At 40.6% G+C, this 72,089-nt stretch overlaps 1 protein-coding gene across 2 annotated transcripts; it reads right to left on the reverse strand.

Annotated features, from left to right (window-relative positions):
• Positions 1–23,308: 23,308 nt before the first annotated feature.
• Positions 23,309–57,101, reverse strand: SLAMF1 (signaling lymphocytic activation molecule family member 1). 2 transcript variants are annotated; one of them, XM_036863494.1, is made up of 7 exons: positions 56,913–57,101; positions 48,621–48,962; positions 46,370–46,654; positions 35,490–35,588; positions 30,058–30,131; positions 25,414–25,506; positions 23,309–23,981 (listed from the first exon to the last, which is right to left on the reverse strand). In XM_036863494.1, the coding sequence occupies exons 1-7, from the start codon at positions 56,986–56,988 to the stop codon at positions 23,931–23,933; spliced, it is 1,020 nt and encodes a 339-aa protein (XP_036719389.1). In that variant the 5' UTR covers positions 56,989–57,101; the 3' UTR covers positions 23,309–23,930. The 2 variants fall into 2 exon arrangements, 1 of the variants encoding a protein (XP_036719389.1); XR_005021224.1 differs by lacking the exon at positions 30,058–30,131 and having other exon boundaries at positions 23,344–23,981.
• Between the last annotated feature and the right edge of the window lie 14,988 nt (positions 57,102–72,089).

Raw genomic sequence — 72,089 nt, forward strand, 5'->3', positions numbered from 1 at the left:
GATGATGGCCGTTCTGACTGGTGTGAGGTGATACCTCATTGTAGTTTTGATTTGCATTTCTCTAATGATTAGTGATGTTGAACCTTCTTTCATGTGTTGTTGTGGGCCATCTGTATATATTCTGTGGATCAATGTCTATTTAGATCTTCTGCCTATTTTTTTTTTTTTTTTTTTTTGTTGTTTTGTTTTTTTAAGTTTATTTATTTATTTTTAGCTGTGCTGGGTCTTCGTTTCCGTGCGAGGGCTTTCTCCAGCTGCGGCGAGCGGGGGCCACTCTTCATTGCTGTGCGCGGGCCTCTCACTATCGCGGCCTCTCTTGTTGCGGAGCACAGGCTCCAGACGTGCAGGCTCAGTAGTTGTGGCTCACAGGCCCAGTTGCTCCGCGGCATGTGGGATCTTCCCAGACCAGGGCTCGAACCCGTGTCCCCTGCATTGGCAGGCAGATTCTCAACCACTGCGCCACCAGGGAAGCCCTTCTGCCTATTTTTGGATTGGGTTGTTTGTTTTTTTTGATATTGAGTTGCATGAGCTGATTGGAAATATTGGAGGTTAATCTTTTGTCATTTGCTTCATTTGCACATATTTTCTCCCATTCTGAGGGTTGTCTTTTCGTCTTCTTTATGGTTTCCTTTGCTGTGCAAAAACTTTTAAGATTGATCAGGTCCCAATTATTTATTTTTGTTTTTATTTCCATTTTTCTAGGAGGGGGGTCAAAAGGATCTTACTGCGATTTATGTCATAGAGTGTTCTGCCTATATTTTCCTCTAAGGGCTTTATACTGTCTGGCCTTACATTTAGGTCTTTAATCCATTTTGAGTTTATTTTTCTGTATGGTGTTGGGGACTGTTCTAACTTCATTCTTTTACATGTAGCTGTCCAGTTTTCCCAGCACCACTTATTGAAGAGGCTGCCTTGCTTCATTCTATATTCTTGCCTCCTTTATCAAAAATAAGGTAACCATATGTGTGTGTGTTTACCTCTGGGCCTTCTATCCTGTTCCATTGATCTATATTTCTATTTTTGTGCCAGTACCATGCTGTCTTGATCACTGTAGCTTTGTAGTAAAGTCTGAAATCCAGGGGCCTGATTCCTCCAGCTCCCTTTTTCTTTCTCAGGATTGCTTTGGCTATTCGGGGTCTTTTGTGTTTCCATACAAATTGTGAAATTTTTTGTTCCAGTTCTGTGAAAATGCCATTCGTAGTTTGATAGGGATTGCATTGAATCTGTATATTGCATTGGGTAGTATAGTCATTTTCACAAAGTTGCTTCTTGCAATCCAAGAACATGGTATATCTCTCCATCTGTTTGTATCATCTTTAATTTCTTTCATCAGCGTCTTATAGTTTTCTGCATAAGTCTTTTGTCTCCTTAGGTGGGTTTATTCCTAGGTATTTTATTCTTTTTGTTGCAATGGTAAATGAGAGTTTTTCCTTAATTTCTCTTTCAGATTTTCATCGTTAGTGTATAGGGATGCAAGAGATTTCTATGCATTAATTTTGTATCCTGCTCCTTTACCAAATTCGTTCATTAGCTCTAGTAGTTTTCTAGTAGCATCATTAGGATTCTCTATGTATAGTATCATGTCATCTGCAAAGAGTGACAGCTTTACTTCTTCTTTTCCAATTTAGGTTCCTTTTATTTCTTTTTCTTCTCTGATTGCTGTGGGTAAAACTCCCAAAATTATTCTGAATAATAGTGGTGAGACTGAACCACGTTACCTTGTTCCTGATCTTAGAGGAAATGGTTTCATTTTTTCACCACTGAGAACGATGTTGGCTGTGGGTTTGTCATATATAGCCTTTATTATGTTGAGGTAAGTTCCCTCTATGCCTAATTTCTGGAGGGTTTTTATCACAAATGGGTGTTGAATTTTGTCAAAAGCTTTTCTGCATCTATTGAAATGATCATATGGTTTTTCTCCTTCAATTTGTTAATATGGTTTATCACATTGATTGATTTGCATATACTGAAGAATTCTTGCATTCCTGGGATAAATCCCACTTGATCATGGTGTATGATCCTTTTAATGTGCTGTTGGTTTCTTAGTTGCCTAGTATTTTGTTGAGGATTTTTGCATCTATATTCATCAGTGATATTAGCCCATAGTTTTATTTCTTTGTGACATCTTTGTCTGGTTTTGGTATCAGGGTGGTGGTGACCTCGTAGACTGAGTTTGGGAGTGTTCCTCCTCTGCTATATTTTAGAAGAGCTTGAGAAGGATAGATGTTAGCTCTTCTTTAAATGTTTGATAGAATTCGCCTGTGAAGCCATCTGGTCCTGGGCTTTTGTTTATTGCAAGATTTTTAATCACAGTCTCAATTTCAGTGCTTATGATTGGTCTGTTTATATTTTCTATTTCTTCCTGGTTCTGTCTGAGAAGGTTGTGTTTTTCTAAGAATTTTTCCATTTCTTCCAGGTTGTCCATTTTATTGACATATAGTTGCTTGTAGTAATCTCTCATGATCCTTTGTATTTCTACAGTGTCAGTTGTTACTTCCTTTTCATTTCTAATCTGTTGATTTGCGTCTTCTCCCTTTTTTTCTTGATGAGTCTGGCTAATGGTTTATCAATTTTGTTTATCTTCTCAAAAACAGAGCTTTTAGTTTTACTGATCTTTATTATTCTTTCCTTCATTTCTTTTTCATTTATTTCTGATCTGATCCATGTGATTTCTTTCCTTCTGCTAACTTTGGAGGGTTTTTTTTGTTCCTCTTTCTCTAGTTGCTTTAGGTGTAAGGTTAATTTCTTTCTTTGAGATGTTTCTTGTTTCTTGAGGTAGGATTGTATTGCTATAAACTTCCCTCTTAGAACTGCTTTTGCTGCATCCCATAGGTTTTGGGTCATTGTGTTTTCATTGTCATTTGTTTCTAGGTATTTTTTAATTTCCTCTTTGATTTCTTCAGTGATCTCTTGGTTATTTAGTAACGTATGGTTTAGCCTACATGTGTTTGAATTTTTTACAGATATTTTCCTGTAATTGATATCTAGTCTCATAGTATTGTGGTCAGAAAAGATACTTGATATGATTTCAATTTTCTTATATTTACCAAGGCTTGATTTGTGACCCAAGATATGATCTATCCTGTAGAATGTTCCTTGAGCACTTGAGAAGAAAGTGTAATCTGCCATTTTGGGATGGCATGTCCTATAAATATCAATTAGGTCCATCTTCTTTAATGTGTCATTTAAAGCTTGTGGTTCATTATTTATTTTCATTTTGGATGATCTGTCCATTGGTGAAAGAGGTGTGTTAAAATTCCCTACTATGATTGAGTTACTGTCGATTTCCCCTTTTAATGCTGTTAGCAGTTGCCTTATATATTGAGGTGCGCCTATGTTGGGTGCATAAATACTTACAATTGTTATATCTTCTTCTTGGATTGATCCTTTGATCATTATGTAGTCCTTCTTTGTCTCTTGTAATAGTCTTTATTTTAATGTCTATTTTGTCTGACATGAGAATTGCTACTCCGGCTTTCTTTTGATTTCCATTTGCATGGAATATCTTTTTCCATCCCCTCACTTTCAGTCTGTATGTGTCCCTAGGTCTGAAGTGGGTCTCTTGTAGACAGCATATATACGGGCCTTGTTTTTGTGTCCATTCAGCTAGTTTATGTCTTTTGGTTGGAGCATTTAATCCATTTACATTTAAGGTAATTATCCATATGTATGTTCCTGTTACCAGTTTCTTAATTGTTTTGGGTTTGTTTTTGTAAGTCTTTTCTTCCTCTTGTGTTTCCTGCCTAGAGAAGTTCCTTTAGCATTTGTTTTAAAGATGGTTTGGTGGTGCTGAATTCTCTTAGCTTTTGCTTGTCTTTAAAGGTTTTAATTTCTCTGTCAAAACTGAATGAGATGGTTGCTGGGTAGAGTAATCTTGCTTGTAGGTTTTTCCCTTTCTTCACTTTGTTTTTGTATATGTCCTGCCAGTCCCTTCTGACTTGGAGAGTTTCTGCTGAGAAATCAGCTGTTAACCTTATGGGGATTCCCTTGTATGTTATTTGTTGTTTTTCCCTTGCTGGTTTTAAAATTTTTTCTTTGTATTTAATTTTTGATAGTTTGATTAATATGTGTCTTGGCATGTTTGTCCTTGGGTTTATCCTGTATGGGACTCTCTGTGCTCCCTGGGCTTGATTAACTATTTCCTTTCCCATATTAGGGAAGTTTTCATCTATAATCTTTTCAAATATTTTCTCAGTCCCTTTCTTTTTCTCTTCTTCTTCTGGGACCCCTATAATTCGAATGTTGGTGTGTTTAATGTTGTCCAGTGGTCTCTGAGACTGTCCTCAATTCTTTTCATTCTTTTCTCTTTATTCTGCTCTGTGGTAGTTATTTCCACTGTTTTATTTTCCAGGTCACTTATCCGTTCTTCTGCCTCAGTTATTCTGCTATTGATTTCTTCTAGAGAATTTTTGATTTCATTTATTGTGTTGTTCACATTGTTTGTTTGCTCTTTAGTTCTTCTAGGTCCTTGTTAAATGTTTCTCTTATTTTCTCCATTCTAGTTCCAAGATTTTGGATCATCTTTACTATCCTTATTCTGAATTCTTTTTCAGGTAGACTGCCTATTTCCTCTTCATTTGTTTGGTCTGATGAGTTTTTACCTTGCTCCTTCATCTGCTGTGTGTTTCTCTGTCTTCTCATTTTGCTTCACTTACTGTGTTTGGGGTCTCCTTTTTGCAGGGTGCAGGTTCATAGTTCCCGTAGTTTTTGGTTTCTGCCCCTAGTGGCTAAGGTTGGTTCAGTGGGTTGTGTAGGCTTCCTGGTGGAAGGGACTAGTGCCTGTGTTCTGGTGGATGAGGTTGGATCTTGCCTTTCTGGTGAGGAGGACCACGTCTGGTGGTGTGTTTTGGGGTGCCTGTGACCTTATTATGATTTTAGGCAGCCTCTCTGCTAATGGGTGGGGTTGTGTTACTTTCTTGGTAGTTGTTTGGCATAGGGTGTCCATCATGGTAGCTTGCTGGTCGTTGAGTGGAGTTGGGTCTCAGTGTTGAGATGGAGATCTCAGGGAGATCTTTCACCATTTGATATTACATGGAGCCGGGAGGTCTCTGGTGGACCAATGTCCTGAACTCAGCTCTCTCACTTCAGAGGCACAGACCTGACATACGACTGGAGCACTGAGACCTTGTCTGCCACATGGCTCAGAAGAAAGGGAGAAAAAAAGAAAGAAAGAAAGGGAAAATGAAATAAAGTTATTAAAATAGAAAAAATTGTTAAAAATTTAAAAAATTTAAAAATAATTTTAAAAAACCAAAAACAGACAGACAGAACCCCAGGACAAATGGTTTAAGCAAAGCTATACAGACAAAATCACACAAAGAAGCTTACACATACCCATTCACAAAAATAGAGAAAGGAAAAAATATATATATATCTATATATATTTTAAAAAAGGACAAGAGCAACCAAATCAATAAACAAATTGACCAATGAAAATAAACTCTAAATACTAAACTAAGATAAAAATAAAACCAGAAACAAATTAGATGCAGAAAGCAAACCCCACGTCTACAGTTGCTCCATAAGTCCACTGCCTCAATTTTGGGATGATTCATTGTCTATTCAAGTATTCCAGAAATTCCGGGTACATCAAGTTGATTGTGGAGATTTAATCTGCTGCTCCTGAGGCTGCTGGGAAAAATTTCCCTTTCTCTTCTTTGTTCGCCCAGCTCCTGGGGCTCAGCTTTAGATTTGGCCCCGCCTCTGCGTGTTGGTTTCCTGAGGGCATCTGTTCTTCACTCAGACAGGATGGGGTTAAAGTAGCAGCTGATTCGGGGGGTCTAGCTCACTCAGGTTGGTGGGAGGGAGGGGTATGGAATGCGGGGCGAGCCTGCGGCAGCAGAGGCCAGCATGACGTTGCAACAGCCTGAGGCGCGCCGTGTGTTTTCCTGGGGAAGTTGTCCCTGGATCACGGGACCCTGGCCGTGGCAGGCTGCACAGACTCCCAGGAGGGGAGGTGTGGATAGTGACCTGTGCTTGCACACAGGCTTCTTAGTGGCTGCAGCAGCAGCCTTAGCATCTCATGCCCATCTCTGGTGTCTGCGCTGATAGCTGCGGCTCGTGCCCATCTCTCAAGCTTGTTTACGGGGTGCTCTGAATCCCCTCTCCTCACAGACCCTGAAATAATGGTCTCTTGCCTCTTAGGCAGTTCCAGATTTTTTCCCAGACTCCCTCCTGGCTAGTTGTGGTGCACTAGCCCCCTTCAGGCTGTGTTCATGCAGCCAACCCCAGTCCTTTCCCTGGGATCTGATCTCCAAAGCCTGAGCCTCAGCTCCCAGCCTCCACCCGCCCCAGTGGGTGAGCAGACAAGCCTCTCAGGCTGGTGAGTGCTGGTCAGCGCTGATCCTCTGTGCGGGAATCTCTCTGCTTTGCCCTCTGCACCCCTATTGCTGTGTTCTACTCCGTGGCTCTGAAGTTTTCCCCCCGCCACCCCCCGACTCTGCCAGTGAAGGGGTTTCCTAGTGTGTGGAAACTTTTCCTCCTTCACAGCTCCCTCCCAGAAGTGCAGGTCCCATCCCTATTCTTTTGTCTCTGTTTTTTCTTTTTTCTTTTGCCCTACCCAGGTAAGTGGGGAGATTCTTGCCTTTTGGAAAATCTGAGGTTTTCTGCCAGCGTTCGGTAGGTGTTCTCTAGGAGTTGTTCCACTTGTAGGTGTATTTCTGATGTATTTGTGGGGAGGAAGGTGATCTCCAAGTCTTACTCCTCCGCCATCTTGAAGGTCTCTTCTGTTGTATTTTAAAATGATTGATTTGTAAACATTTACTTTTCTTTAAGCCAATTAAATAGAGCTCATTTACAAATTAACCACAGCAATATTATCCAAAGACAAAGACACATAATCATATTGAGACATGCATATATCCAGACAGACAGAGATCTCATAGCCTCATCTTAAAATTTAATCATGAATAAGATATTTTAATATAAAACTTACTAGTTTATAAATTTTACCTACTTCCCTCTCTATTGTAAAACAGCTGTAATTGCATAAGTTGCATAGTTCAGGGATCTACTTGTGGGTCACTTTTTCCTCTGAATCTTAAGAGTATTACCGCCAGGCCATATTACAAGGGAAAATCATCTTTTTATATTTCACTGGCTTATAAACGAAATTCTCCAATTCTGGAGAATGTACCTCAAGGGGCTGCATCTGGGAAACAAATTTGAGCTTCCTACAGCTGGCACACTTACACACAAGATAAAATGCAAACATACACACAAAGAACAAAATCTAATTCCTGCAGGACAAAAACAAAAGGGTGAAGTCCAACAATTTTCTCAAAGTTTTTCAAACAAGGATCCCTCTTTTTAACAACAAACAACATGTAAATGGAAAGATAGGGAATCATGACCACACGTGTCATGGCAATTTACTTGGCAAATGCAAAATCAAAAAAAATAACATTAGGAATAAGTTAAGTTTACTTACTTGAGCTTAAAAGGTCTCTTTATACTTTTTCCCTTGGTTTGAAGTTCTATTAATTAACCCAAAGCCAAAGTCTCAGGCAAAGTGGGCTGTATTTGTATTTCAAGGACATGATAAGAGTTAAAACTTCAAGCTTTTTCCTAGGAATATTTTTGTTTTCTCAGGGTCAGAATTCTGTAGTATTTTATCAAGCCAGCTTTTTCTAACTACTTGCACAAAAAGAACCAGTTTTGGAATTTCAAAAGAGTTTCATCTTAACCAGTTCTCTCCAGAGTCTAAGCAATATTGTGGCCACACAGTTTTAAATCATTTTTTCCTTAGTCATATGTTCATAGCTATAATAAGATCATTTTTCCAAAAGATGCCCCAGAGGGCATGTTCCCCAGACAGGAGAAACAAAACACAAATGGTGTCCCCAAAACCAAACGTTAGCATCCAAATAAACAAAGAACCAGTTCACAAATAGGGTAGAAGTCCAACAACTATTCCTCTTTCCAACAAGGTACCCCACACCAACATGAAACAAACAGGCTTATTCTGGGGAGGAAAAGCTGAGGGCAGAGAGGAAAGGAATTTTTGGTTTTACACACAAAAGCATCTTACCCTCCTACACTGAGTCTTTCAACTCCCAAATGTCTGTTCATTAGTAGAGACAAATCAAAACCAGAACTTTTTTCCTTCATCACAGAATTGAAAGCACTGTAAGCCAACAATGTCTGGTCAATGGCAAGCACTTGGGGCTGTCCCCAAGACAAAGGTGCTCAGGCAGCTGCTGAACAGGATTCAAGAGCCACCATCATCCAGGTGCCGATGTGCCATGGGCAAGACACCCACTTGGGACTTCCACCCCATCTGGGGTGCCAACATTGTTACCAAACAAAACTTGGGTCCACTTGCCTGTGCACAGTAAAGCCAATCTACTGACGTCAGGTTGTGGTGAAGGAAAGTGTAACGTTTATTATAGGGCACCAAGCAAGGAGTCCAGGTAGCTAGTGATTAAAAGGCCTGAACTCCCGGAAGGTTTTCAGGGAAAGGTTTTTAAAGATAGGGTGAATGAGAGGGTTGTGGGGTATGTGATCAGCTCATGGACATTCTTTTTATTGGTTGGTGGTGAGGTAATCAGGAGGCAACACCATCAACCTTCTGGTTCTAACTGGTCTGGGGTCTACATGCTTGTGGGCAGCATACAGTTATCTTCTCCCACCTGGTGGGGGTTTCAGCATCTGCAAAACAGTTCAAAGGACAGGGCTCAGAATATTATCTATAGTTCTTGAGGAGGAACTAAAAGCCCTTGACTTTGATTAATGGCTGAAGTATTATTTTGTCTTGCTTGACTGGTTTCCTTTCTTTCTGTGTTCTCTCACTTCCTTGATTCATTTTGTTCTTTGATTAAAATTTTTCTACAGAGAAAAGGCAAGCAGAGGATATTGGGGGGGGGTGTGTTCTGGGAAGGGCCCATAGGGTCCTGCTTTGTTACACTTGGATTTCTAGATTTCACCAGGATGTGTTCAAGTGTGGTTTTTTTTTTTCTTCAATATATTCCTGTATGGCACTGATTTTTTTTTTTTTCTTCAGTAAAGGGCAATTTTCTTCTGTTTCCTTGATTATTACTTCTTTTCTGGCCTCTCTACTTTTTCTTACTGAAATTCCTATTAAAATATCTGAAGCTATCCTCCATATGGATGAATTAACATCTCCCAGTTTTCTCTTTGTCTTTCTGTTTTACATTCTGATATAATTCCTTATAGACATCTTATGGAACATCTTCCAAACACAGGTTTCAACCATGTTCATACTGCTCTTCAGCTTTTTGCTTGAGCTTTAAATTTTGGTAATATAAATTGATTTCTAAGAGTCTTTTCTTAGCCTCCATTTGCACCTGACTCTTGATTTATGATTATCTTTAATTCCATGTTTGGGAATTCTCTACACTAGAAAAAGTGTATACTAAAAAACCAAAACATAACAACAAAACCCTGTAAGAAACAACTATGACTGGAAGAGAAGGAAACTGTGAAAGAATTGTTAAAGTGCTCAGAGGAAATCAGGAGAGGTAATGTCATGAAATTCAAACAAAGAAGGGTTTACATAAGAAAGGAATGTTGAAGCATTTTTAATTCTGCAGATAATTGAATGAGAAATGAAAGAGTATATGCAATTTTTAAAATAATGTAAGCAAAATTTAGGTTCTGAAAAGAAATAAACCAAATAACCAAGTGGCATAAAAAGGTTCCAAATCCATTTACCTGTATGGCCATAGCTTTGAGCTTAACAAAAAAAAACCAAAAAAAACTGTCAAGAGGGAAGAGAAAGGAGGATACCACAATTTAAGTGAGAAACAAGGGGAAAGTTATAAGATGACAATGTTGTACAAATTGTTGAAAACATGAGAGAAAATGCAGAAGACCACAGTCCCCACCCCTTTGCCATATTACCCCATCAGGTTTTTTTAACCATTCTAGGCCTTGGTTTCCTGATTTGTAAAATAAGGACAAACCATAATAGTATCCTAAGTTTGTTTTGCAGACTCAATGAGAATGTCTGTAAACACTTAGCAAAGTGTTTGGCACATTGTGAGCTTTCAATAAGTGTTAGTTCTTAATATTATCATTACTAAGAAATGAATAATAAATAGCATATCATTTGAACAAAATTAATGATCAGGGAACTGTCCACCAGAGGGCAACTGATGGTGAAACATGAGGCACTGACAACAATAAGAAAGACATAATTATCATTTATTGATTGCTGAGTTTGTTTCTAGGACTATGTTAAACAATTCCAGATGAGAAATATTTGAAGGAATTGGGGTTGATTAGCTTGGAAAAGAGAAAATCTGGTGAGGGGGCTGGGATTAAGGTGGGGAGTGGAACAGTGTAATAACCGTGGCCAGATACTTGAAACACTGTTGTTTGGTTGATGGCATCAAGGTGTCTCCATAAGGCAGAACTAGTCACCATGGATCTTGTTCCAGGAAGCGGACTTCAGTTCAACATAATGTTTCCTGCCGGTCCTCCTGCCTCCACCAAGTGTAGTCATTCCCCAAGGACTACACCTGGACCTCTAGTAAGCAGATGCTGCTGTGGGAATGTCTCATTTTGTAGTTGAATCTTGAATGTACCCAAACAAAATTTTTTAAATTCTGTGTTTCATTCTTATGAAATCCTCCCTAGCTACTTAGTGTGTGGGGCCATGAACTTAGAGGTTGTTTATCCAATAGATTTTGTTTTTCTAGCTGGCTTAAAAAACCATCAGCAGCTTGTGGGTAACCTAAAATGATAAATATCAATGGAGGAGGGGATAAATTCTGCAACAATTTTGATATTTTCAGCATGCAAACTAAAACCAATCACTTTTTATATCAACATATGGAAATCTATTTTGGGGTCATGAAAAACAAAGATGTATATGTTTAATTGTTAATCATAGACAGTGTGAAACACCTGAAGCTTACTAGTGCTCTCTCCAGTTGTTTGGAGAAAAAAACATGTGGAGAACAGTAAGCCCCCTACACACACAAACACACACACACACACACACACACACACACACACATGCTCAAGTGCACATCTTCCTTAAGTTATTTGCTCAGAGTCCATTATTAGCATCTAATCCATATCTTCTGTGCATAGGGAGAGGTTCAGTTTTTAAATACAACTCATTTTTTTCTTCCTCTCTCCTCATGTCTCTTATTTCTCTCCTACTTTTTAAAAAAAAATTATTTGAAGAGAAGGTAAGGGAACTAACTTAAAAACAGAAAGATCAATGTTAGTTTAAAAAGTATATTCTTCTAAAAAATTCCAGTAACCTGGAATTAGAGACAGATACAAATGAAAAACTAAAAAAATTCTGTGACTATGTACCGGGGATAATTATTCTATTTATGTTATTCTATTTATGTGACTTTAAAAAAAAGGCAAATAATCATGGAAATTAAGTGGAATAAAGAAGAGAAAACAAATATGCTTTTCAGAAGGGACAGTATGGTGGCTCTGAGTGAAAGGTCAATCTTCCTCCTTGTTATTTGGACTCTACCCTTTTACCTCTCTCCATCCTGCATCACCAATTTCTACCTCATCACTGGACAGCAATGTAAATACACACAGAAACATGCTTTATAAACTAATCCCCACAGTATCATATGCTAACCTCACATCTTCTACCACAGTGGTCCCCAACTCCCAGGCCATGGACCAATATCGGTCCATGGCCTGTTAGGAACCAGGCTGCACAGCAGGAAGTGAGTGGCGGGTGAGTGAGTGAAGCTTCATCTGTATCTACAGCTGCTCCCCATCACTCGCATTACCGCCTGAGCTCCACCTCCTGTCAGATCAGCAGAACATTCGATTCTCATAGGAGCCTGAACCCTGCTGTGACTGCACATGGGAGGGATCTAGGTTGCATGCTCCTATGAGAATCTAATGCTGATGATCTGAGGTGGAGCTGAGGCAGTGTTGCTAGCAATGGGGAGTGTCTGCAAATACAGATTATCATTAGCAGAGAGGTTTGACTGCACAGAGACCATAATGAATCAATTGCTTGCAGACTCATATCAAAACCCTTATCAGTAAGTGGCCAAGTGAAAACAAGCTCAGGGCTCCACTGATTCTGCATTATGGTGAGTTGTATAATTATTTCATTATTATTACAGTGTAATAATAATAGAAATAAAGTGCACAATAAATGTAATGTGCTTGAATCGTCCCCAAACAATACCTCCCACCCTAGTCTGTGGAAAAATTGTCCTCCTCGAAACTGGTCCCTGGTGCCAAAAAGGTTGGGGACCACTGCTCTACCATATACCATCTCATTTTCTTTCCTCCTATTAAAAGCAAGACTTATTGAACTATGAAAATATTGTCATTGTCTTCATGTCCTTACTTTACTTTCTTATTTCAGCCCTCTCCAATAAATCTCGACTCTGCTAAAACTCTTCCTGTCAAGTTAATCTGTAACCTCCACATTGTGAACTGTATTGGTCAATTCTTTGTTCTCTTCTTTTTAAAATAATTGTATAATTTATCATCGAACCAGATGTTTGAGATTTAAAGGGCACTTTAGTACTATTTGATTTTTTGAAATATTAGTATTTTGGATGACAAATTGATTTTTATTATAATGGTGAACTGGTAAAATAGTTTGTGTAAGAATATTTTCAAATGAAATTTTTTTTCTAAAAAGACATGTTTATGTTTATTGAAGTAAAATAAAAACTTTCTTTATTACTATTTGTACATTAAATTATATTTATATTATTGTCATCTGAACATCAAAAATAGCATAAAATAAATTTTAAAATAACATAAATAGAATAATTATCCTTGGAACATAGTCACAGAGTTTCTTTCATTAGTTTTTCAGTTATATCTGTCTCTAATATCAGGTCACTGGAATTTTTTATCATTAAAAAAAATTTTTTATTGGAGTATAGTTGATTTACAATGTTGTGTTAGTTTCAGGTGTACAGCAAAGTGAATCAGTTATACAGATACATATATCCACTCTTATTTTAGATTCTTTTCCCATATAGGCCATTACAGAGTCTTAAGTAGAGTTCCCTGTGCTATACAGTATGTTCTATTAGTTACCTATTTTATATAGAGTATGGTGTATGTCAATCACAATCTCTCAATTTATCCTTCCCCCCACCCCTTATCCCCTGGTAACCATAAGTTTGTCTTCTTACATCTGTGACTCTTTTTCTGTTGGAAATAAGTTCATTTGTACCATTTTTTTAGATTCCATGTGTAAGCCATATCATATGATATTTGTCTTTCTGTGTCGGATTACTTCACTCAGTATGACAATCTCTAGGTCCATCCATGTTGCTGCAATGGCAACTATTTTGTTCTTTTTTGTGGCTGAATAATATTCCACTGTATATATGTACCACATCTTCTTTATCTATTCCTCTGTTGATGGACATTTAGGTTGCTTCCATGTATTGGCTATTGTAAAATAGTGCTGTTAATGAACATTGGGGTTGCATGTAATCTTTTCAAAGTATGGTTTCTCTGGGTATATGCCTAGGAGTGGGATTGTTGTGTCATACGGTAGTTCTATCTTTAGATTTTTAAGGACAGCTCACTGAATTTTTAAGAAAATGTGTTTTAAGCTAACATTTATCTTTTCATTTTAGGTTAATTCTCTTATAAAATGACCTGTAAGCTTCCTCAATTTACATTTTATTATTATTTTGAATTGTTGGCACCTTCAATGACTTTTCTAGAAATACAATATTTTTTAGTTAAGAAGCTGATCTCTCCATAGGTGCTGAGGTTCATGGTAAACTAGAGAAAATTCTGCTAAGTGGAATACTCTGAATTCTTAAATTTTTATATGAAAGCCTGTGAACATTTTAGCCCAAATATTTTCAATTCCATATTAGTACCTCCATTCAAAATATTTTCTTTTAACAAATATTATTTATGATACAATGTTGTCAAATATAAATTATATCTATTATAATTCTTTGGTTATTTTTGCTAATTTAAGTGCTACCAAAATTATAACCCTTATTAATTTCATTCAAATCTGATGCAGAATAAAAATGTAACCAATAAAAAATAAGAATTTGACTCAGAAATTCTTTGCAGAAGTCAAGATATTGCAAAGCATAAGTCTTCCACTTCCAAGTGGGATGTAACAGTTTGCACCAGGTCAATGCTGCAAACATTTTAAACAAATTTTAAAAGGCCAGATGAATTACAAAAGTCTTATTTTTAAAGGTATCAGAAGACTGTGGAAAGAATGGGACCCCATGACCTAAAATTCCAGAGAGGCAGAACTTTTCTGAAGTTAGCTGACAATCACCAGCCATTTTTACACTTGGAGGTAGGGGAGATTGGTTTACTCTATTCATTAGCTGAATATTGAACTTGGTCCAGATTGAGGAAGGGAGGGACAGTAAGGATTTTTGACTGTGCAAATCTAGAGGGAAAATTGGAAACCTGAGGCAGTCTCTAACACATGGCTGATCTTCTGAACAGATATTTGCTTGGTTCCAGGAGTACATAGGAGGGTGACGAGCTAGACTGACATCTTCTAAGAGAAGAGTGAAATCTTTCACAGTCCTGCAGCCCTGTGAAAGAGACCTGCCATGATGGTCCTTCCCTTAATTCATTGCTAGATTTTGAAGCTGTGTGGGATGGAGGCTGAAGAGCTAGATCTTCCACTGTCCTTCAGATCTGAGGAGGTGGATGCCTTAATCAAAGGCGCATGAGAGCCACACCCAAAAGACAGGGTAAAGCAGAGATAAATTAAGTCTTGTTTAAATTGAAACCCAGCCCAATCAAGCAAACTCTCTGATTGCACTGAGGTGATCAGCCTCTTACCCTATCTGCCTAACAGGAAAAAAAAGGGAACCTTTTCTGCTGAAAGATAACATAATTTGGGGCTTCCCTGGTGGCGCAGTGGTTGAGAGTCCGCCTGCCAATGTGGGGGACACGGGTTCAAGCCCTGGTCTGGGAAGATCCCACATGCCACGGAGCGGCTGGGCCTGTAAGCCACAACTGCTGAGCCTGCGCGTCTGGAGCTTGTGCTCCGCAACAAGAGGGGCCGCGATAGTGAGAGGCCCGCGCACCGCGATGAAGAGTGACCCCCCCCCCACTTGCCGCAACTGGAGAAAGCCCTCACGCAGAAACGAAGACCCAGCACAGCCAGAAATAAATAAATTAATAAATAAAAATTAAAAAAAAAAAAAAGAAAGATAACATAATTTGAAGCTTCTTTGGTTCTTGTATACATAATATACAGCATTATATTGAAAAAATTCTATGCAGACAAAACTATGGTTGATAATAAAGAAAGAAAATAGACATTAGAGGCAGACCTACAGATATAGATAAAATAAAGATTTTAAAATAACTATGATTAATATTTTGAAGAAAATAGAGGAAAAGATGTACACAATAGATGGAAAGATGGAGAATTTCAACAGAGAATTTGAATCTATTAAAAAAATTAATTTGACATACTAAACCTATTAGATGATGAAATAGAAGAATATCTTTATAACCTTGAGAGGGAGGAAAGTTTAACCAAAATAATAAAAAATGCAATATAAAGTGAAAATTTTGTTCTTTTTTTATGGCTGAGTAATATTCCATTGTATATATGTACCACATCTTCTTTATCCATTCATCTGTTGATGGACATTTAGATTGCTTCCATGTCCTGCTATTGTAAATAGTGCTGCAATGAACATTGGGGTGCATGTATCTTTTTGAATGGTTTTCTCCAGATATATGCCCAGGAGTGGGATTCCTGGGTCATATGGTAGCTTTATTTTTATTTTTTTAAGGAACTTCCATACTGTCCTCCATAGTGGTTGTACCAGTTTACATTCCCACCAATAGCGTAGGAAGGTTGCCTTTTCTCCACACCCTCTCCAGCATTTATTGTCTGAAGATATTTTTGATGATGGTCATTCTGACTGGTGTGAGGTAATACCTCATTGCAGTTTTGATTTACATTTCTCTAATAATGACATTGAGCATCTTTTCATGTGCTTTTTAGCCATCTGTCAGTCTTTTTTGGAGAAATGTCTATTTAGATCGTCCACCTATTTTTTGATTGGTTTGTTTGTGTTTTGATATTGAGCTGCATGAGCTGTTTGTATATTTTGGAGATTAATACCTTGTCAGTTGCTTCATTTGCAAATATTTTCTCCCATTCTGAGGGTTGTGTTTTCGTTTTATTGATGGTTTCCTTTGCTGTGCAAAAGCTTTTAAGTTTCATTAGGTCCCATTTGTTTATTTTTTTTTTAAATTTTCATTACTCTAGGAGATGGATCAAAAAAGATCTTGCTGCGATTTACGGCAAAGAGTGTTCTGCCTATGTTTTCCTCTAAGAGTTCTATAGCATCTTGCCTTACATTTAGGTCTTTAAACCATTTTGAGTTTATTTGTGTATGGTGTTAGGAAATGTTCTAATTTCATTCTTTTACATATAGCTGTCCAGTTTTCCCAATGCCACTATTGAAGAGACTGTCTTTTCTCCATTGTACATTCTTGCCTCTTTTGTCATAGATTAGGTGACTATAGGTGCTTGATTTTATCTCTGGACTTTCTATCCTGTTCCACTGATCTCTATCAATAGAGGAATAGGTAAAGAAGATGTGGTACATATATACAGTGGGATATTACTCAGCCATAAGAAGAACAAAATAATGTCATTTGCAGCAATGTGGATTGACATAGAGATTGTCATACTGAGTGAACTAAGTCAGACAGAGAAAGACAAATATCATATGATATCACTTATATGTGGAACCTAAAAAAAAGTTACAAATGAACTTATCTACAAAACAGAAATAGAATTATAGTTGTAGAAAGAATACGTATGGTTACCAGGAGGTAAGGAGTGGGTAGGGATAAACTGGAAGATTGGGATTGACATATACCCGTTACTTTATATAAAATAGATAAATAATAAGGACCTACTGTATAGCACCGGGAACTCTACTCAGTACTCTATAATGGCCTATATGGGAAAAGAATCTTAAAAAGAGTGGATATATGTATCTGTATAACTGATTCACTTTGCTGTACACCCGAAACTGACACAACATTGTAAATCAAGTATATGCCAACAAAAAAGTGAAAATTTATAACTACATCAATTTAAGTTTTATACGTAGAGAAAGACACTATGCACAGTGTTAAAAGAGAGGTGTGGGGCTTCCCTGGTGATGCAGTGATTGAGAATCTACCTGCCAATGCAGGGGACATGGGTTCGAGCCCTGGTCTGGGAAGATCCCACATGCCGCGGAACAACTGGACCCGTGAGCCACAACTACTGAGCCTACGCATCTGGAGCTTGTGCTCTGCAACAAGAGAGGCCGCGACAGTGAGAGGCCTGCGCACCGCGATGAAGAGTGGCCTTCGCTCACCGCAACTAGAGAAAGCCCTCGCACAGGAACTAAGACCCAACACAGCCAAATAAACAAATAAATAAATAAAATATATTTAAAGAGCCAACATGTTTCTTTAAAAAAAAAAAAAAGAGAGGTGTATGTAACCAACTGAGACTTAATATCCCAAACATATAGGAATAACCTGCATATTACCAAGAACAGAACAGAATATCTCATGATACTGAGTCAATAATATGCATAGGCAATTCATAAAAATGGAAACTAGATCAGCAAACAAGCATATGGAGAGATGCAATATCCCTCAATAGGGATCAGAGGAGTGAAAGTTAAAACAACTATGCTATATCACATACTTGAGTGGCCAAAACAAGCAAACAAAACAGATAATATCAAGTGCTGTTGAAGATGGGGGAAAGGAGAAACTCTAATGTACTCTCAGCAAGAGTATAAATTTTGCAGAACAATTACACATATCTAGAGAGCTGAGTATTTACATAATTTATTACCCAGCAATTCCACCCCTGTTACTACCCAGAAAATCACTTATATGGGTGGCAAAAGAGATATAAAATGATGGATATATGGTCGTTCATCATAGCATTGTTTGAAATAATAGAGAGTTAGAAAAACTTCAATGTCTATCAATAGGGAAATGGATAGATGAAAATGTAGCATGTCTGGAGGATGTAATACTATACAGTATTGAAAAAGGTTGACCTAAAGCTACATGTTTCAGCCTAGAAAGATCTAAAAATCACAACATTGAGCAACAAAACCAAAATGAAGCTGAGAAGCAGAATGAGATGCCTATATACGTATCTTGAAAACAATTCTAGATATTCATGTATACTTATAAACACACACATAAATAAATATATAGATAATGAACTAAAAGGGCACACATTAGATAGATTCTATTCAGGGACATGGAGGTGGGACAGAGAACAGGGATGTGGTATGAAGGGGGAAAAAATAAGAATAAAATTAAAATGAGATAAAAAAGGTGTGGTACATGGACCAGTGATGATCATATACCATGAATTGAGGAATATGCTTAAATGTATTCATCCATTTCTGTAGACCTGAGGCCAACTTAAAAACCAAAATGACTGTATATTGCTCATATCATGGAAGATAACAGTTCCACTCTTGTCTGCATTGGTACATCTGAAGCAGAGTTCAATCTTGAGCAGTAAATTTTAAGAGGCATTGACGAACTGGACTGTGTTCAGAGGAGAGCAGTCAGGACAGTGGGAGGGACATGTAAGGGGCGTGTGTCATGTAACAGATAATTGAAAAAGAAGGAGACTTAGACACAATAGAATCTTAGGAGAAGGAGGTCTTCATTTCCATTGTTACTTAAAACTTTTTAACTAAAATAAGCTTACTCTCCTCACTCCTGAAGTCTGAGTTTTGTGCACCTCCTCTGTGCTTACTGAATATCCCTTACCCTCTCTGTCCTTAGGGGGGCTACACATTCTGATATGCCCAGCCATTGCCACAGTATAATTATTAACAGCACCTCCTTTTACTTTCAAGCAGTCCCAGTAGAGCATATGGTTGTCTACCTACTGTAATATTTATTTATTTATTTATTTATTTATTTATTTTAATTTTACTGGAGTATAGTTGATTTACAATGTTGTGTTAGTTTCAGGTGTACAGCAAAGTGATTCAGTTATACATATATTCATTCTTTTTTTAGATTCTTTTCTTACATAGGTTATCACAGAATATTGAGTAGAGCTCACTGTGCTATACAGTAAGTCCTTGTTGGTTATCTATCTTATATATAGTAGTGTGTGTGTGTTCATCCCAAGCTTCCGATTTATCCCTCCCCCCACATTTCCCCTTTGGTAACCATAAGTTTGTTTTTGATATCTTTAAGTCTGTTTCTATTTTGTAAGTAAGTTCGTTTGTATCTTTTTTAAAAATTAGATTCTACATATGAGTGATATCATATGACATTTGTCTTTCTCTGTCTGACTTACTTCACTTAGTATGATAATCTCTAGGTCCATCCATGTTTCTGTAAATGACATTATTTTGTTCTTTTTTATGGTTCAGTAGGATTCCATTGTATATATGTACCGCATCTTCTTTACCCATTCCTCTGTTGATGGACATTTAGTTGCTTCCATGTCCTGGCTATTGTAAATAGTGCTGCAATGAACATTGGGGTGCATGTATCTTTTTGGATTATGGTTTTCTCCAGATATCGGATATTGTAGTATTTTAATTGCCTGTATTCTTTGTATCTCCTACTGGATGACAACCCCTAAGGCTTAGTGGGAACTTAATAACTATTTGTTAAATGAGTGAAGCACTGAGTAGAATTAGGAGTCTTCTGTGAAAGAAACTTATTGCAGTTAACTTTGATTACAGTCTGTTATCAACTCACATTGGGCCTCCTTATCTCTAGGGGGAGGGGTAAACTCTCCTTCCAGCCTGTAAGTGCTGTGAAATGATGAGAATCCAGCCACCATTTCAGCAAGTCTATGACTAAGTCCACATCCTTTAGAAGCAAGCGAAGTGGTGTTGGAGATGCTGGTGTGGGGTGGACTATATTGCTACATCTCCCTCTTGTGGTTGTTGTGTGGAACTCTTCACAAAATCCTCTGGTTATAACCATAGCCTCTAAGTTGGTGGTTCTATAGATCGGGGTCCCCAACCCCCGGTCCAAGGACCGGTTCTGGTCCGCAGTCTGTTAGGAACTGGATCGCACAGCAGGCGGTGAGCAGCAGGCGAGTGAGCGAAGCTTCATCTGCCATTCCCCATCACTTGCATTACCGCCTGAACCATCCCCCCCCCTTACCTCCCACCCCTCCCAGCCCGGGACCACAAAACTGGTCACTGGTGCCAAAAATGTTGGGGACCGCTGCTATAGATCTTCACCCAGATTTCATTTGTGTTTGAGGTAGGGTTTGGGCAGGGAGCTCTAATATTTAGATAACCTTGGTAATATTGGCAGATGTGGGTCATGCTTAAGTGACTAGGTGGCCACTTTCAAAATATGATTTTTGATAGATCTACTACTTGGTATATTGATGTGTACTTAGTCTATGCAAAGATGACTAGGGGGGGCTTCCCTGGTGGCACAGTGGTTGAGGGTCTGCCTGCCAATGCAGGGGACACGGGTTCGAGCCCTGGTCTGGGAAGATCCCACATGCAGCGGAGCAACTGGGCCCGTGAGCCACAATCACTGAGCCTGCCCGTCTGGAGCCTGTGCTCCGCAAGAAGAGAGGCCGTGATAGTGAGAGGCCTGCGCACTGCGATGAAGAGTGACCCCCACTTGCCGCAACTAGAGAAAGCCCTCACACAGAAACGAAGACCCAACACAGCCATAAATAAATTAATTAAAAAAAAAAAAAGATGACTAGGGAGCCAGTATGTTTCTAGATTAGCAGCTCTCAATTTAGGGGTTCTCAATCAGTGGGAAGATTTTGCCCAGTAAGCAATATCCGTCAATGTCAGGAAGCGTTTTTGATTGTACTGACCAGGGACAGGGGATGTGCTACTGGCATCTAGTGGGCAGAGGCCAGGGATGCTGATAAACATCATATGATGTACAGAACAGCCCCCATGTCAAGCAATTATCTGGACCAAAATGTCAATAGTGCTGCAGTTGAGAAACCCAGTCTAGATTTGCTCCACAAGGGGAATTTGGAGAAATTCAGGGAAGGCAATTACCCTGGCAGTGACAAAAATTAAACAATCCTTTAAAAACAAGTTATCTTCTCCATGTGGAGTGTGACTTCTGACCCCCCCCCCCTAGGATAAGGACAACCTCATACTTCATCATATCAAATCAGCCACCTTCAGTGCTTCACACCATAGCTATAGAGACACAAGGTCATGAAACATGTTTTGCCACACTGTTATGTTATGCATTCTCTGGACAACACAAAGACAAAAGTGCAATTTCTTGGATGGACTGTCCATATTTTACTCATTTCCAGGAGGTAGAAACAAAATCTTGGGGAAGAGAAGTAACTTACTGTAATCAGTGGTTCCTTGGTCAGCATATGGACTCTTTACCAATCACATCCTGGTTGTGTGACTAGAGTTAGTGTCTAAGGAAGCTCAAGGTTATGCCCAGCTGTATTTCAGAACCCCAGCCCCTTAAAACTGAGAATGGGCCTGTTCCTCCTGAGTTCTCCAGAGTTCAGATATGATCAGTCAAAAGAAAACATTAGAGAAGAAACACGGGGAAAACAGAAACTGACGTATCAGTTTTATTTTAAGCCTGAGGAAGAAGAAAACTTCAGCTCATGCACAGTGCCTTAGGGGAAAATTGGAGAATGGTAAGAGAATAATCTGAGGGGTTCTCTGCTTTCCCACTTGAACCTGGGACCTGGTGGTGCAGGACATACATCAAATGTTGTTTGAAGAATGGCTCCAAAGACCCCTAATCACAGCCATCCTCCCAGTGAACTATTGAGTCTTGTCAGAGAATTTTGAGGGGATAGCCTCTTCTTTCCCCCTTTGTTTCTGCCCTTCCATCAAGTAGAATTCAGCCACAGGAAAAACCCAAATGTTGGGAACTGAGCTGTTAAAACAATCTGAGTTATAGTAAAAGAATGATTGCTCATAACCCCAGGGTTTACAAATCCTGGTTAGTAGCTCCTCGGTTTTTTAGTATAGACAGCTAATGAGCCTAAGATTATACAAGGGTGGTATAGTGGACATTGTGTATGTGTGTGTGTGTATGTGTGTGTGTGTGTGTGTGTGTGTGTGTGTGTGTGTGCCTGTCCAGCATGGAATCTCACTGCTTGTGTTTGGGGAATTTCCTAATTCATAAGAGACAGACCCCACCACCACCACCACTATGAACATGGAAAATGCCAGGTATTCAATTCCCAACCTCCCTTGGAGGTAGAACATGGATGTGTGACCTAGGATTGGCTGCTTGGTCCCGGACTCTGATTTAGAAACTATAAAGATGAAAAGATGAAGAATGGACCCTGGAGAAGTCACTTTGGTACAGACAGTACAACAGCAATTTGGAGTTTTCAAGTCCAGCTGAGGCAGGGAGGGAATGATGGAGTCTGGGTCTAGTGCTGGGAGGACAATAGCAAAACAACTGGTGCCCAGCATTGTCATCCCTGGGCTGGTTTTGTGATTTGGGCTGTGGCCCTAGCCACAGTCCAAGTCTTCCCTTGCTTGCTCATTTTCAAACCATCATTTTACAGAACCTCCTAGCAGTTATCTGAACCAAGCAGTATCTTTCCCGTAGATTCCTTTTCTACATAGAAAAATGCAGAGTCAGTTTCTGTTCTTCACATAAAAGAATACTACTGCATCGGTTCCAGGAAGTGGGATGCTCCAAACAACAGAACTAAAATGTGAATTGATTGAATAGAGGGGATAAAGTACAAGACTATAAGGAGCTCAGAGTTTTGAGTTGGAAAGTTGGTGACTCTTATTATATGGGTGTAAGAGATTTGGCGATTTCTTAAAGTGCTCACTAGGGTCACACAAGACCCTATCAGAAAGAAGTGCTTAAATTGAAGAAGGCCTATCTGAGAGTGAGAATAGAAGGGAAATAGGACTTTAATGGAAGAGGCTCTTTCTGTCTGCAGCCAATAATTTAAGTTATTAAGCATTCAATTACTTGAAACTGTTGGGCCAATATATGTTATTGTCTACTTCAGGATAAATTTAGTGATGGAAGAGGTACGCAAGGATTAAGAAGTGTCTGGTAGAGACCCTGAGGATGTGAGGCCATGGATGTAAAATGGACTCAGAATCAGTTTGAAGAGTCTTAGTTGAGGCTCCAGGTTTGTTGTTCAATGGAGTAAGCAGAGAACTAGGATTTAAAAATCATTTTGGGAAGTGAAAAATCACTCTGGGATAAGTTCCGATTATCCCAAGTTCCTTTGTAACAGCATCACCATACTCTTACCACTTTTCTTTAAATCTGAACATCATTTGCACAGAACTGTACTTTTAAGAATCTTAGATTTTTTTTCATTCCATGATTCAAAGCTCAGAGACCTCAAAGGCATATTTTCAGTTTATTGACTGTTAGCTTCCATGTTTTACAAATAAAATACTTTATTAGCTTCTTTTATGGAATAATCTCAGAGTGTTTATTAATCTCATTGAGACAATAATCTCGTTGTCTATCCAGAGAGAGAAACTGAGGCCCAGAGCCTTGATCAAGTCTGCATGGTGATCGAGAGCAGCTCCCAGACCGAGTACAGGCAACCCAAGTGTAAGCTGTTCCAGACTTTGTGGCTGGTGGTCAGCTGTCTGAGATAGGTACTAGATGTCCTGTCCTGGCTTTCTGCCTTTGGCTTTTATTACCCAATTGCAGCAAAGAGTGAGACACCTCACTGGACCGGCATTATCCATTTCGTCCGCTACACCACAGAGATGGAAAGCTATTCCAGGTAGCTCTTTGCTCTGAGCCTGTGCCTCCCACAGAGCAGGCTAAGTGCTTGGGAAGCCTCACTTCCTTATCTATCTCGCGGGTAGATGTGGGAGAAACATCACCAGGGAGTCGATCCGAGAAGAGTACAGATGTGTAGATGTCACAAGAAACTTGGGACTTGGGACCAAGTTCAGTGTTTATTTTGGATCCTCCGTATTCCTTCAGAAAGTCCTTTCACTGGATCTGTGGTGTCAGCTCTCTGGAAGTGTCACGCTGGCATAGACTGTGATGGAGCTTGATTCCTGGGGGCAAAACAGAACAAGTCTATGGGTGGAGGGACCAGGACTGGGTTCAGAGGCTGCAAACGGAAACAGTGATGCTTAGAAAAAGGAAAGGGTCTCAAGAATCATGTAGCATTGCAACTTGCTCAGGGTCTGCCACAACGGGGTATTGCTAGAGGTAGCACTCAGATTCCCAGACTGCCTGCTCACCCACAAGATGGGTTACAGCTCCTTCAAGCACTACGCATGTCCTCAGGGAGACTAGGAGACCTGTCCCAGTCATCTGAGGACCTGCACTCAGTTTAGCGAAGCCAAAAGAGTTCTAACTTACTGAGCTTAAAAGGGGGGGATTAGTGAGACCCAAAGGGAGAGAAGGAAAGAAGTGGTTTCCGGCAGAGAGGGATGCGGGAAAGAGATGAAGATTGTGGGCAAAGACCTCTCCCAGGGAGAGGAGATTCAAGAGTCTGAGACAGAAAGAGACAGGAATGAGGGAATTTAGGTGGTTTTGCTGTAAAATGTGAAATATACCGAGCGCTGTGTTTCTTCCCCAAGAAAATATCATTAAAAATCTACATTATTTATTAAAGCTTTTAAAGTCAGATTTATGTTTTTACTTCCCTTTGGATAAGAGAGTGGTCTGTGAATACACCTCAAGATGAAGACAAGGCATCCTCCCAAGCATTGCTGGGTATGTGTACAGTAGGAGCTTTGAGGAAAATGGGTAAATGTAGGCATTTCTGTGGCCTTTTGATCCTCCATTGTCTCCTAAAATGCTTTATTTGATAGGGCCCAACTAGAGCCAAGATTTTAGCCCAGAATTTACTTCTGTTCATTTAGTAAAAGGAAAGATTCCTGTCAAGTAAACTTAATCCATGCTGATCTTGCAATGGGGTAGAACAGGTGGGCCATGTGTCATACTCTCTTCTAGGCTTTTCACCTATGCAGAGTTCTACTCCTAAATGTTCTGATTAAACAGGGCTGAATGGAGACTAGGCATGAGCATTTTTACAAAGCTCCCCTGGCAATTCTGTTATGCAGCTGGACTTGAGAACTCCTGGACTCAAGGTGTGATGCCTGAACTTAAATGTGCATCAGGATCACCAGGAGGATGTTGTTTTTTAACATGTAGGTACCTGGTTACCCACCATAGACATTCTGATTGAACAGAATCCTAGGTAGAAGGTCCTGGGGATCTTTATTTTTAACAAATATGTCAGTTGATTCTGATGTGACAGCTCTCAGAGAAACCCTGGTGAGCAGAGAGTGAGCAGAGACCCCCATGTAAGCAGCCATGAGGGGTTTCCCGGAAGCCCTGCAATTGAGGCTGCAGATACTCCTTGCTACCTGCTTGCAAGGGCCTATGTCTTCCATTTCAGCTCTACACAGGTTCCACCCTTTCCCCTCCTCCACCTATTCCCTCTCTACAGAGCGGAAGCACAGAGCGATGCCTCACCTGGACGGGCTCTGGAACAGGCTCTGTGGCAGCAACGTAAATGGTGGTGCAGGGGTCCTGAGCTGGCAGAGAGTCAGGTTTCTTCTGAACAGACTACAAGGGAAGCAAAGAAAGCAGGCTATTAGCTGAGCAGCAAGTTATTTCCCATTCAACTTTCCCCATGGAGAAGCGTAGCATCAAGAAGTTATGAGTTAGAAAGCTCCTCGGAGTCATTTGGTCCAGCCTCCTTCCCAGGTGAAAATTCTCCCCCAAATTCCCTGGAACTCAATTCTCTGGGCTTTGCTCAGACTCCCCGAGTGACATCTTGGAGCTCACAGCCTTGTGAGGCAGCCTGATTCATCATTACCACTTCCCAGATGTTTTAAACATCTTCCTCACAGTGAACTGAAATTGGTGTGGTTCTTACATGGACAGCTGAAGGGAATGGGATTTTTATAGTATTTTAGTCTCACTCATATCACCCACAACATGCAGAGGTCCTGCTATTCCTCACTGTAATATGGTTTCTCATCAATTCTCTTTCCTGTCCAAATATTGAACTTAATAATAACCACACATGTGCAAGTGTGTTAAAGTTTACCAAGTTCTTCACATATATCTTCCCATTTGTCTCACAACCACTCTATGTGTTAAATACTGTTACTCACATTTTACAGATGAAGAGGCTAAAGCCCAGAAAGATTTAGTACTTTCTTAATGTGCACATGCAAGAAGTATCAAAGCCAGGATTTTAACTTAAAATATCTTTTAACTTAAAGCGCATGTATTTTCCATTATACTGTTCTTCTTTGGTTACCCCAACTTATAATGACCTCTCCTTTACCTAAATTCCTCAGGTACCTAAAGTCTAATTCACACATTATGGCACTTAACTGTACACTGTATTTAAGACACTCTGATATATTTACACATCGCTTCTCCAAACAGACCATCAATTCCTTGAGAAATAGCCTATTTTTTTTTTTGCATTCCCCACGAAACAGTGCTAGGCACATAAGAACCTTCAGCTGATGTTTGTTAATGTTACTTAGAATGAATTAAAATCCACAATACCAGGATGAAGTCAGTGTAGGCATAAATTGAGACCCCGTCCCTCTAAGATGGAGACGACATATCTTATGCCTGGAAAGTCATCTTTTCAACATACTTGGGGGTACTGGTGTAGGATAATGCTATTCTCTGCCTTTCCTGGACATAGAACAAGCCTTAAAACTGAAGCACATGGGTGATAATGGGAGAGAACTTGGAATCTTGTCATCTGATGGAAGAGATAAGGAATTGGAAAACTTTACTGGAGGAAAGAAGATTCAGGGTGGGACATGATCTTTCTCTTCATATAGCTAATGGGTTGCCATGTAGAAGAGGAATTACATTTGTTCTGTACGGTCTGTCAGCTTTAGACCAAGTTTGGAATTTTTAGGGTAATATTTTAGTTCAATATAATGAAGATCTTTCTAATAGTAAGAAGTGCTCAAATGTGGGATGAATTACCTTGAGAGGCAGTGAATTTCCCATTACTGGAAGTGCTTGGGGTAGAGCAGGGCTTCTCACACTTTAATGTGCGTATGAATTACCTGAAATCTTGTTAGAAGTCTGGTTCTATTTCAGAAGATCTGGGGTGGGGCCTGACTTTTTGCATTTCTAATTAGGTCCCAGGTAATGCTTTTAGTAAAAAGGTCCTTTTAGTAAAAAGGAGCTAGCCAGCACTTTGGAAGTAATGTTGCAGAGGTAATTCAAGGAGTGATTGGGTAAAATTAAAGAAGATCTAAATAAAGGAAAGGATATATCATTTTGTGAATTGAAAGACTCAATAGGAAAACATATATGGTCTTCTGAAATTGATCAATGAAGTTCTAATTAAAATTCCAGCAGGATTTTAAGGAGGATTTTTACAAACTGAATCTAAATATATAGATGAAATGCAAAGGACCAAAAACGGCCAAGAACTTGAGGAACAAGGACAAGTAAGAAGATTTGTTTTACCAGATATCAAACTTGTAATAAATCTGCAATCACAGATTTGTTAAGACAGTATGGTTCTGGTGCAATTGTAAAGAAATAAACCAATGGAGCAGAATAGAGAACTTCAAAATAGATCCACACACAGATGGATTTATAATGAGGTGGCACTGCAGTGGGACAAGGACAGTTTTTAAATATAAATAGTCAATAGGATATCCATATGGAAAAAAATAAAACTTGACCCCTCTCACACCACACTCAAAAAATCATTTTCAGGTGCATAGCAGATATAAGTTGAAAAGATAAATCATACAGTTTTTGGAAGATGATAGAAGGATATCTTCATACCTGGGAGTAGAGAAAGATTTCTTAACAGGAATACAAAAAGTGTTATCTTTTTATAACACAAAGGAAGAGATGATGAAATTGTTCTACACTAAAATTGAGAACTTTCCTTTATCAAAATGTATCTTTGAGAAATTGCAGATGCAAGCCACAAGATGGGTGAAGGTATTTGCTAAAATATAACTGCTAAAAATATTTAAAGGCCTTATAATAATCCCACCCAAAACAGACTGAAACACAAGGGAAAATTGGCAAGAGATTTAACAGTCACTTTAAGAAAGAGGATATTTATACAGCCAATAAACATATGAAAAATTGTTCAACTTTCTTAATAATTAGAGGAATGCAAAATGGAACTATAAAAAGACACATCCAAAAGAATGACTAAAATTTAAAAGACCAATAACACCAAGTTTTGATTAGAATGTGTAGCAACTGAAACTCCTGTATGCAGTTGCAAGAAAGTAAATTGGTACACTCACTTTGAAAAACAGTTTGGCCTTATCTAATCAATTTGAGGATATGCATACTCTATGACTTAGCAATTCTACCTTTAGATATATCCCCAACAAAAATATGTGCACATATCTACCAAGAAGCACACATATGAATATGAATGTAAATAGCTGCAATTTTCATAATAGCTTCAGACTGGAAATAACACAAATGTCCATCAGTAGTCAACTGGAAAAATAAACTCTTGTATATGTATACATTGATATTCCATAAAGCAATGAATATGAACGCATTATATCTAAGCTCAAAGACATGCATGAATCTCATAAAAGGTAATATTGAGCAAAAGAAACCGTACACAGGAGGAAAAATGCTATAAGATTCCATTTTTATAAAGTCCAAAGAAAAAAAAAAGAGTAAACTATATTTTCAGGAAATCAGGATAGGGAATCTTTGGGGAGGAGAGAGAAGATAGTGATTAGGAGGCACACAAGGAGGTCTTCTGGGGGTGGGGCCAATGTTCTGTTCCTTGATCTGGGTGGTAGTTTTATGGTCCTAGAAGACTCAATACTGAAAGATATAATTTCTCCTCAAATAGATCTGCAGATTCAATGTAATCCTAATAGGATTTTTCCCCTTTCTGTGATACTTGAGAAGCTGATTCGAAAATACATATGAAAGTACAAAGGGACAAAAATAGCCAAAACTCTTGAAGAAAAACAAGGTGGGGAGGACTTGCTTTACTAGGTATCAAGATGGGGTAATTCATTGAGCTGACATTTATACATTGTGCACTTTTTGGTATGGATGTCATACTGTACAGTAAAAAGAGGGATGCTAGCAACATGGGATAGAATAGATAGGGAAGGCACCATGGTTAAGTTGAACCTGATTACCTAAATGTGTATATGCAAAGAGGTTGCTCTTGGGACTCATATATTTAATGGAGTTTGGTTCTCAACGGTGGTCATGGCCTGTGTAATAAACCCTCCAGGCCACTAGGGGACAGCAGAAAGAAAGGCTTTGTCAAGAGTTATCTCTGGTTATCAGAAAAGCATTTACTGTCATCTGATGCAATTTTCCAAAGTGCTAATCAAAGCTGTCTTTACCTTCACATCTTTTACTCAAGAATTTGCCTTCCCCTACACCCTGAATGGCCATATTCTGGCCTATACATCACCTAGAATTGCCTTCATGTCTGAAAAACTATAATATCTTCGTATCTAGCCATCATTCTTTAGCCTCCCTCTTACTTCTAACTTATCTGCTCCTCAACTTCATCATGACTCTAGTTTTTTTAAATCTATCTCTTCTGTTTCAGCCCAACCATCACTCCATCACAGTTTTGCTTTCATCTGCTGCCTACATACCATCTTCCATCTCACCAACCACTCTCTAGGCAGAATCCTCAAGATCTTCCTTCCTTGTCTCTTTGATGTTTGCAAACTCTTAAGCGTGGATCAGACCAACATATCACACAATAGCCTTTCTCAATCTTCCCCTCTCTCCTCAAGCCAGCACCCTTTTCCATAGAGAAGGAAAGAGTTTGATAACAGAGAACTGTAGACTCCTAGAATGCCAGAGCTGGAAGGAGTCATACATCACGTGTTTCTAGCTTCCTCAATCGTTCCTAAGAAGAAACAGATGACCAGAAAATTACCCAGTGTTTCCCATTGTTTCAAATAATAAATACTCCCATCTAACACCGAAGTTAATGTGCTTTTAGAGAGCTCTTGTTCTTGACTTCTGCTTTCCTAATTTCCTCCGCTTCAGAACCCATGTAGAACCATGAATGTCAGACATGCAAAGTGAACTGAATGGTCAGGGATTCCATGGGAAACATGACAGGTCCACCCCAGACAAAGACAGTATAGGACTTACACCTGATTTCTGGACTTGGGCATAGATAGTAAGGCTTTTTGCTTCCATTGTTGGCTGGTAATTGTCTGTTTTACCTGGGGAAAAGAAACCATAGTGGTTATCTCCCTCTGGTCCCCAGCACGAACTCTCTGCTCAGACCTGTCTGGTCTTTAACCCCCATTGCACACCCACCTTCCCCAGAAGTACCACAGGAACAAAGCACTGAGTCCCAAACCCCATGCACATTTGTCATATAACATTAGGTTAGTTACTTGATCTCTCTTGGCCTGTTTCCCTATCTGTAAAATGGGATTGAAATACCTGCCTCATAGGGCTGTTGTGATGATTACATGAGATATTACTTGTAAAGTGTTTAGAGCAGTGCCTGGCACATAGTGTTAGGTGTAATTGTTAGGTGTAATTGATATGCCATTCAATTATTTTGATCTCTATTGTTTGATGTGCATATCCGATCTCCTAATAGAATTCTAAGTTCTTTAGGGGCAGGGCAAGTTATTTATACCTCTTTTGAATTCTTCAGCTCATAGCATGTTGTTTCATTCACAGCTTTCTCACCTCCCTGTTTCTGGGGGACTTGGTGTATGTGTAGGTGGAACGGGTGTAAGAGATATGATCTGCCTGGGACTATTTGGAATAAAGCTGCAATGTCATTCTAATGCCTACCATCTATTTTTGCTCAGAGCCTAGGCTCTCTGGAAATTAATATGTTGCAGAATATTTAAATTTTTAACCAGTTTTAAAATTTTTTCTTTTTAAATTATAGGAATAATTCATTCTTGTTACAAAAATTTAAATAATAGAGAGTAAAAAGTATGTCCTCCTTCCCCCATTAACCAGTACAATTTCATTCTCAGAAGTAATTGCTTTTAACAGTTTGATGTATATCCTTCCAGATCAGCTCTGTACAATAGAACATCATCTTTGATGATGGAAAGGTTCAATATTTGCAGTCTAATATGGTAGCTGCAAGCCACAAGTGACTACTGAGCACTTGAACTGTGGCTAATGCAACCAAGAAACTGAATTTTAAATTGTTTTTAATTCTATGAAGAAGAATGTATATATATGTATAACTGAATCACTCTGCTGTACAGCAGAAATTAACACAACATGGTAAATCAACTCTACTTCAATAAAATTTTTTTTAAATTGTGTTTAATTCTAATTAATTTAAATTTAAACAGCCACATGTGGCTGATGACTACCATATTAGACGTGCAGTTCTGGACACTTGCTATACTTATACAGATATTTCTTCTGGAAATACAGTCATTCCATACACTTCTCTGTAACTTGACCTTTTCACTTAAAATGTGTAGAGGACATTTTCCATGTTAGTGCAGTAGACCTATCTCATTCTTTCTAATGTTTTGTGGTATTCCTTGGATATATCATGTAGCAGTGAGAAGGATGGAGGGTAAAAAAACAGATGGGAGGCTTCCCTGGTGGCGCAGTGGTTGGGAGTCTGCCTGCCAATGCAGGGGACGCGGGTTCGGGCCCTGGTCTGGGAGGATCCCACATGCCGCAGAGCATCTGGGCCCATGAGCCACAACTACTGAGCCTGCGCGTCTGGAGCCTGTGCTCCGCAACAAGAGAGGCCGCGATAGTGAGAGGCCCTCGCACCGTGATGAGGAGTGGCTCCCGCTTGCCGCAACTGGAGAAAGCCCTCGCACGGAAACGAAGACCCAGCACAGCCATAAATAAATAAATAAATAAATAAATAAAACAAAAAAAAACCAGATGGGAGCAGGGAGGCCTGTTTTGGGACTATTGCAAAGTCCAGGCAAAAGCAATGGAAACTTGACTCAGAGGAAATCACATGAAGTCTTTAGGGTAGACATTTTAACACCAATTAATTTATTCTGTTAAAAAACTAGGAGCATGTCTCTGAGGGAATAGCACTTAGGAGAGGTATATTTTTATTTGGAAGGGAAAGGCCTTGTATGTATGTATGTGATGAAGGTGGTGGAAGGTGCTGCATGAGGGTGTGACACTTAGGAAGGAAATGATGGGCAGCCGCTGGGAAGCTCAAAGAATTCAAAAAAGCCAACGTATGGTTTTCCTGTGCATGTGTGGGCGTGGAGTATCTGCCTGGTGGTTCCAACTTCACTTTTTTGGTCAGGGTTGATAACTGGCTGAGGATGCGTGTGTGTGTGTGGTGGGAGGGATAGGGAGGGAGGATGGGGTTTGGGGTGATCAGAGGAGATAACAGAGGGGGCACAAGTTAGTTCTGTGAAATACATCCTTCGGTTCAAAACCATGAATGTTTGCACAGTCAGAAGCCCCCACTCAGCACTGTCCTAGGTGTTGTAGGGGAACAAATAGTGTAGAGAACAGACCTCGGTCCTTAAGGACTTTTCGTCTTTCAGGTCAGCTCAAGCTGAAAATTACAATTGAGGGGACAGTCCTAAATGGTCAGAGAGATGGACAAAGCAAGGCTGGATGTTGCTGCTCAAAAAGACCACTGGATCAAGATAATTCAGTCTCGGGGCTTCCCTGGTGGCGCAGTGGTTGAGAGTCCGCCTGCCAATGCAGGGGACATGGGTTCGGGCCCTGGTCTGGGAAGATCCCACATGCCGCGGAGCAGCTGGGCCCGTGAGCCACAACTACTGAGCCTGCGCGTCTGGAGCCTGTGCTCCGCAACAAGAGAGGCCGCGATAGTGAGGGGTCCGCGCACCGCGATGAGGAGTGGCCCCCACTTGCCGCAGCTAGAGAAAGCCCTCACACAGAAACGAAGGCCCAACACAGCCATAAATAAATAAAAATTAAAATGGAGATTTCTTTAAAAAAAAAAAAAAAAAAAAGATAATTCAGTCTCATGATTTTTTCCCCCAATGCAGGAACAGGTTTTCAAGAGCCAGCTCAACTCTAGTCACTGAGGCCTTAGTATATAATGAAAAAGATCTTGACCTTAGAATTGAGGCATCCACCTTCTAGCCCTCATTAGCTGTGTGGCATTGGACAACATGTCATCTCAGTGGGTCTCTTCTCTTACCATGACTGTAAAATGAAAGCATAGTCGGTCTAGTATCCTTTTCAGCTCTCATCAGAGGCACAAAGTTGTCTTATGTTACGCTAACCTCAAGTACTTTAAATCTGCTCTAAGTGCCCTTCCCAGATCCTTCCAGTGCTGCCCTCTGCTGGCAATAGGGATTAAATATTGATGCCTACATTAAGAGATTAATCTTTCTGTGTGTGTGTGTGTGTGTATGTATCTATCCATCTATTTGTCCATCTCTCATCCATCATCTATCCATGGAAGCCACCGTGTTCAGTGCTTTCAGTGTATTGACTTATGGATCCCCAAAACAATACCATGAAGTACATAATATTATTCCCATTTTGCAGATTTGTTTGCATTTCGTTTGATCACAGAGCTTGTCAGTGTCAAAGTCTGCATTTGAATGCTAAAAATCTATGTTCTGATCTAGTGTATCTCCTGGACACGAAATTTCCAGAGAGTCCATTTGAAAACCTTCAGAGTCAGGCTGCATTCTGGAGGTGACACCATTAGAAGTTGGCAACAGAATCTCTTGAGCAAAGTCTTATGGGGGTACAGCAATTAAGTATAAGTTTTTCCCACAGACTTATCCCGCAGGGTTTTGTATGTTCCTGGCTTACAAGGAATACACGGTGATTAGAAACAAGGATGGGTACATGTGTTGGGAAAAGTAGTAGAGAATTGTAGTGGGGTGGGGAGCACTATTCCCTTCAGAGACAACCATGTGATGAGCAGAATGTAGTTGAGGAAAGAGTGGGGGTTAGGGTCCCAGGACCTTCACTAGCTGGGTTAATGCGGGTACGTTAATCTCAGTTTTCTCATCACTGGTACTTCACTGCTTCCTTATTGTTTAAGACAAATGTGGTTGCCCTGGCCCATCCCCATAGACTCTCATCATGATTTCTGTCTGCATTGACACACTCCTCCCACTCCTCTCCAGCTACCTCTTAGATGGAGGAAATGAGACAAAGTAGGTGGCTTGCTATGACCTAGATTTTTTTTACATAAGCAAAACCAACATCAGAGTGCTGAGACAGGGCTTTTCCAAGAAGGTTATATGTGGAGAACACTGATCTACTTGAGAATGAGATCGGCCATCAGATCTGTGGTGTGAGGATCAAGTTCTATTCTCCCCATGGGAAGACCAGCCCAGGGATCTGTCCTGATCGTGGGGCAGGACCTTCTGATGCTAATGTGGGTGGGTGGTGGGTAGTGTGGCTGAGGGGAGCACACTGCCCTGGATATTGAATCATAGGACAACTTGGAGGAGAGGCCAGGAGATACTAACTCTAAGCATTGAAACTGCAAGGGAGTAATTGGGCCCTAATGGTGTCAGTCTACCCTGGGTAACTTTCCATAACTAGTTTGGCTTTAAAGTGACCACATGAATTGCACACTTGTCCAAGGTGAGTCAGAATTTGTGCTAAAATGGTAGTAAAGTGTGTTCTCTCTGTCTTCTGATAACCTGTGGGCCTTCCTAGAGGAACACACCCTGGTAGTTGGGACACATAGTTGCAGTTCTGATTCCCTCACCAACCAGCTGGGTGACTTTGCAGGAGTCAGCCTCTCTGTGCCTTGGTTACCCCATTGCTAAGTCACATAGAAACAACTATACCCTCCTCTTCTCAGAGGGATATTGTAAGCATAAAAAGAAAATATAGGGACTTCCCTGGTGGCACAGTGGTTAAGAATCCGCCCGCCAAGGCAGGGGACATGGGTTCGAGCCCTGGTCTGGGAAGATCCCACATGCCGTGGAGCAACTAAGCCTGCGCGCCACAACTACTGAGCCTGCACTCTAGAGCCTGCGAGCCACAACTACTGAAGCCTGCACACCTAGAGCCTGTGCTCCGCAACAAGAAAAGCCACTGCAATGAGAAGCCCGCGCATTGCAACGAAGAGTAACCCGCGCTCGCCGCAACTAGAGAAAGCCCGTGCACGGCAACGAAGACCAAACGGAACCAAAAATAAATAAAATAATTAATTAAAAAAAAAGAAATTATAGAAAGGTTTCAACCCTTGGGTAAAAGCATCCTTTTTATTAGTCAGTAGTTATAACTTTTCTTGAACAAGATTCAAGGGTCCTCTGTATTCTGCTCCTAGTGAATATTTTAAGCTTCTTATCTGGATCCCTTCAGCATCATGTACACACCTCTGCTGCAGTGTTAGTCATACTGAATTTAAATTATCTGTGTCATGTCTCCCATGTTAAATACCTGTGGTTCATCGATCTTTTTATCCCCACAGACTAGTGTGGTGGGATCAAGCAAGACATGTTGAATGAAACTGAATTGAACAAGATCCCAGGATAGGTTTATGTAGTGTTTTTGCAAAGGCGTTCCCTGCAGAAAGCCACAGTGGTGAGAGCAAGTGTTTGTGGGGAAAGGTCCCCTGCTTACCACAGGGAGTCTGATAAGAATCTATTGTCACCTACCTCTTCTTCTCAACAGTAGTATTACCACTTGCAGAATCATGATGACACCAACGATGACCCCTAAGAAGAGCCCAGCATACAGTCCCCATTGTCTTGATTCTGAAAAAAAAGTCAAAGGGCAGTCACAAAAGTGCTGTGAGTTTAAAAACATCCCATGCAGAAGTGGGGAGACCTAGCCTCATGTTTTCTGTCTACGTTCTTTCTCAAGGGAGACATTCGTTCTTATGGTTTTAGAGGTCAGCTTTAGACCACTGAAGAGCTCCAGATCTGTTTTCTTATCCCGATTTCTCTCACTACTTTTGACTTTCATACTCCTAATTTCTTTAAAGATTCTTCTATTCAAATGTTTTATTTTTTCACTTCACTTTAGACAGTTTACCACATGACTAAAATTAAACTTATCTTTGTTTTTTCTAAGTCAACTTCTCTGCTCAGTTCTTCTCTGTTTTTAAATTTCTAATGTGTCCTGTATCCATTTTGGTAGAAAGAGCACGATGGCTCCATGGCTGTCCCCATACTCCCACACCATTCTCATGAGACACTGGGAGGAAGGAGGATCTACTTATGTTTTTTTAAAAATAAACATAATAGTGCTATTATTGTCCTTCCATGCAAATAACTGTATTGAACCCACTAGACCTGACTGAAAGAAAGTCATGTAGTTTTCCTCTGAATCTGTCCTGTGTTTAATATTAGCACTAGAGTACATCACCCAGGCTAAAAATCAGAGAGTCAGTTTTCATTGTTTTTTCTTCTTTGCTCCCTTTACCAAATCCTTCTGAACCAGGAGCAGCACTTTGGAAAACAGTGGACGAGACCTCTTACCCCAGTAAATAAGACGTTTAGCTCAATAAGATAATAAGAGACAACTATTGAGCATTTACAATGGGCCAGGCTTTTTTTTCTTTTAGTGTATCTTGTTTAGTAATATATTTAATCCTCACAAAAATCCTATGAGGTAGATACTCTTATTACTCCCATTTTATGGATAAGGAAGCTGGCACAGAGATCCTCAAGAACTAGAGGCTGGTCTAGGAGTAGAAACATGGCTGAATACTGAAGACAGACTTCTTGGAGAGTCAGGGAGACTTATGGGCTTGGAGTAAGTTACACCAGAGTAATTAACGGTGGGGGACAACCTGAAGCACCACTAGGGTTCTAAGTAATAGCATGCACGTTCTAAATAGAATAATACCAGGAGGTAACATTAATGTGTAAGGGTAACTTATAAGGATGGTTGTGGAATCAGCCTGCTTGTTGTTGAACTTATGATGGATTTGTTGGGAAGAAACTGAAAGGAAGAAATAGGTAGGGTACAAAGGGGTAAGGTGCTTGCAGACACAATTCAGATGTTTACAGAGTTAACCAAAGATACAGACTAAAGTCTCAACAAATTGATGAAACGCACCCCACCAAGATCCAAGTGGGCCTTCAGCCTGTTAGATAACCAGAAGTTGCCTCCTGGGTTTGAAAATATTCTCTTTTTCTTTCTAGGCATTTCACACATCGTCATCCCAGGGAATCTCACTGAACTGGGTTTGTAAAGATCTTGATGATAGAGTCTCTTCCCAGAATTAAACATGTTTTAACCCTGCCAGATACCAACTTCAGCAGTCATTTGACCCCTGATCAAAAAAGCTAGGGGGCAAGCAGAGAGTTGTAGTAAGACTCCTGAATTTATATAAAGCATGAATAAGAGCACAAAATCACTGCTGAGGCTGGAATTGCCCTGTGAGCAGCTGTACCCTGAGTAACCACTCTGAGTGGCTTATGGTTGCTGAGAGTCCACTTCACAAGTGTGTTGTGTGTGTGTGTGGTGTGTGTGGTGTGTGTGTGTTGTTGTCCAAGAAACAGCGAGAGACTGATTATTCAGATTGATGTTGCCAGCACCAGAAACCCATGGAGAAAGCTTCAGATCCTAAGATAAAGAATCAGAGCCAGAAGCCTAAGTACCAGCAGGTTTCATCAGCCCATGGAACTGACCCAGCAAATAGTTATAGTAGCATTTTATATTTCAAGACTATTTCCTCTTTTTTCTTCCTTCATGTATTTTGAGACCTTCTAAAACAATGGTTAATTTAAGAACAAACACTGCAACTATTTAGGTCATTAAAAAAAATACTAGTTCTCTCAAATTTCATACAGATAAAAATAAAATAAAACCAACAGGTGGTGCATCTAAAACTAGAAAATAGCAAATAAATAAATACATAGATACATACATAAAATAAAATTAGGAAATAGCAGATGACATAAGTGCATCTGTAACACTTCTGCCAAGTGAGACTTTTCCTGTTGCTGACAGCTCAGCTGCCCACCTACTCACATAAACTAAAAATGATGGGGACATATTACTGGCCCAGAGGACACAATGACACCAGCCCTCTCTTTCTTTTCAGGGTCTCAGGAGGATGAAAGCTATCTGTTCCACTTGTCCTATGACATACATGACCAGCTTCGGCCAGTCCAGCCAGATCTGAGAGGCAACCTGGCCACAGTCCTGAAAGATACTTCAGAAGTCCAAGTTTTCTCCTAGTCTTTGGATACAAAGTAATATGAATCTACTGGAGGATTTAAGTTACAGGACCATAGACTTTTGTAACCTTAGAGGAACTGTAGTGCTTATCTCACCCAGCTCACTAATTTTATGTTGAGGAAACTGAGACTCAGACAAATGTACCTAGAGTCACAGAAGAAGGTGATGGTCGAGCCAGGTGACATAAGACCTGCAGAATTTATAGTTTGTCTTTTAGCCTGTGGTGGTGAGGCCTCCACATGGAAAGCAGCAGAAGGCTGGGATGCCTGGGAGACCTCGTGAGTCAAAAGCCCTCTGAGGTGCCAACTAGTCCCTTCACCATCTTCCATCCAACACCTGTGCATGTGCTCAGTCCTCTATTCTCCCTCCCGCTGCACCTTCAGTGGTCCACCGCACCCCCTGCCCCCGCTGAGTCCTGACCCACCCCCCCCCCAGGTCAATCTTACTTCCTCTGTGTGACTTTTCCTGACCATTCCAGCTCCCATTCTTCCCTCCCCCTTGGACTCTGAAGCACCCTGGTTTATGTCCTACATCTTAGAATTATCTCTGCTGTGGAGACTATTTTCAGTGAGGGCATTTGGAGCCAGACAGATGGATTCAAATTCTGGGTCTACCACTTGACAGCTCTGTGACCTCAGATAGGCTGCTCCTACTCTCTGGGGCCCCTGTTTCCTCATCTGCAAAATGAACATAAAAATATTCAGTTCACAGAGCTGTTCTGATGAACCAATGAAATAATGTATGCAAAGTGCTCAGAGCAATGCCTGCAATCCAGCACGTGGTGAATAAATGTCAGCTCCACTTGCCTCAATTCTCTAACTAGCTGCTAGGGTCTTGGAGGCCAGAGACCACCTCTTTACTTCTTTTGCAGCTCTCTTACTACTTGACACATAGAGGTCCTTGGTAAATTCTTGCTGGTTGATTATAAGGACAAGGAGATAGGTTTGATCTCAAGTCCAGAGGGGTCCCTTCACTGATGTTCAGGGATGCTTCAGCACCATCATGGTATTTGCTTATGACTTAATTTCTCTATCTGTCTACCAGGTCCAAATATTTCTACACTTGTTGTTCATCTTTTTGGTGCTCTTATTCAATTATGATATGTATATGGAAACTAAATGTCAGAGACTCTAGGCTGTCAGGAATTTGGGTAAATATGGACAAAATGCTACTTTTACAGCTTGTTGGGGTCAGGCTGCCCATGATTTCTGTAATTTCTGGGAATAACTTCCTCATGGTCCTCTAAGTTTTCTCTCCTGCAGCTCTACTTGTTCTAGTCTCGGCTGTCCTGGGTGCAAGGTTCAGTGCCTTCATCAGTTTCTACAAAAAACAAAACAAAACAAAAAAACCTACACTAAGAATTGTGTGGGTTCAAATCCTCTAGTGTAGATTTGAAGGGTCACAAGGAGCAGATTCCATCATGAACTAGGCAGCTTCCCACCATCTGACAGGCTCAGACCCTCTCTTTCTCTTCCTATATCTGCACAAGCAACATCTTCCCCCATTATAATACAGAACTATCTAACCTACAGCTGGATTCTTTGGGGGCGGGGTCTCACCTTCTGCAGTCTAGCATTTATGAAGCTACTATCCTAAACAAACTCTGTTCCCTTCCAAAGAGGAATTCTAGTAGTAGTTTCCTTAATATGATCATATTTTTCTACCTAGTAGCTTCTGAGTCCTATCTAGATTGTAAACTCCTTGAAGATAGATGCTGTACCTTATGCTTCATATGCATTCCCCTTTCCACATGACTCTGTGTAGGGCAGGAGGGCACTCAATATACACATGATGGGCTAAGTTAATTTAGAGGCAATAGAATGAAGCTAGGAGAATTCTGTCATGTACCTTTCATTAAGAATTATCAGAGCACTAAGTATGAGAAAGTCTGGGAAGGAATGCAGAGTCATCTTCTGAATGGCCCAAGGCAGGGGTAGAAGGGAACAAGCAATGACCTACTTGGCATGTGCTTTATTATACAAAATGGAACCAGGAAGAAGGTGTGCATCTGTGCTCTCAGCACCATCTGTGTTCCTATTTCAAACCACCATTCCTGTGGCAGAATCTCCAGCTCTCCTTCTTTTTGCTCAGTCATGTAGTGAGGCCCCTCAGGATGGCAATGCTCGAAAATCAGCTCGAATATATTGTTCTGGGGTCCACAGGTCCCATTCTTCGTCCACAAAAAAATGTTATCTTAACATTCTTAAACAGGAGGTTTGGGACTTTTTCCTCCCTGGAGCCTCTTAGAGGTAGCTGAGCAGGCTGGTTGAGAACTCCAGTACATTTTATGAAGAGTTCTTTGCACAAGTCTCCACCCCTGGTCTTCTATTAGATTGGCTGTGGTTTAAACCTGATAACTTGGCACGTAGACATGCCTCCAAGGAAAATGCTGAAGGGCCTTTTTTATCTCTGAAAGTCTGCTGCCACGGAAACACAAAAGCTCCTCTCTCTCAAGTCCCCAAACCTTTATTCTTTAAGGCAGGTAAAGAAGAAAATAAAAAGAATTTGAGAAACAAATGTAGCTAATCCCAGGAGATACTGAGATGCTAATGTAACCGTCTGAGAGTGCCAGATCTCTTTCCTGCCTTTCATGTGGTTCTGTCAGAAAGGCCGCCTGCCTGGAGCACATCAACTTGAAGAAGTCAACCATCTTCAAGAGACATCTTTTTGTTGGTGGCAGTTTCCTCTCAGAATTGTTAGTGGGGGAAGGGTGGTCCTAAACCATACCATACACTAATTTAAGATCTGGGACCATCCAGGTAAAAATTATTACAGAGTTCACAGTTTCCAGAAAAATCCCTTACAACTGCCTATCCTACCCAGCATTGTGTTGCAGGGGCTACTAGGTGTGCCTCCAGGGGCATTTTCATTCTCCCATGACAATGTAAGTCTTGTCCAGTCACATGGCTGCCCAGCTAAGGATTACATTTCTCAACATCCTGTGTAGCAGGTGTGGTCACATGACAAGGCTCTGGTCCGTGAGAAGTGTCCAGGTTCCATCCTTCCAAGATTGTTGCCATGCGTCCTGGATTGGGAGTACCAGGGAGAGGGACCTGCTCTGTGCATGGAACAGCTAGGTGACTCTGTAACAATGAGAGCTCCCTTTTGATGAAATGGCCTTGTTAGAAATGGGGAGCCCCCAGAACACACTGGCAGGTGTCAGCTTTTCCTTCCACTGAGCTAACCTAGACTTGCTGAGCCAACTTTTTGCTAATCTCCAGAAAGGGATCCTCTTTTCAAGATGAGCTTCCAGGGGTATTCCCTTTGAGTTAAGCTATTTAAGGTTTAGTATTACTCATTCTTGCACAGAAAGAACTATTTCAGAACATGGTCATGAAGGACGGCAGCATGTCACACACTGTCCAGTGTTGACCCACATCGACATGCACTGCATGACCTAAGAGAATGCTTGGTAGCACCCTTGGAAATGGACTTTGCAGTAAAGAGGCATCATAACAATAGACATGAAGGTGTTTCTTGCTGTAAACACTGAGATAGCAGTTGGAATAAAGATTTATGTATGATGGAGAGCCTGGATAGTTGTTAGAAAGAAAAGATTTTGAGGAACAGGGAATTCCCTGGCAGTCCAGTTGTTAAGATTCCATGCTTCCACTGCAGGGGGCCCTAGTTCCATCCCTGGTTGGAGAACTAGGATCCCACAAGCCACGCAGTGCAGCCAAAAAAAAAAAAAAAGAATAAATAAATAAAATAAAAATCGATTTACCTTTAAAAAGAAAGAAAAGATTTTGAGAAACAAATATGTTCTTTTGTGGTTTAGTTTGAGTCCTGATGAGAAGCAGTGCTGACATCATGTCTCATTTGCTCTCATCACATCATTAACCACTTTGAGTTTTTCATTAATGAAAGTGAAAAATATCTTAAAATCACTGTCCTCATTATAGATGGTGTAGTGACCTCTAATAAACCCTCACACCCCACCACTTCAGCCCAAGGCTGGGGTTTCCCTTGAATGGAGTCTTTGTTAAACAAACGGCCACTGCTCTGGTTCAGGCCTCATCATCTCTTGATGGGTGACTGAAATAATGGGCCCTCCTCATAACTAGTTTCTCTTTCTTCTGCCTCTTCCCCACCCCAATCTATTCTCCACACCACTGAATTTTCTCTCTGAAATGCAAAGCTGATCGTGTTACTCCTCTACCTAAAACTATCTATTAGTTCCCATCAGGATACTAAAAGATAATACAGAACAAGACCCAGTTATATCTGCCTTTTCCTTTGCCTGGAATGTCTTTCTTTTATCTGCTTAGGTAATTTCTACTTGTTCTTCAAAACCTTGTTTATGTCACATCCTCTGTGATGCTCTTTCTGATTCCCTGAGACAGTGTCAATCATTCCCTCCTCTTGGTTAATTTGCACATACTTCTGTTTTGCACCTGTTGCACTACCAGACCTGGGATGATTAGTTATTTATAGAACTATTCCTTCTTTAAGGGCAAGGACTGTGTTTTTTTTTGTCTTTGTGTTCTCAGCACCTAACACAATGTTGGAACATAGTAGAACCTCAGTAAATGTTTTGTCGAACTAAGCACAGTAATTTAAAAATTAGTGACATTCATTTGCAAACACAAATCAATGAACTAACAAAACTCTGTTTTCCATATTTAGGCAACCTGGTATACTGCGAATGGCATGCCACAAACTAGCTGTGTGATTTGTTTCTGACATGCTGTGGTTCCCCATCCCTGGAGGCAGGGGAGGGGATCTTTACTTGTGTTACGGGTTGAATGTGTTTCCCCCAAAATTCATATGTTGAAGTCCTTAGAATGTGACCTTATTTGGAGACTGGGTCTTTACAGAGGTAATCAAGTTAAAATGAGGTCATTAGGGTGAACCCAAATCTAGTCTTACTGGTGTCCTTATAAGAAGAAGAAATCTGGACTCGCAAAGAGACACTAGGGGTGAGCATGCCCAGGGGAAAGACTGTGTGAAAACACAGCAAGAAGGTAGTCATCTACAAGCCAAGGAGAGAGCCCTCAGGAAAAAATCAACCCTGCCAGCACTTTGATCTTGGACTTCTAGCCTCCAGGACTTGTGAAAATAAATTTCTGTTATTTAAGCCACTTCGTCTGTGGTGTTTTGTTATGGCAACCCTAGCAAACTAAGTACAGGTGGGTCCTAATCCAGTGTGACTGGTGTCATTATAATAAGGGGAAATTTGGACAGATATACACATAGAGGGAAGACAACGTGAAGAGACAAAGGAGGAGACAGCTATCTACAAGCCAAGGAGAGAGGCCTGGAACAGATCCTGCCCTCACAGCCTTCAGAAAGAACCAACCCTGCTAACACCTTGATTTTGGACTTCCAGCCTCCAGAAGTGTGACACAATAAATTTTGGTTATATAAGCCACTCAGTTTATGGCATCTTTTTACAACACCCCTAGCAAACTAATATACCTTGGTAACGCTTTATTAGCATTTCTTATTCAGGTACATACAAACTGAATCATAGAATATTTACTCTGGAAAGAATGTCACTAGTTCACCATTTTCATTTCACATATAATGAAACAGAGGCCCAAGAAAGTGCAGTGGCTGCTGGGTATTTGTCTTAATGCCTGAGCTGAGGTCCTGACAGGGCTTTCCCATGGTGCCATGTTTCCTCTTCTTCTTGTCCTTCCCCATCTCACAAAAGCCTGCTCCATACCCAGTAAATCTGGTCACACTAGGGCATACTTGGTCCTCAAAGTGGCTTAGATGGGTAAGAGCATCTTTACATGCTTTTTTTTAAAGAGTACTTTTTAAATTTTTTTTTTTTAGTTTTTGGCTGCACTGCACGGCATGTGGGATCTTAGTTCCCTGATCAGGGATCGAACTTGCGCCTCCTGCAGTGGAAGCACAGAGTCTTAACTGCTGGACCACCAGGGAAGTACTTTTACATGTTTCTTTCTTTTTTAAAAAAATTTATTTATTTATTTATTTATTTTTGGCTGCGTCGGGTCTTCATTGCTGTGCGCAGGCTTTCTCTAGTTGTGGGAGCCGGGGCTACTCTTCGTTGCGGTGCACGGGCTTCTCATTGCGGTGGCTTCTCTTGTTGCGGAGCACGGGCTCTAGGCGCACGGGCTTCAGTAGTTGTGGCTTGCAGGCTCAGTAGTTGTGTCTCACGGGCTCTAGAGCACAGACTCAGTAGTTGTGGCGCACGGGCTTAGTTGCTCCGCTGCATGTGGGATCTTCCCGGACCAGGGCTCGAACCCGTGTCACCTGCGTTAGCAGGCAGATTCTTAACCACTGCGCCACGAGGGAGTCCCTTTATGTTTCTTAAGAATGTCTTGAGCTAAGTGCCCCTAGGCGAAGCTTTATGGCCAAGACTTTGGAAAATATTTATTAAATTCTCATTAAACTATATTGAGGAGCATGAAGAGAATTATTCCTCTTTTCTGAGGTGGGTCAGGGTAAAACATTTGGTGCCCTGTCTTTACTCTAAGAGGGTTGCTACGACCAGAGAAGGCTGTGCAGGGGTAAGGGCTACTCCTTCCTCAGCCCTGAGGGAAAAACACACATTTTTATTATGATTTATAAGGCATTTAAAAAGTGTATTATCTGTTCCACTAGTACCTATGAGGATTTCAGAATCAGGCAACTCAGCTCTGCCCCTTGCTCTGTGTGTGACCTTTCCATATCTTTGTTTCCTCATCTGTAAGGTGGGGATACTAATACTATTTGGTTGCTGGGAGGATTAAATGAGATGCCACATATTGACACATAGTAAACAATTAAGACCTTTCAGCTGTTATTATTTTAGATAAAGAATCTAAGTCTTAGACAGGTTAAGTGGCTTATCCTTGTGAGTAAAAAGGATAATATTGGATCTAGGACAACTGGAGTCACATTCTGTCAACTCCGCACTCATGCAAGACTGCTTTCTTGATCCCACCAGCATGTTCTGAATAGCTGTGGGCAGAGAGAGAGGTCTGAACTGGGGAAGGAAACTGTGAATGTGGCTTGTGTGCAAGGTGGGCAAGCAGCCAGGCACACTGAGTGGGTGGACAGCTGGCCGACTCTGCCATGAATGGCTGGGGGAGGAAACAGGCAGTTGGTTAGGCTCACCAACGAACTCTCAGATGCAGAGACCAGGTGGATTTTCCCAGCAGTCCCTCTGGAATACCTCAGGGGAGTCGCTGACTGGACATGCTCTGCTGAAGGGCATGCCCTGGCTGCATTCCCCTGTCCCTGGATCCTTGGTCATCTGGAGAAACCCTCCAAATATACACCAAGTCTACTGTGGGCAGGAGTCTCCTTGGAATGACTCTTGTTTCCCCCCAGTGGATGCAGAGGGAAGAATGTCAGGGCACAGGTAATACCTTGCAAGGCCAGCACCCTGGTTCTTCTGTCCCTGAACCTACCTGAGGCATGGACACAAGATGGATTAATGAAAAGGCTCAGTGGTCTATCCTGTTTCCAATCTCAAGTGGTTAGATGAGCTTACTTAATCAGCCCTTCGTTCCTTTTGATAACAGAATAATGATGCTGTATCTTTCCAGAGAAAGATCAGTCAGAAGATCTAGGTTTAGGTGCTGACTCTACCATTTATTAGCTGAAGAAACTTGAGGAGGGTACTTACATGCTATGAGCTTATACTTCCTAATTTGTGAAATGAAGATGATGACAACACTTATCTGATAAGACCATTGTGAGGATCAAAAGAGATCATACAGTTGAAAGCGCTTTGCCAATAATAAAGTGCCCTATGATTTATCATTTTCCCAAACTTCACAGTCTAGGTCTTAGTCAGAGAACTGACTACCCTGGCCCTCTGACCTGCTATGGGATTCACAGTACATTTCATGAAATGTGGCCCTTTATTACATCCTGCTTTTCATTATTGAGCACATGTGTCATGTCTTATCTTTATAACATGTTGATGGAGAGGAGAGGTCATTTATCATATCTATTCCCAATTTCCCTACAGCATAGGTGATTGATAAATTCTTACTGATGGTGTAGAACCATCCCACCATTAGTAGAGCATGGACTTGGGAGTCAGGACCTGCCACCTGCACTCCCCTCACCCGGCCAGCCTTTCAGGTTGGTGCCACTGCAGGAGGGGAGAGGAAGGATCACAACTTGAGACCTGGGCTCCGGGTCTGGCTCCATCGTTTCTCATTGGTTTCCTCCACTGTGAACTGAGCATAATGCCACCCCGGTCATTATGAACTGTAACCACTCACTGAATGCACATGGGAGGCTTTTACAAACTATAGAGAAAATATAAAGTGCTGTTCCCAAGGTGAAGACCATGGCTATGGAAGAAGAGCAATTGGTCCAGGTGGGGACTGAGCCCATATCATTAATGTAGCACACTAGCCGCCACAAGGGCACTCACCTGAGGAACCGAGGCTGCATCTGGACCACGGGATGAAGGTCTGAGAGCCATTGCTGATGGGGTTGCTCACGGTGCAGATGTAGATGTTGTTGGCATCCTGAGGGCCAAGGGTGAGATACAGGAGGTGGGAGTTCTTGGTGGGGCTCAGCAGGGGGGCACCCGCCTCCTCACTCCAGTTGTAAGCTACATGGTCCCCTTTCTCCACCATGCAGGCCAGCATCAGGCTACAGGTCCCGTTCTCCTGGCTGGAGTTCAACACCTTAATTTCCGGAGTGGAGACCTGTTCTGTCAGGAGGAGGAGGAAGGGAGCCATCACTGAAATGAATCCTCTGGAATGCTGACTTAACCTTCTTGTTAGAAGAAAATGCAACCTAATGGCATCTTTCCCTCCTTGTAGATCTGCAGTGTGATTTATTTCTGTGGGGACCTACTGCTTCGTACCATCCCTCTCTCATATACCCCTCCCCCATACTCCTTTCCAGGATCACCTTGGGATAAAATAGAGAAGAAAAAATTGCCTTTTAGTTCCCCCCTACCAGTACTGTTAAGGCTCCCCTTGCCTTTCTGTTGTTCCTCATCTAGGTTGCTCTCCTGTATTCTACCCGTGGTGTTTGCTGTCAGCTAACTCCCCCATGGGCTTTAACTGTCCTTGGCTAAAGTATTACCATCCAGACCTAAAAGAATGACTTTTTACTGGTGAGATTTCATCTATACTCTGTGTGTGTGTGTGTGTGTGTGTGGTGTGTGTGTGTGTTATAGCAAGTGCTTTAGGGTGTCTGAAATTGAGATAGCCACAGGCCTCACCAACTTATCTCACTCTAATGCTGTGAATAGACAAGGTAAAAGGGAAATCTTATTTATTTAGTACATACTAGAGGACAGGCATAATGCTAGAATTTCACATTCATAATATTCTTTATCTTTTCAACAACTTTCTCACAACTATGAACCTAGTTATAATTATTCCCATTTATAGATGAGGAAACTGAGACCCAGAGAGGGTGGAGTGTCTTACATAATGTCACTCAGCTTCTAACAGCCAAACTGAGATCTGAAACTATGTCTTTCTGACTCCAAGATTCAGACTCTTTCTTTGACTTGAGAAGAACACCATGGTTGCAGAAACCATATTTTCTAAGGTAAGATTTGATCATAAAAGACAAGATGTGACAAAGGCAGTGAAACTGTTCTAGAAATGCATGTGTAATCTTTGTGCTCATGGCAGCCTTGCCCCGGGAACACTATTGGAATGATCAGGACACCCTGATACCTGGTGGAAGGCTGTGGGAATTCTGCATACACTGTTCGGAGGGAAGGGAATGCTAAGGCCAGGGGAAGGGCAGGGAGGGTATTTCTGTCTCTCCTGTAGGTACCTGAGGATTTTAAAGAAATGTTGGGTGTTTGGGGCTCCCTGCCCCATCCTCAGAGATAAGAAACTCACTGTGAAGAAGCAGCGTAGCTCACATGGCTGCCAGGATCCCTGGGAATTCCCTGGGAATTCAAGGGAGCCTTGGGACTTAAGAGACAAACTCTGGGTGTGTTCAAGAGGGGCTGGCAGGTAAAGAGACTCAAAAATGCACTGGCCTTAGATTTAGATGGACTTACGTTCTAGTTTAAGTTCTGCAACTAAGCAATTTTATAATCAGAGCATTTGTTTAAGTGAGAAAAATATGCCTCTTCCACCAGGTAGATGCAATCCTCTGCCAGGAGGCGGGGCTTGGTGAGTGGTGTGTGGGCTGAATTTCAACCTTTCTTCTCCCAGGACTCCTAGTGCAGTGAACCCACCTACGCAGATGTGAGTAGGAACGTGCAAACCACTTATCTCTAGATTTCAGTGTCCTCATCTATGAAAGCGAGGTTGAGCTTGATCAGTGAGTGATATTCAAAATTTTTTTAATTAAAAAAGACACCTTTTTTTCAAATAAAATCTCATTTGTAAATTGAGACGCTTGGGGCTCCAGGTCCTCTTGCCTACAGGCAGCGGGGCTGTAGGCAAGAGGTCCTCGACCCCCAAGAAAATGGGGTTAAAGGTAACTTGTGCTAATCAGCTATCACTAATGTGCAATTTGGACGAAAAAAAGATTTGTGAACTTCTAAAACTTCTTCCTGAAGGACGGTTTACCCCTGGACTGAGATGTCTTTCAAGTTGCTTCCAACTCTGAATACCCTTTGCTTCTGAGAGAGGCCTAAATTCTTAGGCAAGGAACTATCTCGTCCCTCCACTGGGGACTGGGGAAGCCACCATCATTACCATAGAGCTTCAGCTGCAGGCAAAATTGCTGGACTGAAACGTTTTCCTCCAGGCTCATAAAGTACCAGCCCTCATCCTCCTTCCTGCTTTTCAGGATCCTCAGGCTCAGGTTTTCTGGATGAAACTCATAGCCATTCTCCAGATGGCGTGGAGAGTCACCTTTCCGCAGATCCAGAGACACTATTTTCTTCTTGATGGTGTCTACGGGTGATTCTGCCATTGTGACAAGGATGTGGATACTCTTATTCATGCTCTTACTTATCCCCTCAGATGTCAGGGGCAGCAGCACACTGCTTCCCAGCCGCCCAAGGATCATCACTGGGCAATTCGTTGAGCCCTCACCTGTGGGAGGAAGGAGAACGAAGTCCCTTATTATGGAAGCCTTTGAGACTCACATCCTGTCTGTGGATCAGGAATAATAGACTGGACGATCTCCCTCTTCCTCTTGGCCAATCCCTGGGGTTGCCAGGTCCTTAGTAGTTTATAAGGACTGTCATGAGGATCCCACTATATTCTCAGTATTTGCCACTATATTCTCAGTGTTCAAAAATTCCAGTGGAAATCTTAAAATCACTTATGATAGAGCTGTATAGACTAATTAGGACACTGGGTTTCTTTGATCTAGGAGGAAATTCTATCAACTCAGATTTATAGTTAAGGCACCTAAGGCATAGAGAAGTTAAATGACTTGCCTAAAGTCATATAACTAGTAACTGGATTAATTCCTCAGCCAGACTTCCCGCCACCATTGGATATATAGCATGAAGAATGGAGAGTAACTGAAACTAATTCTGAGCTTGTGAGCCCAAGAGACCAAGGTTACAGAAGCATCATTTCAGATGCGGAGGAAAGAGAAAAGTCTGAGGGATGTGGAGTCCAGGAGGAGATGAGCCTCATATTCAAACTGTGGAATCCTAACTCCCCCAAAAGCTAAGATATTTAACAATGTCAAGGGTGAGAAATTTTTTTATTTCTCTTTTTCAAATAAGCTGAGCCAACAACAACCAAAAAAAACCAAACCTTTCAAACCACCACTGTAAAGGATCCTACTGCTGATGATTTAACACCTCCCCTCTCCGCAAACCCACAACCTCAGTTGATGACCCTGCTTCTCATTTCACTGAAAAAGGAGAAGAAACAAAAGAGAACTTCCATTTGTTTCCACCACCAAGTCAACCTACCTACTTGGATGGATGGTCTCTGCTCTCAGATAAGGCTAGCCTCTTCCTTCATGGAGCACTCACTCCCTTCAAGGCTTTGCTCCTGCAACTTCCCCCACCCCTTGCGTCATCAACTTTGTTATTGTTATGGTATGCTGTGGGTTATTTCTATTAACACACAACATACCAACATGTAATTTCCCTCATCTTAAAAACCCCTCCCCTGGTCCCAGGTCCATCCCCAGCCACCTCCCCATTTCTCTGTTTTCTTTTATCCCAAAGTCCCTTAATGTGTGTTTATACCTTCTGTCCCCATTTCCTGACTTATTTTTTCTAGTACCCACTCCAGACAGGCCTTCTCCTTACTACCCATTGGAACGACTCTTATCAAGGTCACCATGTATTCCATGATACTAAGTCACTTCTCCAACTTCATCCTTGCTTTCTTATCTTGCTTTCACTTGGCATAGTTCACATTCCCCCTTTGAAACACTGCCTTCATTTGGCCTGGGGAACAACACACTCTCCTGGTTTTCTTCCTATTTCATTGGCTGCCCTTTCTCAGTCTCCTTGCCTGGAACCTTCTGCTCTTAAAGACCTCTAAGACTGGAGCATCCCAGGACTCAGTACTCAGACCTCTTCTCTTTCTCAGCCACACTTATCTAGTTGCATAGTTTGACATGTTTCTGGAATGCTTACAGAGATATATCTCTTACCCAAACCCTTCACAGTACTCCAAAATGCCTACACCGATTGGTATTGGTATTTGGAGGTCTAAAGGGCATCTCAAACTTAGCAAATGAACTCTTGATTCTATAGCCCCTTCTGCAAACAACATTACAATTCCTAGGCCAAAACACTGGAATCATCTTTGACTCCTTTCTTCCTCTAATACTCCACATTCAATCTATCAGCAATCCCATTGGCTCTGCCTTAAAAATATATCTGGCATCTGAGAACTTTCAACCAACAACATCACCAGCCTGGCCCTGCCATTGTCTTCCAACTAATCTCCCTGCGTCCATGCAATGGACAGCGTAACCTTTTAAAACTATATCAGATTTTGTCTCTCTCCTGCTTTTAATCTTCCAGGGCTTTATAAGCACCCATAGAATAAAATCCATAGTCCCTGTTATTGCTTCAAAGACTGAATAACCCAATCCCTGGTACCTCACCAACTCCATCTCCTGTCCTCACTGCACTATGGCCACACTGGCTCCGGCTGGTCTGTAACTCATTCAGAATATTCTCATCTCAGAGCTTTTGCATTTGCTGTTCTCTCTCTCTTGCTCTGGCAATCTCTTCCCTTACATATCTAAAGAGCTCATTCCCTCATTTTATTTTAGAATTCTGCTCAAAAAATCATCTTCTCTGAGAGACCTGCTCTGACTATCCTATCTATCCTAACCTATCCCTTCTTGTTGTGCTTATCACTGTCTGATGTTATACTGTATATTATTCATTTTATTTTTAACACTAGAATGCCAACTTCTCAAGAGGAAGAATTTGATTTTGTTCACCGCTTTGTCCCTAGGACTCACAACTGTGGTTGGCACATAGTAGGCTTTAAATAAATATCTGTTCAATTTATGAATGCTGAAAGCCATGTTACCTGACTAAAACCTCTCTTATTTAGCTCTACCCAGTATGTGACTGAACTTAATAATTGAACTTAACCATAAGCTAATGTTCATAAAAGAAGGAGCCCATGAGTCAGAGAGAGCACAAATTGTTCTAGTTGATAAGAAAGTCAGAAGAGTACAATAAAACTGTCTGCCTAAGTAATGCAGCCACTTAGAAAAGACACAATAACTCGTGGTTAAGATGGATGTTGGAACTTTGGGCAAACTGATTCAGATGTTCTTGACACCAACATGCTCTGAGATCCTGTAAAGGGCCCAGCTGATATCAGACTAGAGATTCAGAGGTTGGGAAAAAAGAAAAATCAGGATTTGAGTGGTTGACACATAGTATTTTTTTTTTTCTTTTGCCATGCCACATGGCTTGCAGGATCTTAGTTCCCCAACCAGGGATTGAACCCTGGGCCCCGGTAATGGAAGCCCCGAGTTCTAACCACTGGACTGCCAGGGAATTCCTGACACTTATCATTATTAAGGAATAGTGAGAAAGACAATTAGGCATTTGCTCTTTTACATATTGCTAATACATCAACTCTTGAAACAGAATGCTCTCCCTTGTTGCTTAATTGATTTGATAAGGACTGCTGTTCATGTGTGTGGTGTTGCTGTTTTTATAAAGATAAACTGGAGGGCATGTTGGAATTCCTTCCAGCCACACTTATGGATGCCTGACTGTCCAGATAATGTGGTAGGTACAGTACCCAAGAGAGTAACCTCTTGAATCCTGAACTTAAACTTCTACCAATAAAGGGATGACAGAAAACTAGAACCATCCATGCAAGGAGAAACATCATGTGGTACATGGGCCCCCTGAAATTGTGTACAAAAGTGGTATAAATAAGCATATGTACATTTTTCTGGGAGCATAGCCATAAATGTCATCTCTCAAAGGAGTCTGGGCTTCAAATCAAGGTTGAGAATTGCCATCATACTGTTGATTATTTTGGATCAATTTTAATATGGAGAAAAAAGAAATGGAAATTATACCCATTCATAGACCATAAGTCTCCACCCAGCTGTGTCTCCCGTGTGCCCCTTCCGCCCATGTAACCCAACAGACTCTTTACACCATGGTTGTTTTCAGAACTTGGAATTGGAAGGGAGTCAGGGGGAAAAGGAAATAGAGGATGGGGCAGGGAGTAGCCAAAAAAAAGAAAAAAGAAAAGAAAAAAATTTTTGAAAAAAGAAAAGAAGAGGGTAAAGAGGGAAAGAAAGAGAGGGCAGATGAGAAGAAAAGGCTGAGTGGTTTAGGCAGACTCAGTCATGGGGAGTGGAATCAAAACTTCATCAGGAAGAGACCCTCACATGCTACAACCCACATAAAGAATGATGATGTAACAACTGAGTGTGTGAGTGGCCAGGTCTGCAGGGGGTACGTGAACTCATTGCCACCTAAGCAAGAGTGGAAAAATAAGTGGGGACTTTAAAGTGGTTCATAAAACCCTTCAAGTAGAGTCCCAGCTCCTGAAACATCCTACTGCCTGATGAGTGTTTTCCAGCGGGTCTGTGATTCAGTCAGCCCCTGGTTACTAAGAGAGTCTGGAGGAAACATTTGTAGCTGTTAACACCAACTCACTTTCCTTCCAGGGCAATTCTACTTAGAAAGTAGAGTGATTCACCTGGGCCCGTGGATATTTTCCTGAAATCAGTAGCATTTAGCCAAACCTTTCACAGAATGGGATTCTACCTAATGATAACTTTTTTTTTGCCCAGCCCTGATACTGGGCATCTTGCTACAGCATGTCTTTCAGGTAGGACTCAGAGCCCTCACAGTTCTTACGGGAAATCTAGGCTTACAAAGAAAAGATAATGTGTCTTTAGTAAGTCTCCTTTTTAAACTGAAGTCCTACCAGCTGTCCTCCTAGTCCCATTCCTTGACGCTGCTGGGTATTTCTATCTTAGAATATTTGCACTCACCATTCCCCAGCCTGAAAGCCTGTTACTGCGCTTTATTTGCCGGGTTAACTCCTTCTGTCCTTCAGGCCTCTGCCTTTGACCCTTGGCTTAGATTCGGTTTCTCTGCCATGTGCTTCCAGTTCACTTTGCATCTCTCCTTTCATATCACTCAATACACTTTTAACTCTGGTTCAATGCTTGTCATCCTTACTCAGTTATAAGTTTCCAAGAGTAGGGACTGTGTCTGTTTTGTTCACTGCTGTAATCTTAATACCCACCTGGGACATGGTAGGAACTCAATAAATCCTTTTTGCCCGAGAGAATGAAAAAACTGAATGAGACGAATGAATGAATGAACAAATGACAAAACAGAGTCTAATTTCTCTCTCTCCAAAATCTGAATGTACTCTCCTTTATCTTTATAACATCCATAAGAGTTGTTTATATAGGGAGGTGAAGGGGACCCTTATCCCTATTTGCCAGGTGAGGAGCTAGAAGTGCCTAAGCTATGAAACCTCTGTTTCAGGTGCAACAGGCCACTTACAGTTCCCCCTGAAAACTCACAGCACTTTACCTCTGCATCTGTGCCTTCATCTAGAGTACTCTTTTCAAGTTATATAAAAATCCAACCTACCTGATGTATATATTTAAAAGGACATGCAAGAAACTGGTAACAGTAGGGAGGGGTATAGAAGGGAGATTTGTCTCCATTCTGTACCCTTTTATACTGTTGAAGTTTTATAGACATACATGTGATACTCTTCCAATAAACAAACTCGTCAACAAAAAATTAAATGAAAGCTACATGATGAAAGATGTTTCTATCCACTTTTCAAATTCCAGATCAAATACTTCCATACGCCTTGTACTTCCTTCTTTGATTTTGTCAACTTCTCTCACCTTTTGAAAATTCCTATATTTCATTTCAATTCAATTAAAATCAACTCATATGCTTCAATTATAGATAACATATTCTAATTTTTACCATGGGACCTGGATACAAATTTTAGGATTCTCCTCCTCCCTAAACATAAGCTTATCGAGTTTCATTCATTCAGGCCTCTGGAGTCAGGCTGGGTGATTAAAGAGAAATTGCTAACTACTCTGTGCCTCTTTTTCCTCTTTTATAAAATCATAATGTAACAATAACTACACATATCTCATAGGGTTGGTATGATCATTAAATGAATAATACACATAAAGCACTTACAACAGTGTTTGGTATACAGCCAGGATGCTGTACATGCTATTATTATTCATTCAACAAACATTCATGGAAGGGCTCTCATGTACCAGATACTGTGTCAAGTACTAGGCAGAGGCTGTGGTTGTTCATTTTACTTCCCCCACACCTCACATAGTGCTAGCCACATCGTGTGTCCTTAGTAGACCATTGCTGAATGGGATTGTTCAAAGGCAATCTATGGATAAAACCAAATAGCCTTGAGGTTCTGATTTCCAGTCCAACACTGGAGACAGTGAAGGTAGTGGCACTATATCACAGTATTAAAGCTTTTGAGAGATGAAAGTGCCTAGATCTGCATCTTGGGGTACAATGGGCCAGTGAACAACAAGGTTGGGCCAAGTCTAGGATGCCCCCACTTGTCCCTCACCTCTCCCCTCATGTGTGTGAAGGAGGTGAGGAGGACCTGAATGAAGGAATAAAAAATCCCACTGGGATAGATCCATCAGTTGTAAGAGATGCACCACTCTGGTGGGGACGTTGATAATGAGGGAGGCTGTGCCTGTGTGGAGGTAGTTGGAAATCTCTGTATCTTCTGCTCAGTTTTGCTGTGAACCCAAAACAGCTCTAAAAAAATGAAGTCTATTAAAAAATGTATCATTGGTGGAAATGGAAAATTCACTTTATTGGGGGGAGGGACATGTGGACTTTTTGACTTTTACAGTTTTGACTGGGAATTGGAAGTCAAGCTGAGTAGAGATGGGAAAGGGAGTGGGTACTGATTTTACAAGAATGGGGTTTCTTGGTTGGGTGAATCTGTCATGAATGACCTGTCCCATTTGCAAAGCATTTCCATCTGGGTTTTATTGGGGTTTCACAAAAGGGTGCATATTTTAAAATAAAAACACTAAAATTTTTGTACATATTTCAGAGAAGACAATGGCAAGGAAGGGAGACACTACCGATTGGGTAGACATGCCTATGGGTCTGGGCTGTTTCTCACTGACCAGTGACCTCCAAAGCTTTCCGTGCAGCAGCTGTCAGCAGAACCTGAAATGCTAGGGCCAGACTGGCCAGGAGGCAAGCCAGCACAGAGATAGAAAAGTCCAGCTTACTGTTCAAACCCATCACGCCTGATAGTCACTAAGAAGAATTCCAAAAATGGTGGAGTCACAAATGGGGTGCACTCAGTAAAGTTTGACTCTCCCTGTGATGGCTTAAAGTGGTTCCGTTTGGCTTTCTGAGCCCTCAGTTCAATTATTGCTCTCTGAGACCTTGGGTAGCAAGAGCCATGGGTCTGCCTGATTCTGAGGAAAAGTGGGGCCAAGGAAGGGCTATTCATCTGGGAATCTGGCAAAAGAGAGATCCCAAGTGCAGCCCCTCTGACAATCCTAGCATATCTCTGGGCTTCTCCTGGAAAAGTCCATAATGGATTTGTGGGCTTGAAAACCCCAAGAACAGAACATCTGGAGCCTCAGGACGTCTCCCCTCCCTTAATGCTGCTTCCACTCCAGACTGCTTCCCACAGTCCCAAGGCATTTAAGCAGAAAGGAGATTCTCACCCACTCCATAGTGAGCCCAAAGTCTGCCCATTGTTTGGCTTTTTCTTTCTCAAGCACATTTTCTCATAGCTCAGCTATTACTAAACAGAGAATACCAGCAAACCAGAAAGACAGGAGCAGAGCCCAGCTCCAAACACTTTGTCTTGTGTCCGGCCCTACACTGGAGCTGCCCTGACCCTGAGCATTTCCAATTTGCATTTCTCACTTACTGTAACCAGCCCTGGGCTCCAAAAATCCTGGCCTCTCCCCCTCTTGCTGCCTTGGAGCCTTCTCTTCCAGGAAAGTAGCCACCAGTATGACCACACTGTGGCCACTATCTGTTCTCAGCCAGTGCCTGGGGTTTTCACTTCTACCCTCTCTTCCCACTACAACCCTTTCATGTAGGTGGACCATGCTTTTCATTTGTCTGCTTGTGTGTGTGTGATGATCCCCATCCAGGACAGGGTTGTAGGAGTAATATTCTCCCAGAGCTCCATCCCTACAGCTCATTCCCTTAGCCTGGGTCTTTGCTAGAAGGATACTCATGCAAAACCAACCACTCAGCCAGGACTTTGACTGGAGAGTCTCACACAGAGAGGCTGGTCTAGAATGTGACCAGTGCCTTTGGCTTAGAGCTCCTGGTTTCCTTGGAAACTAGGACTGGTGGGGCTTAGCCTCAGAAGCCAGGAGCCCAGTAACTTACAATGTTCCTTCCTCTTTAAAAGAGGCAGGAAGAACTCAGAGTCAGTCTCTGAGGAAGAGGCAGCCGAAAAACAACCCGTCACCCCTGCATCTTCTCTCCATCCATGGGCTACAGCTGATTCCTGGCAGGTAATCATGAGACCCAAGCCCTCAGACAGATGAGCACTCACCTGTTCTGCAGCTCAGCTCAAAAACTAGGGAGAAAAACAGCAGGACGTTCAAGGAGAGGAGCCCCTTGGGATCCATCAGCCAGTGAGGAGAGGGAAGGGAGCCTGGTGAGGAACCCGGCAGCTGCTCGCAGACGCCACGGCAGAGTGAGCTCTTTGTCAGGCAAGTGCTGCCTCTACTGTCTAGTTTATGCATCAGGAACCAGCAGGCTTCCTGTCTCACTGGGACTTTTTCTGCCTGTGCCTCGAGGATTGCTCATCTCCTTTCAGGCTTTAAGTCACTCTGCTGTTCCCAAGAAGTCAAAGTCAGGTGCTTAGACTGCAAGAGCCGAGAAGGGAGCTGTGTAGTCACCTCGGTCAAACCCCAGCCTTGGGCAGAAATGTGCTCCCCCCTCCCTTTCTTAGCTGTCTTCCGGAAAGGGATGTCAAGACTCTCTGGGCGGTTCTGCCTGGTAACTCTTATTATATAAAGAAAGAGATGTAGTCATGTCAGGCCACCCCAAATTTGGATGTGTTAGTTCAAAGTTGAACTTGGATGACTGACCTTTAATGAGCTGATGGACCTTTTACTTCTGATTTGTTTCATAATTTCAGAGAACACCTCTCCATGCAGTCAGGTCCTGGTGCCAAAGTCACAGAGAGATGGGGGTGGGCAAGGGTGGGTCAGCTGGCAGAAACCCAATTTCCCTGCTGGGTACACTGTGGTAGAATTTAATGAGCCCTGCGCTGTGTTTGGAGGGGCCACCTTATTTTAGAATTTGTAACTAATTTTTTGTTGAGGAGAAGGGACTAGAGTTGACAGAAGAAAGATCTTGTGCTTTTCCATAAGTTAAGCTATAAATATGAAACATGGGAAAGATGCTATTATTGGCTCACAAGGAAACTGAAAGGCCATTTTAACAGGTCAAAGGCACTTTCCAATGGGCCTCCCTAAGAGGACAAGGGTAATAAGAACTGCTGATATATGTGAAAGTGCTCTTTATTCTCATCACCCCCCCACACACAAACACCTGACACCCAACTATCCTCCCCACAACACTACCCAGTGGTGTGCTGGGGCCAGCACATACCAACTCATGAGAGCCAATTGTTAAATTTTCAGAAATCTTGTGAGCTGGTTATTGATAAACATTACATTATTAAAAATTGAATTATATAAACTTACAATTAAATAAATTATATCAAAAACTAAGGGAATAAAAACTCATTACTTCTTAATTATTTTACATTTTACTATTCTCTATGCTCTTGAGAACATTTACATCTATTGTATCTCTGTTGTGGAGATAAAATATCAGATCACTGTGAAATACATAAAAAATTGAGGAAATATTTTCTAGTACTTAAAAACTATCATCTTATTCAGCATAAAGTCAGTAATGTCGCTGAAGAGCAAGTGAGGTCACAATATATGTCTTCAAAATGTCTCCACATTTATTTAACTTAAAAAATGAACTGCAAGCAAGAATTGAGAGTGGAGTAAAATATTTAAAGTGTTGAGGAAAAAAACACCAACCTATAATTTTCTGTACCCTGTTGAAATTACCCTTCAAAAGTGAAGGAGACATAAGGACTTTTTCAGACAAACAAAAATGGAGGGAATTTGTTGCCAGTAGTTCTGACTTGTAAGAAATGTTAAAAGAAGTTCTTTATAGAGAAGGAAAATAATAAAGGCCAGAAACTCGGATATACTGACATCAAAGCAAGGAAAGTTATCAGGATAAAGAAGGATGTTACATAATGACAAAGGGGTCAATTCTCCAAGAAGACATAACAACCCTTAACATGTATGTGCCTAACAACAGAGCTTCAAACATGTGCGGCAAAACTGTTTGAACTACAAGGAGGAAGAAATAAATCCTCTGTCATAATTGGAGACTTCAACATCCCTCTATCAGAAACAGACGAATCCAACAGGCAGAAAATCAGTAAGGACATCATTGAACTCAATTCCACCACCAATCAACTGTATAAATGTACATCTATAAACTACTTCATCCAACGACAGCAGAACCACATTCTTCTCAAGCTCACATGGAACATTCACCAACCTAGACCACCTTTGGGCATAAAACACACCTTAACAAATTTAAAAGAATACAAGTCATACACTGTCTGCTCTTAGACCACAATGGAATAAAACTGGAATCAACAGAAAAAATGGAAAACTTCAATATATGTGGAGATTAGACAACACACTTCTAAATAAGATAGGTTAAAGAAGAAATCTCAAGAGAAATTTTTGAATATTTTGAACAAAATGAAAATGAAAACACTACTAATCAAAATGTGTGGATATAGCAATAGTAGTGCTTAGAAAGAAATTTATAGCATGAATGCATGTATTAGAAAGAATAAAGGACTAAAATCAGTAATTGAAGCTTCCACTTCATCAAACTAGAAAAAGAAGAGCATATTATATCCAAAGTTAGCAGAAGAAAAGAAATAATAAAATTAGAACAGTAAGAAATGAAGTTGAAAACAGGAAATCAATAGAGAAAATCAATGAAACCAAAATGTGGTTCTCTGAAAAGGTCAGCAAAATCGATAAACCTGTAGCCAGGCTAAATAAGGAAAAAAAGAGGATGCAAATTACTAATATTAGAAATGAAACAGGGAACATCACTACCAACCTCATAAACATTAAAAGGATAATAAAGAAATGCTATGACATCTCTATGCCACAAATTTGAAAATCTAAATGAAAGGACTAACTCCTTGAAAGACACAACCTGCCAAAACTCACACAGGATGAAATAGACAATCTGAATAGGCCTACATCTATTAAATAAATTGAATCAATAATTAATTACCTTCCAAAGCAGAAAGCATCAGTTCCAGATGGGCTTACTGGTGAATTCTACCAAACATTTAATGGAAGAAGTCATACCAGTTCTCTAGAATCTCTTTCAGAAGATAGAAGTAAAGGGAATTCTTCTGAACTCATTATTTTCCATATTCTAACTCACTCTAATAACAAAACCAGACAAAGACTATACAAGGAAAGAAACCCCACGGACGAATAACTCTCATGTGCATAGGCAGAAAAATCCTCAACAAAATATTAGCAACTCCAATCCAACAATGTACAAAAAGAATTATATACTGCAACAAAGTGGGATTTATCCCAGGTATGCAAGACTGGTTTAACATTTGAAAAACAATTAATCCATCATACCAACAGGCTAAAGAAGAAGAATCACATGATCACATTAATAGACACAGAAAAATAATTTGACAAATCTGAACAGTTTTTTTCTTCCCTCTGCACAAATCTTTTATTTTTTTTTAAACATCTTTATTGGAGTATAATTGCTTTACATTGTTGTGTTAGTTTCTGCGGTATAACAAAGTGAATCAACTATATGAATACATATATCCCCATATCCTCTCCATCTTCCGTCTCCCTCCCACTCTCCCTATCCCACCTCTCTAGGTGGACACAAAGCACGGAGCTGATCTCCCTGTGCTATGCAGCTGCTTCCCACTAGCCATTTTATATTTGGTAGTGTATATATGTCAATGTTACTCTCTCACTTCGTCCCAGCATACCCTTCCCCCACCCAGTGTCCTCAAGTCTGTTCTCTACGTTTGTGTCTTTATTCCTGTCCTGCCCCTAGGTTCCTCAGAACCATTTTTTTTAATTCCATATATATGTGTTAGCATACAGTATTTGCTTTTCTCTTTCTGACTTACTTCACCCTGTATGACAGTCTCTAGGTCCATCCACCTCACTACAAATAACTCAATTTCATTTCTTTCTATGGCTGAGTAATATTCCATTGTATATATGTGCCACATCTTCTTTATCCGTTCATCTGTCGATGGATACTTAGGTTACTTCCATGTCCTGGCTATTGTAAATAGTGCTGCAATGAACATTGTGGTACATGACTCTTTTAGAATTATGGTTTTCTCAGGGTATATGCCCAGTAGTGGGATTGCTGGGTCATATGGGAGTTCTAACTTTACTTTTTTAAGGAACCTCCATACTGTTCTCCATAGTGGCTGTATCAATTTACATTCCCACCAACCGTGCAAGAGGGTTCCCTTTTCTCCACACCCTCTCCAGCATTTATTGTTTGTAATTTTTGATGATGGCCATTCTGACCGCTGTGAGGTGATACCTCATTGTAGATTTGATTTGCATTTCTCTAATGATTAGTGATGTTGAGCATCCTTTCATGTATTTGTTGGCAATCTGTATATCTTCTTTGGAGAAATGTCTATTTAAGTCTTCTGGCCATTTTTGGATTGTGTTGTTTGGTTTTTTTGATATTGAGCTGCATGAGCTGCTTGTAAATTTTGGAGATTAATCCTTTGTCAGTTGCTTCATTTGCAAATATTTTCTCCCATTCTGAGGGTTGTCTTTTCATCTTGTTTATGGTTTCCTTTGCAGTGCAAAAGCTTTTAAGTTTCATTAGGTCCCATTTGTCTTTTTTTGTTTTTATTTCCATTTCTCTAGGAGGTGGGTCAAAAAGGATCTTGCTGTGATTTATGTCATGGAGTGTTCTGCCTATGTTTTCCCCTAAGAGTTTGATAGTGTCTGGCCTTACATTTAGGTCTTTAATCCATTTTGAGTTTATTTTTGTGTATGGTGTTAAGAAGTGTTCTAATTTCATTATTTTACATGTAGCTGTCCAGTTTTCCCAGCATCACTTATTGAAGAGCCTGTCTTTGCTCCATTCTATATTCTTGCCTCCTTTATCAAAGATAAGGTGACCATATGTGTGTGGATTTGTCTCTGGGCTTTCTATCCTGTTCCATTGATCTATATTTCTGTTTTTGTGCCAGTACCACACTGTCTTGATTACTGTAGCTTTGTAGTATCATCTGAATCAGGGAGCCTGATTCTAGCTCCATTTTTCTTTTCTCAAGATTGCTTTGGCTATTTGGGGTCTTTTGTGTTGCCATATAAATTATGAAATTTTTTGTTCTAGGTCTGTGAAAAATGCCATTGGTAGTTTGATAGGGATTGCATTGAATCTGTAGTTTGCTTTGGGTAGTAGAGTCATTTTCACAATGTTGATTCTTCCAATCCAAGAACATGGTATATCTCTCCATCTGTTTGTATCATCTTTAATTTCTTTCATCAGTGTCTCATAATTTTCTGCATACAGGTCTTTTGTCTCCTTAGGTAGGTTTATGCCTAGGTATTCTTTGCATTGCAATGGTAAATGGGAGTGTTTCCTTAATTTCTCTTTCGGATTTTTCATCATTAGTGTATAGGAATGCAAGAGATTTCTGGGCATTAATTTTGTATCCTGCTACTTTACCAAATTCATAGATTAGCTCTAGTAGCTTTCTGGTAGCATCTTTACGATTCTCTATGTATAGTATCATGTCATCTGCAAACAGTGACAGCTTTACTTCTTCTTTTCTGATTTGGACTCCTTTTATTTCTTTTTTATCTCTGATTGCTGTGGCTAAAACTTCCAAAACTATGTTGAATAATAGTGGTGAGAGTGGGCAACCTTCTCTTGTTCCTGATCTTAGTGGAAATGATTTCAGTTTTTCACCATTGAAAATGATGTTGGCTGTGGGTTTGTCATATGTGGCCTTTATTATGTTGAGGTAAGTTCCCTCTATGCTTACTTTCTGGAGAGTTTTTATCATAAATGGGTGTTGAATTTTGTCAAAAGCTTTTTCTGCATCTATTGAGATTATCATATGGTATTTATCATTCAATTTTTTAATATGGTGTATCACATTGATTGATTTGCGTATACTGAGGAATCCTTGCTTTGCTGGGATAAACCCCACTTGATCATGGTGTATGATCCTTTTAATGAGCTGTTGGATTCTGTTTGCTAGTATTTTGTTGAGGATTTTTTCATCTATGTACATCAGTGATATTGGCCTGTAGTTTTCTTTCTTTGAGACATCTTTGTCTGGTTTTGGTATCAGGGTGATGATGGACTCGTAGGATGAGTTTGGGAGTGTTCCTCCCTCTGCTATATTTTGGAAGAGTTTGAGAAGATAGGTGTTACCTCTTCTCTAAATGTTTGATAGAATTCACCTGTGAAGCCATCTGGTCCTGGGCGTTTGTTTGTTAGAAGATTTTTAATCACAGTTTCAATTTCAGTGATTGTGATTGGTCTGTTTATATTTTCTATTTCTTCCTGGTTCAGTGTCTGAAGGTTGTGCTTTTCTAAGAATTTGTCCATTTCTACGAGGTTGTCCATATTATTGGCATATAGTTGCTTGTAGTAATCTCTCATGATCCTTTGTATTTCTACAGTGTCAGTTGTTACTTCTTTTTCATTTCTAATTCTGTTGATTTGAGTCTTCTCCCTTTTTTTCCTGATGAGTCTGGCTAATGGTTTATCAATATTGTTTATTTTTCAAAGAACCAGCTTTTAGTTTTATTGATCTTTGCTACTGTTTCCTTCATTTCTTTTCATTTATTTCTGATCTGATCTTTATGGTTTCTTTCCTTCTGCTAACTTTGGGTTTTGTTTGTTCTTCTTTCTCTAGTTCCTTTAGGTATAAGGTTAGATTGTTTATTTGAGATTTTTCTTGTTTCTTGAGGTAGGCTTTTATAACTATAAACTTCCCTCTTAGAACTGCTTTTGCTGCATCCCATAGGTTTTGGGCCATCGTGTTTTCATTGTCATTTGTTTCTAGGTGTTCTTTGATTTCCTCTTTGATTTCTTCAGTGATGTCTTGGTTATTTATTAGTTATTGTTTAGCCTCCATGTGTTTGTACTTTTTACAGTTTTCTTTTCCTGTAATTGATACCTAGTCTCATAGCATTGTGGTCAGAAAAGATACTTGATATACTTTCAATTTTCTTAAATTTACCAAGGCTTGATTTGTGACCCAAGATATGATCTATCCTGGAGAATGTTCCATGAGCACTTGAGAAGAAAGTGTATTCTGTTGTTTTTGGATGGCATGTCCTATAAATACCAATGAAGTCCATCTTGTTTAATGTATCATTTAAAGCTTGTGGTTCCTTATTTATTTTCATTTTGGTTGATCTGTCCATTGGTGAAAGTGGGATGTTAAAGTCCCCTACTATGATTGTGTTACTGTCAATGTCCGCTCTTATGGCTGTTAGCAGTTGCCTTATGTATTGAGGTGCCCCTATGTTGGGTGCATAAATATTTACAATTGTTACATCTTCTTCTTGGATTGATCCCTTGATCATTATGTAGTCCTTCTTTGTCTCTTGTAATAGTCTTTATTTTAAAGTCTATTTTGTCTGATATGAGAATTGCTACTCCAGCTTTCTTTTTTTTTTTTTTTTTACTGATAGCAATGCAAACTTTAAGTTTATGACTAAAATAGTATTTTTTAAATAATTTCTCTTACAACATGGTGAAGGACATGAAGCCAAGAATTGTAATGTATAGAACTATTTTTTTTCACACACACACACTGTATTTTATTTTTACAAGAGATAAATAGACTGACACCAAGCATTGTACATGGATGACCACAACAAAAGCAACAATGATTGCAATTACCAAACCTGAAACACACTCATACTATGTCATAATATTGACATTCAGTCCAGTAATCCTCCACAGTAACAGCTCCTTTACTTTGCAGTGAAAATTGATTTGTATATTCTTTGCCTCTGAGTCCTTGTGGGATTTATTTTTTTAATTCAGACAGAAAGTCACAAAAATTATACTCATCCTCATCAGTTCACTCAGTCCCATGTAATTAAATTTTTTTTTCATCTTGATCTTTTGTTAGCACTTTTTTGAGTTCATCAGTTTTACATTAGAGTTCTGAAAATGCTTATTCATTCAGTTCAGCAGTACAGTCAGTTACCAGAAACCTGTACTTGTCAGTCTTTTCCATGAATTTCTTGAAGATGAAACCCTTTTATAGGAACATATTTGCAAAAGCATCAGAGTACACCCAGAACTGTCTGTAAATGACAAAAGACTTAAAAGTGACCACAGTTAAAGATTTGATGAAGTTCATAATAATGCAGTTGACAAGAAAATTAGTTATTTCTGAGATATACATTTTAAAGTAATAACTAGGATTATTACTTATAACATTATACCAGAACATATAAGATTTTTAGAAATTTCATGTAATGTCTGAAACATTTATATTAACATATTTCCATACAAATGCAAATATAAGATTTTTAGAAATTTCATGTAATGTCTGAAACATTTATATTAACATATTTCCATACAAATAACCCAATGAAAGTTTAGTATTAGTTGTTTTGTTTGTTTGTTTTTTTATACTGCAGGTTCTTATTAGTCATCAATTTTATACACATCAGTGTATACATGTCAATCCCAATCGCCCAATTCAGCACACCACCATCCCCACCCCACCGCAGCTTTCCCCCCTTGGTGTCCATATGTCCATTCTCTACATCTGTGTCTCAACTTCTGCCCTGCAAACCGGCTCATCTGTACCATTTTTCTAGGTTCCACATACATGCATTAATATACGATATTTGTTTTTCTCTTTCTGACTTACTTCACTCTGTATGACAGTCTCTAGATCCATCCACGTCTCAACAAATGACTCAATTTCGTTCCCTTTTATGGCTGAGTAATATTCCATTGTATATATGTACCACAACTTCTTTATCCATTCGTCTGTTGATGGGCATTTAGGTTGCTTCCATGACCTGGCTATTGTAAATAGTGCTGCAATGAACATTCGGGTGCATGTGTCTTTTTGAATTATGGTTTTCTCTGGGTATATGCCCAGTAGTGGGATTGCTGGGTCATATGGTAATTCTATTTTTAGTTTTTTAAGGAACCTCCATATTGTTCTCCATAGTGGCTGTATCAACTTACATTCCCACCAACAGTGCAAGAGGGTTCCCTTTTTTCCACACCCTCTCCAACTCCAGCTTTCTTTTGATTTCCATTTGCATGGAATATCTTTTTCCATCCCCTCACTTTCAGTCTGTATGTGTCCCTAGGTCTGAAGTGGGTCTCTTGTAGACAGCATATATATGGGTCTTCTTTTTGTACCATTCAGCCATTCTATGTCTTTTGGTTGGAGCATTTAACTCATTTACATTTAAGGTAATTATTGATATGTATGTTCCTATTATCAGTTCCTTGTTTTGGGTTTGTTATTGTAGATCTTTTTCTTCTCTTGTGTTTCCTGCCTAGAGAAGTTCCTTTAGCATTTGTTGTAAAGCTGGTTTGGTGGTGCTGAATTCTCTTAGCTTTTGCTTCTCTGTAAAGATTTTAATATATCTGTCAAATCTGAGTGAGACCCTTGCTGGGTAGAGTAATCTTGGTTGTAGGTTTTTCCCTTTCATCAGTTTAACTATGTCCTGCCAGTCCCTTCTGTCTTGCAGAGTTTCTGCTGAAAGATCAGCTGTTAACCTTATGGAGATTCCCTTGTATGTTATTTGTTGCTCTTCCCTTGCTGCTTTTAATATTTTTTCTTTGTATTTAATTTTTGATAGTTTGATTAATATGTGTCTTGGCATGTTTCTCCTTGGATTTATCCTGTATGGGACTCTCTGTGCTTCCTGAACTTGATTGACTATTTCCTTTCCCATAATTGGGAAGTTTTCAACTATAATCTCTTCAATTATTTTCTCAATCCCTTTCTTTTTCTCTTCTTCTTCTGGGACCCCTATAATTCGTATGTTGGTGCATTTAATGTTGTCCCAGAAGTCTCTGAGACTGTTCTCAATTCTTTTCATTCTTTTTTCTGCTCTGTGGTAGTTATTTCCACTGTTTTATCTTCCAGGTCACTTCTCCATTCTTCTGCCTCAGTTTTTCTGTTATTTATTCCTTCTAGAGAATTTTTAATTCCATTTACTGTGCTGTTCATCATTGTTTGTTTGCTCTTTAGTTCTTCCAAGCCCTTGTTAAACGTTTCTTGTATTTTCTCCATTTTATTTCCAAGATTTTGGATCATCTTTACTATCATTACTCTGAATTCTTTTTCAGGTAGACTTCCTACTTCCTCTTCATTTGTTTGGTCTGGTGGGATTTTACTTTGCTCCTTCACCTGTTGTGTTTTTCTGTGTCTTCTCATTTTGCTTAACTTACTGTGTTTGGGGTCTCCTTTTCACAGGCTGCAGGTTCATAGTTCCTGTTGTTTTTTGTGTCTGCCCCCAGTGGCTAAGGTTGGTTCAGTGGATTGTATATGCTTCCTGGTGGAGGAGCCTGGTGCTTGTGTTCTGGTGGATGAGGCTGGATCTTGTCTTTCTGGTGGGCTAAACTGCATCCGGTGGTGTGTTTTGGGGTGCCTGTGACCTTGTTATGATTTTAGGCAGCCTCTGTGCTAATGTGTGGGGTTGTGTTCCTGTCTTGCTAGTTGTTTGGCATGGGGTGTCCAACACTGTAGCTTGCTGGTCATTGAGTGGAGTTGGGTCTTAGCATTGAGATGGAGATCTCTGGGAGACCTCTCACTGATTGATATTACATGGGTCCGGGAAGTCTCTGGTGAACCAATGTCTTTAACTCGGCTCTCCCACCTCTGAGGCTCAGACCTCACACCCGGCTGGTGCACCAAGACCCTGTCAGCCACATGGCCAGGTACGTGGGCCGTTTCTTGCCTTTTGCGAAATCTGAGGTCTTCTGCCAGCATTCAGTAGGTGTTCTGTAGGAGTTGTTCCACATGTAGATGTATTTTTGATGTATTTGTGGGGAGGAAGGTGATCTCCTCATCTTACTCCTCTGCCTTCTTGAAGGTCCTCCTGCACAAATCTAAAAGCTCTTTTTTCTCCTTTACTCTTAGAGATCACAGAAGATTAAAGTTCCAGAGAACCCAGGTAGATCATTTACCAACTGAACAGTTTTTCATGATAAAAACTCTTGACCAGCTAGAAATAGTGGGTAACTTCTCAATTTGATAAAGAATATCCACAAAATCCTACAGTTAGGCCATCAAATTTGTCGTAATTTGTTATAGCAGCCGCAGGGAACAGTTATAGGACCTGAGAGGCAAGGTGACTAACCTGAGGTTTGCAGTTATTATGCTTGGTACACCAAGCTGCTTCATCAGCTATAAAGAACAGACTTTGGCAGACCAAGAACAAAAGATACACAGGTGACAATGCCTTGTATTTACAAAGCCGTTTTCAAAGGCCTTCACATTCACTGCCTTATTTGATCTTTACAACAGCCCTATGAAGGAGGCAGTGCTGGTGGTGGTGTAAGGCAGGGTCTGAACCAAACTTGGGAATCCTGACCCTGGGTCAAGACCTCTTTCTCTTCCCCTGGAGTGTACTCATTTTCCCCATGAATATTCAAGAGGGTAGAAAGAGGAAAATTCTGCTAACTCAACTCCCTAAATGTCCAGGGCCTCCACATACATTATTCCATTAATCTTTATGATAGTAAAAAGCAGGCATATTTATCACTATTTTACAGATTGGGAACAGAGCTTCTAAATAACTTGTCTAATGGCTCATAGCCAAAAAAATGGGAGGATTGGATTCAATCCTAATTTGACTCCAGAGTTTGTGCTCTATCCACGCACCATACCACTTATTACACTGGCAAGAACCTTAACCAATCTTCAAGCTTGTGTTGGTCAATAGCCCATTATCCGTGGAACATTCCATCTGGCACAGAGAAACGTATAGGCAACAAGAGCATCCCGGGTGAGCACCATTTCCTGCCCCACACCTTCATCACTTGTGACAAAGCACCACTTCCTTCCCTTTGGCTATGTGGAGTCCCTCCCTGAAAGCAAAGAGGATCATGTGTCTGTGGGAAAAACCCCTCCCTAAACAATCTCAGGTGGGCTGCACAATGAGGTCATCTCCTGTTCTTAAACAAGAGTCTAAATATCCCCCTGAGACTTGCTGCTCTCCCTTCTGACACTTTAAGGCCTAGGATGGCAAAGTGACCTGCCTGAAGGTGCCTGGGTCTGGGCTGCCCCTGAGCATCCCATCTTCCCAGCCAGTGATGGTTCTCATCACGGTCTCTGACCAGAGATCTCTATAATATAAGCCAGCCCCACAGTGAAGGGTCACTGAGAAGCAGTCCAGACCACCTGGCCACTTGGAGCCCATGATGAGTACATTTATCTGGATAAGTAAAAGAAAATCAAAAAACAAAACCCCCACAAAAACAAAATGAAAGTATAAAATTCCCCCAAACTCTGAAACATCTCCTAGGAGATCTGATTGCAGAGTCTAAAACTGGCCTGGGGAAAGCACTGGGAAAAATACCCTGGGGTCAGCCCTGCTGGGTGAGATAAGGAAGCCCATGGGGACAGGTGTCTGATATGGAGGCTGAGCAGACCAGTGTACCAAACAGCCCTGCCGTGGGCTGGGGTTGTAAGGTTGAGCAGAGATGGGGGTGAAAATGAGACTATGAGGTGGCTCTCTCTCAGATCTAGGCCCAGGTTTTATCCAGCATCTTTCCCCTGAGAATTCAGGAAGTCACCTTCCTAAGAAGATAGATGTGCCCAGGCTCAAGGAAGGGAGCTGGGGACATAGCCCAGTATGGTCTGTGATGATGCCCACTGGCAGTGCCTTCTGGACCTTACCCAATCTATGCTACTCAGAAAGCCCACTCCAAGGCTTTTACCAGGTTTTCCACATCAGTGCCTCCTCCAGGGTTCAGATCTGGTTCAGAGCACTGGAGTCTGGAGGTTGAGGAGAGAGATTCATGAGCATCTGTAATCTGAGGATTTTCTCCCCAAACCCTTGTCACTTTCCTGATGCTCCTGCCATCCTTCCAGACCCCAGAGCCAATATGTGGAATCTCTCCCCTTCTGGGGCCTTCCTGGGACTTGACCCTGAACTTCTCATGTCCCCGCAGTCTCCACAGCTCTTTGAGAAGTATTCTTGGTAGGGTTGGGGGTACTTTTTAATGTCCCTCAAATTACCCTACATGGCAAGCCACGTAGTTTGCTAGCTTGCTTTCTGCTGCCATAAGCCACTTGAGAGAGGGAAATGTCCTTACCATTCCACACCTTCTAGGAAGGAACAGGGTTTAGGGACCAGTAACTGTGACTGTTGAGTCACCAACCTCAAACCTTTTCTGTGCACCAAAAACTGCCTCCCATAACTCTGATCTACCTTCTTAGACAAGAGTGGTAAATATGACAATAATTTGCGAAGTACCCTAGAAACGCTGACTAACCACATTCAGCCTTGTTCTTCCCTCTGTACAAAGCTCAAACCAAGGCCGCATCTTTGGCCGTTCTAGAAGACTCTTTGGTACATCCACTGAGCACTCTTCCGGCAAAGGCTGGCACAGAGCTGGATTCTCCTTTGTCTCTGAATAGTTCCAGTCCCCAACCAACCAAGGCTTCCCTGGGAGACAGAGACAGCTGGGGAATGAGGGCTGCATGCTCCACGAAGTCATTCCATGATCCTCTGAGATGCTCATGGGTCATGTATGCAGCCCAGAACAGGGATTCCTGTGCTGTCATGACAAAGAAGTGGGCTGACTTGAAGTGAGTCCAGGGAAGAGGGAGGAGCTAGGATACTGAGTTCTGAGAAAGTCAGACTCCTTCCTCTTAGCCCCCAGAAATACAGATGTTGGCTGGCCGACCTATTTGACTCTGTATTTATTTCCCAATAAAAGAAGGGCTCTTAAAGGCAAAAAAACAAAACAAAAAACACAAACCAGAACAAAAAAACAAACAAAACCAAAACAACAAGCTATAGACTAATAAGCTTCAGTGACGAACACTAGCTGGGATCACTGGAGAGTGCAATGAATTGTGGGGACAGCCCCAGATGAAGCATGGTAGAGGAAGTCCAGTAGCTTCCTTTTCTCCATCCACTTGCCTACCCCAACACTACCCTGAGAAAACCATTCCATTGGCTTAAAACATAATGACTCCAAACATCCTTTAATGATGTAATCATACAAGGACTAACACATTTAATTATCCACCACTTGAATTACTTTATCAGATATCATTTCTAGTTAAGAGCAGGACATTTAGGATATGGGATTTTTAAATATTAGGGTTCTGTCTCCTCTTTTAAAAATTGCAAATGTAATACAGCAGTGAAGAAAATTTTAAAAGAAAGAAAAGAAAATCCTCCATAGTTTTCTAATCTTGTCACAACTGTTTTCAAGTTTGCAAATCTCATGTAAATCTTTGTTTATAAGGTACTAGAGTGACTGGTTCAGAACTCTGGCTCTGTGGTCAGGGAGACCTGGGGTTAAGTCCCCCGTCTGTTATTTATAGATCATGTGACCTTGGCAAGTTATTTAATCTCTCTAAGCCTTTCTTTCTTCAGCAGTAACAGAGTTAAGATGAACCATCTCATAGGGTTGTTGGGAGAACTAAATGACATTAATGCAAGTAAGGTGTTCAGCGCAGTGTCTGGAGTATGGTGGCCATACTGCATTTGGCATCTGTCATTTTCATTATTTCTGGTAAGTAGGCATAAGTGATTAAATGACAAACCTCATGTAGCTGCAGCAGGTGATGCACAGGAAGTACTACCTCTGGTCAAGATCAGGGGCAATACTCAGACACCTGGAACAGAATGCCTCAGGCACCCCAGAAAGGGATGTCATTCCTGGCTTTCTTCATAAGACCAATGGTAAATCTGCAGCATAAATTAGAGACAAAGCACATCATGGACCATTAAGTACTTTTAGCAATTGAAGACAGAAAGGTAGATCTTCTGCAATCAGTATTTAAAAGCCCTGTTATAAAACAATTGAAAATTCTCAGCACAGACCATCACATTTGATAAAGAAAAATATCAGTGTATAAAAGAGAATAAGAACAATAAAATAAAATATGAATCAGAACTGAAAATGTAAAACAGAATGAAAATATGAACTGAACCCTTAGCCACACCTGATTCAATTTTGCAAAATTCGTGTGTGGGAGGATTTGAAGTCAATATCAAAATCACACAGTATAATAATGGCATTTATTTTTTTATTTTAACTGTAACTGTATCAAATACCTATAGGGTTCTCATTGTAGTGTGGGTTGGTCACCTCAATTTATTCTTTTGCTGTATTAAGAAATTTCAAGTCAAAAATGCCTTTGGGTATCATCATAAGTAAACGTCTGATAGTTGGGCTACTTCCAAATAATTACAATTAAGACAGGGTGGAGACAGTGGGAACAATACTCCTTACTGTGCAGTGTCTTCAGTTAAGTACTTTCTTGCCTCAGTGGACTACTTATTCTATAAGCACATATGTAACTAAAACGACTGGTGTGCAAACAGTTTTGTGTTTTTTTAATTTAACATAATACATAAAATGTATTGTTATATGTGTT

The sequence above is a fragment of the Balaenoptera musculus genome, chromosome 1 (assembly GCF_009873245.2).
Source record: "Balaenoptera musculus isolate JJ_BM4_2016_0621 chromosome 1, mBalMus1.pri.v3, whole genome shotgun sequence".
NCBI lineage: Eukaryota > Metazoa > Chordata > Mammalia > Artiodactyla > Balaenopteridae > Balaenoptera > Balaenoptera musculus.

What these genes read in the sequence shown, in the direction of transcription:
- SLAMF1 (XM_036863494.1), bottom strand. Translation starts at nt 56,988, where the DNA reads ATGGATCCCAAGGGGCTCCTCTCCTTGAACGTCCTGCTGTTTTTCTCC. An exon ending in TGAGCTGAGCTGCAGAACAG is followed by an intron (nt 48,963 to 56,912) that starts GTGAGTGCTCAT and finishes TTCCTCCCACAG; the next exon opens with GTGAGGGCTCAACGAATTGC. An exon ending in CTGTTCCAGAGCCCGTCCAG is followed by an intron (nt 23,982 to 25,413) that starts GTGAGGCATCGC and finishes TTTTGCCCCCAG; the next exon opens with GAATCAAGCTCCATCACAGT.